The sequence below is a fragment of the Thalassophryne amazonica genome, chromosome 19 (assembly GCF_902500255.1).
Source record: "Thalassophryne amazonica chromosome 19, fThaAma1.1, whole genome shotgun sequence".
Taxonomy (NCBI): Eukaryota; Metazoa; Chordata; class Actinopteri; order Batrachoidiformes; family Batrachoididae; genus Thalassophryne; species Thalassophryne amazonica.
Window position 1 is genome coordinate 50,340,217 of NC_047121.1, and position 72,089 is coordinate 50,412,305.

The 72,089-nt window shown below is 41.2% G+C and overlaps 1 protein-coding gene and 3 long non-coding RNA genes across 5 annotated transcripts; all 4 read right to left on the minus strand.

The window, feature by feature from the left end:
* Nucleotides 1-24,180: 24,180 nt before the first annotated feature.
* Nucleotides 24,181-24,905, minus strand: LOC117500854. The gene is made up of 4 exons (XR_004557866.1): nucleotides 24,859-24,905; nucleotides 24,639-24,767; nucleotides 24,352-24,487; nucleotides 24,181-24,231 (listed from the first exon to the last, which is right to left on the minus strand). It is a non-coding gene; the product is annotated as an uncharacterized LOC117500854 (long non-coding RNA).
* A 1,599-nt stretch (nucleotides 24,906-26,504) lies between these two features.
* LOC117500856 lies at nucleotides 26,505-29,905 on the minus strand. 2 transcript variants are annotated; one of them, XR_004557868.1, is made up of 6 exons: nucleotides 29,813-29,905; nucleotides 29,521-29,622; nucleotides 29,325-29,397; nucleotides 26,855-26,906; nucleotides 26,616-26,662; nucleotides 26,505-26,527 (listed from the first exon to the last, which is right to left on the minus strand). It is a non-coding gene; the product is annotated as an uncharacterized LOC117500856 (long non-coding RNA). The 2 variants fall into 2 exon arrangements; XR_004557869.1 differs by lacking the exons at nucleotides 26,505-26,527; nucleotides 26,616-26,662; nucleotides 26,855-26,906 and adding an exon at nucleotides 29,068-29,220.
* Nucleotides 29,906-32,652: 2,747 nt separating this feature from the next.
* On the minus strand, nucleotides 32,653-36,608 carry LOC117531920 (doublecortin domain-containing protein 2C-like). Its single transcript, XM_034195108.1, has 13 exons — nucleotides 36,558-36,608; nucleotides 36,344-36,472; nucleotides 35,860-35,994; nucleotides 35,699-35,741; nucleotides 35,399-35,478; nucleotides 35,179-35,307; nucleotides 34,706-34,855; nucleotides 34,553-34,601; nucleotides 33,955-34,071; nucleotides 33,468-33,564; nucleotides 33,017-33,201; nucleotides 32,728-32,838; nucleotides 32,653-32,670 (listed from the first exon to the last, which is right to left on the minus strand). The coding sequence occupies exons 2-13, from the start codon at nucleotides 36,400-36,402 to the stop codon at nucleotides 32,653-32,655; spliced, it is 1,173 nt and encodes a 390-aa protein (XP_034050999.1). The 5' UTR covers nucleotides 36,403-36,472; nucleotides 36,558-36,608.
* Nucleotides 36,609-40,821: 4,213 nt separating this feature from the next.
* On the minus strand, nucleotides 40,822-41,337 carry LOC117500860. The gene is made up of 3 exons (XR_004557873.1): nucleotides 41,308-41,337; nucleotides 41,016-41,117; nucleotides 40,822-40,892 (listed from the first exon to the last, which is right to left on the minus strand). It is a non-coding gene; the product is annotated as an uncharacterized LOC117500860 (long non-coding RNA).
* Nucleotides 41,338-72,089: the final 30,752 nt, after the last annotated feature.

Genomic DNA, 72,089 nt, shown 5'->3' on the forward strand with positions numbered 1-72,089 from the left:
CTGGGTCCTTCAAATGCTGGTCGGTTCTCCGGGCTGCGTCCGACACATAACAGTAGTCTCTGGCCAAACATCATGGACCCAGCGGTAGCAGAGACGGTACCGCGCCGGGAAGGCGGCAGCAGACGTTCAGAACTTATCCGGATCTGTTGCGGGTGCTCTCTGCCCGGATGGTGCGTGTTTGAGAACCCATTACTGAATACTGATTCGTGCTCTCTTGCAGCCGTGTTTCCTGTGTTTGTGCCTTATCCGAGGGTCATGGTGGAGTGTGACTGGCGACGGCTTCGCGTCACGCTCCGACCGGATAAGAGGTTTAAACGGGAGCTTCAAGAGTGTGTCTGTAATGGGTGAACGCGCACAGCGGAGCTCTGTGGCACGGGTCACTGAGCTTCCCGTGTTACAGTTGTAGCCCCGTTTCCCCGGATGAAGATAACTACTGCATCTGTTGTGACAGCTCTGGCGTTATTTAGTTGAAGCACATTTTTGGTTGTGTGTTACACACAGCTGCGCACAGAAAAGCAGCTTGAGTTTGTTTTCTCTGTTACCAAAGGGGGTTTTTATTTTCAGCACTCTGGCTCCCTCTGTTGGTGACTGAGTCACATTACCGTTAAGCTCTTAAGTTGGAACAGGTGTGTTCCATTTGTTTGAGCTTAACGGTATACGTCACTTATTAGTTTTGTGTTAGTTCATTTTGTGTGGGTGTTTTTTGAGTTGGTTTTTGTGTGGAATTTTTTTTTACACTATTTAGTGTTCTGGGGTCGTGACCCTACAGTCTATTTGGAGCACAAAAAGGACCCAAGCAACTTTATGTTGGTCTGTTAGTCTTTCTTTTTATTTCTTTTAGTTTCACCTCCCAGGGTTTGATGGGACGGTCCCCTGGGGGGTGATGGAGGGGTAATTGGGTTGTTTTTTCTTTTTTCTTTTTTTTTGTTTTGCCCTCTCTTCTCCTCTGGCTCCAGCCGTGTGAGCTGTACGAGTCGGCATTGCTGGAGTGGTGCAGTGTGGTTATGCTGGGCATTTCCCAGGTAACCTCTGCACCTGGGAGGGGGGGGGGGGTTCGGGATGTTGTTGGTTTTTTTTTGTTTGTTGATTCCCTGTTCCACCTCCGGCTTCAGCGCGCCTTTGAGCCGTCTGCCATCGGCGTGGCTGAGGTTTGGGGCAGTGGGATATACCCGCAGCTGGTGGCTGGTTTGGAAGTCGGAGGAGTGGCGCCGTTTTGTGCCGTCTGCCATAACCGCTGTTCCACTCCTCCCGGTTGGCTTCTGGGGTATAGTCACGGTTGGTGACGCTGGACGTGCTTCCAGTTTCCACTGCGCCAAGGGGGTGGGGTTGGGGTTGTTTTTTTTGTATGTTTTCTTTTCTTTCCTTTTGTTTTTCCCCCCAGTTTCCGCCCTCAGGGTGTGACTGTGGTGTCCTCTGGGGGGGAAAGGGCTGTGGGTCCATCTAGCCATAGACAGCCAGGGCTGGGTCCGTTGGTCATGAGGGGAGGCGTCTCCTGGGGTTGATGGAACGGTCCTCTGGGAGGCGCTGGGAGTCCCCGTGGGTGACCTTGGATCCCAGAGGGACCTCGGCTGTGGTTATTACTCCTGGAGCTGGCGGGATGTCCTCTGGGAGGTGTTTAGTCCCTACATGTCATCGGGGGGGGGGGGGGGTTGGGGGTTAGCATTTTTATTTGCAAGCTTAAGTTTGGGTTGTTTTTCTTTTTCTCCTCTTCCCGGGGTTTGATGGGACGGTCCTCTGGGGAGGGGGGGGTGGTTTGGTTGTTTGTGTTTGTCTTTTTTGTTTTATGACTAATCAGACTGTGAACATGGTTGGACAAAGGCTGACCGCACAGGTTTAAGAACTCCTGGCCACACCTGCGCTAATTGACAGACAGAAACAAAGGTAAAGATGCAGCCAGAGGAGAAGACATCAACCGTTCTGTTAAATGAAGATTCTGTTGGAAGATGAATGCAGATACGGTTTCCAGCCATGGTCCCTGGAGGGGGGTGTTTCTCCTGGGCCAGGTTTGTGTGGTCGCCGGGAGGCTTCCCGTGAGGGTGGGGTGCTGTTGTGGCTGGCGTGCCTGGCTGGCTTTTGTTTGTCTTCTGTTTCTGTCTTTTGGTTTTCCTTCCAGGTGGTGCGCATTTGGGACTGAGTGGCTGTGTGGCTGAGTTATCAGGACCTCACCCTGATCACCTGCGGCTCGTCAGGACTCACAGCTGTGGTGCATCTACACGGATTGGAACATGGTGGCCTTTAAGTCTGGAGTAAACAGTGTGTATTTGCCAGAGACTCGACCTTGTGACCAGACGGGTGAGATCGTCCTCTCGAGAGCCATCTCATCATCAGTGGATGCAGAGAACGTCCAGGTTTAATGCATGGTCTGTGAAAGAGGAGGGGGTGAGGTCTCACGCTCGTCAGCACACTTCCTGAGGTACGTTAGGTTTTGTGACTAACATTTGTACAGTCAGTAAATGTGGTGTCCCTCACACCTTATTGTATTGAGCTGTTATGTTAGTCGTTTTAATCAGCTTCCACTGCAGTTGAGTTATGTGAAGTGGCTGTTCCATGCCTGCAGGGAGGGAAGCTGATTAGTAATTAAGCCAGGAAGTGTTTGCTGTTTGTACACCTTTGAGCGGTCTCTCTGTGTGTGGAGTGTGGACTCACATGATGATTTCTTCTTTCACAGACTCGGTTTGTCGCGGCCACCTGGGGGGTGTCGGCGGGGTCCTTGGGTCCGAACTGTTTCTGGCTCTGGACCGTTTGTGCAGCTGGGAGCGCACCGTATATCCACATCGCAGACCGCGCACTCATTTGTTGTATTAGCACGTCACTGTTATGTTTATTAAACTTTGTTATCCTTTGTACCATGCTCTGCTTATTTTATACTGGGTCCATCAAACGCTGGTCGGTTCTCCAGGCTGCGTCCGACACGTAACAATGCTATTGCTTCAGTTGATGGCTTACAATGGGCCTCGACAGTAAGCCTAAAAGTAAACCGTGCAAGCGATGGAATTAGATTAGAATTGGAATAACTCCCTTGTGTCTGATGATGTGTGGACGTTCGTGCTGTTATGGGTTGCTGCGGAGCCACGTCACTTCCGGCAAGGTGGTGAATCTGATGGCGAGAATAAGCGACTTCTGCATTACAAGTACGCATGCGTGGCAGTTGGTGGCTATCGGGACAAACAAAGCCATGTGCACAGCTGTCAGTTCCGGAAGCCTATTGCATTTACAAGATAAAAAAAAACAAAAACATTTGACCGCTGATCGCGATGTTGTAATTATGAGATCTTTTCTCGTAATTTCGAGATAAGGCTATTTTTATGTTTTTTTTAATTTATTGTGTGTGTGTGTGTGTGTGTAATCACTTCCATACAATGTGCTTCCATACTTCCAGTCCCTCTGTAAAGACAAGTTTTAGAATTCCCAACTCATAATCGAAAATCGGCCAATTTGTAACCTTCGACACAGCACTGTGATTCACACCACGGCGCACTCAAAGTGTGGATTTCCCCTTAAACTGTTCCTGGATGAATGAAACTCCTCCAGCGAGGCGGGGCACTGGGCTGGGCATCAGCTGGCAGGTGCCGCTGATCAGCTGGGCGGATCTGAGAAGTGGAGGCAAGGCAAAATCAACATTCGTAACACGGGGACTCACACAGTTTAATGTGCATGCAGTGTGCACTGTGCACACTGCATGCACATTAAACTGTGTGAGTCCCTGTCTGTGATTGGTTGATGGTTTCATGTGCAGAAACAAAGCTGTGTGTTGTCATCGGACCTTTTCTGCATGAACAACACACTGAAAATTTTCTCGTCTTTTCCAGCCCCGATGCTTGTCTCATGCGCACAGAACCGCGTATTTGACACACGTTCTGTGCATCTAAACACTGTTTTTTTTACACAGCTTTGAGCAGGATGAAATTATTAGACCGTTTCACATTTAATGTATTACTCCACATCCGGCTTTCCCGTTAAACTGGATTTCCCCTTAAACTGTTCCTGGATGAATGAAACTCCTCCAGTGAGGCGGGGCACGGGGCCCACAGACTGGCATGCACGCGGGTGGGAATAAGCCCCGCTGTGTCCCTCAGCGGTCGGTGGGGCTGTGTGAGTGAAAGCAGGAAGACGCCCCGTGCTCCTCTCTGGACATTCATCTGGGAGCACTTCAGGGGAAAATCTACACTGTGTTTAATTGCAGTGTGTTATCACTCGCTGAGCTCAGCCCGCGTCTTTACTGAGGGACTGGAAGTACAGAAGAATATACATAAAACAATTTAAATACCTGATCTTTTCTCATAATTACGAGATCCTGATGTCGTAATTATGAGATCTTTTCTTGGAATTATGAGATCTTTTCTCGTAATTACGAGATCAGAGACAATTCTTTTTTTAATCCAGTGAATGCAATATGCTTCCGTAACAACAAAGAAATGCCGTTTACCGCACACAGTAGCGAACGATATTACATTGACTATGTGTCTGATGTCAAGCATGTACATTTGTTGGTCCCAATACCTTGCCATCAGTCCCCGCGCGCCCGAGATGCTGAAGTGGTGAAGTTATTTGAACTTCCGCGACTGGCCTCCCAATGAAAACAACCTCAGGCTGCATAAGTGTTTTCAGCATCTAGGGCGCCATTGTGCCACAATTCCAAGCTTATTATTGCTGGAAAGGGCAGAATTTACGCTTTCTTTTGATGGAAAAACTTGAATATTGATGCAGCTTTAAGGGACCTGGGTCAGATTTGGGCAAGCATACATTTCATGGCCTGTGGAACCATCCTGGGTAGAGACCCAATTAACCAAGCTTGTTTTCAACTAAACCCTGCTAGATCTTACCATTCGTGGCCTCTGTGGAAAGCTCACAGTCAGGGTTTTAATTTGGTGTCTTGCAAAGAGCTGAAGAAGACACGTGGCAGGGACAGGGCTGCAGAATTCAAACCCTTTGACCTGAGACGCCTGAAATAGCTTGAAAATTGACCAGACTTACTGGCTGATTTTAGCCACAGTGTTTGTGCCATAATTACAAGCATATTATTGCTGGAAAGGGCAGAATTTAAGCTTTCATTTGATCTAAAATACTTGAATATTGAAGCAGCTTTAAGGACCCTGGGTCAGATTTGGACAAGCATTTCATGGCCTATGGAAACCCTGCTTGATCTTACCATTTTTGGCCTTTATGGAAAGCTCACAGTCTGGGCTTTAATTTGGAGTCCTGCAAGGAGCTGAAGAAGACATGTGGAGTGGACAGGGCTGCAGATTTCAAACCCTTTGACCTGAGATGACTGAAACAGTTTGAAAATTGATCACACTTACAGGCTGATTTTAGGAACACTGTTTGCACCACAATTCCAAACTTATTGTTGCTGGAAAGGGCAGAATTTACGCTTTCATGTCATGTAAAATACTTGAATTTCAATTTATTTCAATTTCAATGTATTTTCATTTATATAGCGCCAATTCACAACAGGGTTGCCTCAAAGCGCTTCACACAGGTGAGGTCTAACCTGACCAATACCAAAATACTGTATAATTTGCCAGCTTTAAACAACAAGAAAAACAGAGAAGTCCTAAGGTGATCGCTGGCCACTAGCCCTAAACTTCACTAAAACACCCAGAATTTAGGTAAAGTTGAGGCCGCAGCCCGCTCCAATGACTAATAAATGAATTAAAAGAGTAAAAAGTGTAAAACAAAACTGTACCATTATACTGTACCATTATGCTCGCCATATGAAAGGGAAAATAAGTGGGTCTTAAGTCTGGACTTGAAAATCTGCACAGCATCTGACTGTTTTATTGACGCAGGGAGATCATTCCACAGAATAGGGGTACGATAAGAGAAAGCTCTGTGACCCGCAGATTTCTTATTCACCTTAGGGACACAAAGTAGTCCAGCACCCTGAGAACGTAAATCCTGGGCCGGTACGTAAGGTTTAATTAGGTCAGCAAGGTAGGGAAGTGTGAGACCATGAATAATTTTATAGGTTAGTAGCAGAACCTTAAAATCTGATCTCACTGGGACAGGAAGCCAGTGAAGGGATGCCAACATGTGTGTAATGTAGTCGAACTTTCTGCTTTGTGTCAAAAATCTGGCTGCAGCATTTTGAACCAATTGGAGACCCCTAATGCGAGATTACAGGCTTATTATTGTTGGAAAGGGCAGAATTTATGCTTTCATGTCACGTAAAATACTTGAATATTGACACAGCTTTATGGGACCTGGGTCAGCTTTGGAAAGCACACATTTCATGACCTGTGGAACCATCATGGCAATAGACCCATTTAACCAGGCTTTTTTAAAATAAAACCCTGGTTGATCTTACGATTCTTCACCTCTGTGTAAAGCTCACAGTCTGGGATTTAATTTGGTGTCTTGCAAAGAGCTGAAGAAGATACGTGGAGTGGAGAGGGCTGCAGAATTCAAACCCTTTGACCTGAGACCCTGAAATAGTTTGAAAATTGACCACACTTACTGGCTGATTTTAGGAACACCGTTTGTGCCACAATTACAAGCTTATTGTTGCTGGAAAGGGCAAAATGTAAGCTTTCATTTGATGTAAAATACTTGAATATTGATGCAGCTTTCAGAGACCTGGGTCAGATTTGGACAAGCGCAAATTTCATGGCCTGTGGAACCATCATGGCAATAGACTCATTCAACCAGGCTTTTTTCAAATAAAACCCAGCTTGATCTTACCATTCTTGGCCTCTATGGAAAGGTCACAGTGTGGGCTTTAATTTGTTGTCTTGCAAGGAGCTGAAGATGACATAGGGAGGGGAGAGGGCAGCAGAATTCACTCCCTTTGACCTGAGACGCCTGAAACAGTTTGAAAATTGAGCACTCGTACTGGCTGATTTTAGGAACACTGGTTGTGCCACAATTACAAGCTTATTGTTGCTGGAAGGGCAGAATTTAAGCTTTCATTTTATGTAAAATACTTGAATATTGACGCAGCTTTCAGAGACCTGGGTCAGATTTGGACAAGCGCAAATTTCATGGCCTGTGGAACCATCCTGGATATAGACACCATTTAACCAGGCTTTTTTTCAACTAAAACCCTGCTTGATCTTACCATTTTTGGCCTCTATGGAAAGCTCACAGTCTGGGTTTTAATTTGGTGTCTTGTAAGTAGCTGAAGAATACATGTGGAGGGGACAGGGCTGCAGATTTCAAAACCTTTGACCTGAGACGCCTGAAAAAGTTTGAAATTTGACCACACGTACTGGCTGATTTTAGGCGTAGTGTTTATGCCACAATTACAAGCTTATTGTTGATGGAAAGGGCAGAATTTAAGCATTCATTTTATGTAAAATACTTGAATATTGACGCAGCTTTCAGGGACCTGAGTCAGATTTGGACAAGCGCACATTTCATGGCCTGTGTAACCATCATGGCAATAGACCCAATTAACCAGGCTTTTTTTCAACTAAAACCCTGCTTGAGCTTACCATTCATGGTCTCTATCGAAAGCTCACAGTCTGGGTTTTAATTTGGTGTCTTGTAAGTAGCTAAAGAATACATGTGGAGGGGACAGGGCTGCAGATTTCAAAACCTTTGACCTGAGACGCCTGAAAAAGTTTGAAAATTGACCACACCTACTGACTGATTTTCGGCACAGTGTTTGGCCACAAATCCAAGCTTATTGTTGATGGAAAGGGCAAAAATGTAAGCTTTCATTTGATGCAAAATACTTGAATATTGATGCAGCTTTCAGGGACCTGGGTCAGATTTGGACAAGCACACATTTCAAGGCCTGTGGAACCATCATGGCAATACACTCATTCAACCAGGCTTTTTTCAAATAAAAACCAGCTTGATCTTACCATTCTTGGCCTCTATGGAAAGCTCACAGTGTGGGCTTTAATTTGGTATCTTGCAAGGAGCTGAACAAGACATATGGAGAGGACAGGGCAGCAGAAATCAAACCCTTTGACATGAGACACCAGAAATAGCTTGAACATTGACCACACTTACTGGCTGATTTTAGGAACACTGTTTGTGCCACAATTACAAGCTTATGGTTGCTGGAAAGGGCAGAATGTAAGCTTTCATTTGATGTAAAATACTTGAATATTGACGCAGCTTTCAGGGACCTGGTTCAGATTTGGACAAGCGCACATTTCATGGCCTGTGGAACCATCATGGCATATAGACCCATTTAACCAGGCTTTTTTCAACTAAAACCCTGCTTGATCTTACGATTCTTCACCTCTATGGAAAGCTCACAGTCTGGGATTTAATTTGGTGTCTTGCAAAGAGCTGAAGAAGACACGTGGATGGGACAGGGCTGCCGAATTCAAACCCTTTGACCTGAGAGCCCTGAAATAGTTTAAAATTGACCACATTTACTGGCTGATTTTAGACACAGTGTTTGTACCACAAATATAAGCTTATTGTTGCTGGAAAGGGCAAAATGTAAGCTTTCATTTGATGTAAAATACTTGAATATTGAAGCAGCTTTAAGGGACCTGGGTCAGATTTGGACAAGCGCACATTTCATGCACTATGGAACCATCCTGGATATAGACCCATTTAACCAAGCTTTTTTCAACTAAAACCCTGCTTGATCTTACCATTTTTGGCCTCTATGGAAAGCTCACAGTCTGGGCTTTAATTTGTTGTCTTGCAAGGAGCTGAAGAAGACAGGTGGAGGGGACAGGGCTGCAGATTTCAAACCCTTTGACCTGAGATGCCTGAAACAGGTTGAAAATTGATCACACTTACTGGCTGATTTTAGGAACACTGTTTGTGCCACAATTACAAGCTTATTGTTGCTGGAAAGGGCAAAATGTAAGCTTTCATTTGATGTAAAATACTATTTCAATTTCTATTTATTTTCATTCATATAGCGCCAAATCACAACAGAGTTGCCTCAAAGCGCTTCACACAGGTAAGGTCTAACCTTACCAACCCCCAGAGCAACAGTGGTAAGGAAAAACTCCCTCTGAGGAAGAAACCTCAAGCAGACCAGACTCAAAGGGGTGACCCTCTGCTTGGGCCATGCTGCAAACATAAATTACAGTACAATTCACAGAACAATTCATGGACGAATATACAAGAAATGCTACTGGCGCACAGGACAGGAGGATCGCCAACACGAATACAACTCTCATCTCTGGATGGAGCTGCACCTTAAACAGAGAGAAAAAACAGAATCAGGCATCAGAAAGACAAAAAATACTGTATAATTTGCCAGCATTAAACAACGAGAAAAACAGAGAAGTACTAAGGTGATCACTGGCCACTAGCCCTAAACTTCACTAAAAGACCCAGAATTTAGGTAAAGTTGAGGCCGCAGCCCGCTCCAATTACTAATAATTGAGTTAGAGTAAAAAGCGTAAAACAAAACTGTACCATTATGCTAGCCATATGAAAGGGAAAATAAGTGCGTCTTAAGTCTGGACTTGAAAATCTCCACAGAATCTGACTGTTTTATTGATGCAGGGAGATTATTCCACAGAATAGGGGCACAATAAGAGAAAGCTCTGTGACCCGCAGACGTCTTATTCAACTTAGGGACACAAAAGTAGACCTGAGACGCCTGAAACAGTTTAAAAATTGACCACACTTACTGGCTGATTTTAGGAACACTGTTTGTGCCACAATTCCAAGCTTATTGTTGCTGGAAAAGATAGAATTTACGTTTCTTGTGATGTAAAATACTTGCATATTGACGCAGCTTTATGGGACCTGGGTTAGATTTGGTAAGCACACATTTCATGGCCTGTGGAACCATCCTGGATATAGACCCATTTAACCAGGCTTTTTTGTTCAACTAAAACTGCTTGATCTTACCATTTTTGGCCTCTATGGAAAGCTCACAGAGAGGCTTTTAAATTGGTGTCTTCAAAAGAGCTGAAGAAGACAAGTGGAGATGACAGGACTGCAGAATTCAAAACCTTTGACCTGAGATGACTGAAATATTTTGAAAATTGACCACACTTACTGGCTGATTTTAAGCATAGTGTTTGTGCCACAATTCCAAGCTTATTGTTGCTGGAAAGGGCAAAATGTAAGCTTTCATTTGATGTAAAATACTTGAATATTGACACAGCTTTCAGGGACCTGAGTCAGATTTGGACAAACGCACATTTCATTGCCTGTGGAACCATCATGGCAATAGACCCATTCAACCAGGCTTTTTTCAAATAAAAACCAGCTTGATCTTACCATTCTTGGCCTCTATGGAAAGCTCACAGTGTGGACTTTAATTTGGTATCTTGCAAGGAGCTGAACAAGACATATGGAGAGGACAGGGCAGCAGAAATCAAACCCTTTGACATGAGACACCAGAAATAGCTTGAACATTGACCACACTTACTGGCTGATTTTAGGAACACTGTTTGTGCCACAATTACAAGCTTATGGTTGCTGGAAAGGGCAAAATGTAAGCTTTCATTTGATGTAAAATACTTGAATATTGACGCAGCTTTCAGGGACCTGGGTGAGATTTGGACAAGCGCACATTTCATGGCCTGTGGAACCATCCTGGATATAGACCCATTTAACCAGGCTTTTTTCAACTAAAACCCTGCTTGATCTTACCATTTTTGGCCTCTATGGAAAGCTCACAGTCTGGGTTTTAATTTGGTGTCTTGTAAGTAGCTGAAGAATACATGTGGAGGGGACAGGGCTGCAGATTTCAAAACCTTTGACCTGAGATGCCTGAAAACGTTTGAAATTTGACCACACGTACTGGCTGATTTTAGGCGTAGTGTTTATGCCACAATTACAAGCTTATTGTTGATGGAAAGGGCAGACTTTAAGCATTCATTTTATGTAAAATACTTGAATATTGATGCAGCTTTCAGGGACCTGAGTCAGATTTGGACAAGCGCACATTTCATGGCCTGTGTAACCATCATGGCAATAGACCCAATTAACCAGGCTTTTTTTCAACTAAAACCCTGCTTGAGCTTACCATTCGTGGTCTCTATGTAAAGCTCACAGTCTGGGCTTGAATTTGGTGTCTTCCAAAGAGCTGAAGAAGACAGGTGAGGGGACAGGGCTGCAGAATTCACTCCCTTTGACCTGAGATGCCTGAAACAGTTTGAAAATTGAGCACTCGTACTGGCTGATTTTAGGAACACTGTTTGTGCGACAATTACAAGCTTATTGTTGCAGGAAAGGGCAGAATTTAAGGTCCTAAAGCAGGCATTGTTGTTAATCCCTAATCATCCAATGTTGTGATGGAAACTGCTCTGATTATCGCCCTGGGTACAGAGGTTTGCAAGCACATACTCGTACACTCCCACTTTGCCTTCACGGCAAAGTGTATCTAATAATTAATGTAGATCAGTTGTTAAAGAATCACTCTCTTCTTGTTACTTTCAGCTTCATATGAGAACAGTTCCACGAGTTCAGTTCAGAGTGATGTTATTGTATTTCTCCAGACACTTTCAAGATTGGCTTCTGATAAGAAACAACCCAGTCATTGGAAGCAAAATTCTTTCACACAGTGAAAGTATGAGATCACTCACATTTTACAGAATACAGAAGCAGCAGTTAATTTTGAACAGTACAATCATTCAACTGTACATTACTGATCAGCATAGTTCAAACATAAATGTACAAACCCTTTGATTATAAACAGAGGCAACAACAATATTATTTGCATTACATTACTTCCACTCATTGTGCATCAGAAGGAGTCCCTTGGTTTGTGATGTCTGAGAACCATCCACAAGAACAAGCTTAAAGGATGCACACGAGGATGACCGTGCTCTGCTGAGGCAAGGAAGGGGCAGCTATGACTACAGGATGGATAATGAGGCAGAAGTGACTGTTATAAAATGGTCTGACAACAAAGTTGTCACCTTAGCTAGCTCTTGTGCTGCAATCAGTCCTCTCAAGGAAGTCAGGTGTTTTTCCAGAGAGGAAAGAAGAGTTGCTGTTCCCTGTCCAAACATTGTGTCAAAGTACAATGTTCACATGGTAGGAGTTGACCTTGCTGACATGATGGTGGCCTTGTACCGCACCCCTTCAAAGTCTCACTGGTGGTACCTGTGCCTCTTTTGGCAAATGGCGGATATAACCAACAATAATGGATGGCTGCTGTATCGCCGAGATGCCAGAAGCGTTGGTGTGCAAAAGCACAAAAAGCTCAAGGAATTCAGGCTGGAGATTGCAGATGCCCTTATCCACAGTGGAAAGAAGAAGGGAAGGCCTTCCAAGGGAGGGGAGGAGAATGTGCACAGCCCCACGTGATTCATACCAAGACCCATGGTTGATGTCCACCATGATCAAGTGGATCACTTCCCAGCTTACACAGAAGGTGCAGGCTTTGCCCGGATGGACAGACAAAAATCTACTGCACAAAATGTAGTGTTTGTTTGTGCATCGTCACCGGGAAAAACACATGCAACTGCTTCCAAGCTTTTATGAGATTGCTTTGATATGAGATTGGTAAAAATAAATAAAATCAACATTAAAAGTGCTATGTGTAATGCAAATGAACAAGTAACAACAATTTATAATATATCTTCATCAAATTGAACATTTCTATGTTTATCATTTGGGCTCCGTTTATATCTCAATAGGGCAACGTGTCCTGGGAGATACAACTCATAAAATCCAATATTTTGAATATATATGTATATTTTGAATGTGAGAATATTTTTATTATGGCCTAAAGAGATGAGTGATAGCATTGAATTATTCTTTGCAACTGATTTTCCACTCCTGCCTATTTTGGGAACCTGCATGACCACAGCCTGAGCGATTAATAACGCAGCACCATAGAAACGAGCGGACCAATAGAGAAGCAAGTAGCTTCTCATCCACAGGAATGTCATTTTTCTCTCTGCCCCTCTGAAGGCGTCCACAGGTCCAACAATCTATTTGTAGATATTTCAAAAGCTCCCGAACGTTTGGATTAAAAAACATTTCAAAATAGCACACAAAAGGTGAGTTTATTCTAACGTTAAATCAATTAATAACCGAGCCATCTGTGCTTTATTACTTAATAATAAATGTTTTTTATTGATTTACGTTTCTTTGTACCATCATTTATAACTGTGTGAGAATTGATTCTTTCTAAACCGCATTTTTTAAACCCCATGAACGTCCTAACAGTGCGTCACTTTTCAACAATTAATTAGTTTTTTTTTTTTTAATTATTGTACTGTTTGTTTGTTTTTGTTTTCTTTCTGTGTGTGTGTGTGTGTGTGTGTGTGTGTGTGTGTGTGTGTGTGTGTGTGTGTGTGTGTGTGTGTGTGTGTGTGTGTGTGTGTGTGTGTGTGTGTGTGTGTGTGTGTGTGTGTGTGTGTGTGTGTAACAGAAAGTAAATTGTCAGTCATTGAATGTGATCAAAGCTTGCTCCAGTTTCTCCTAACTCTTCTTTTAACTTGCAGTCTTTACACACTTGATGGACAACCTGTTAAATCTGTGACGGAGTTGAAGTTTGACAGCTGTTACGTTGCTGTTAGTAAGGGGAAGTTTAAACCTGTTCAGTACTTCAGCAAGAAATGTGACGGGAACAAATGGTGGGGCAGTAAATAAATAAATTTTTAAAAAATGTAATAAATACATTCTATTTGTATTCACATGTGAATCTACTGTGAAATCATTTTTTAATTCCCATATTGATCTTCCTCCCCACAGTAAAGAGAAACTATTTGTTCAAGCAGTACGTCATAAAGAAGACGTGAGTTCACTTTCTTCTGTGCAGGTTGTTTAGTTACAAAGATTTTCTCCCATAAATTTCTTCTTTCACAGCTAAAAAGTGCATGTTTGCACAAGAAGAATGTCTGTTAACATTTAGCACATATGAAACTTTAAGTGCACGTTCAAAATGGATTATGCTTTATTCTTTATTTCCTGTTGTGGCTTATCATTTTTTTAAACAGCTTCTTAAATCTTTTCAGATTAAACCTGTTGTTCAGACCAAAACCGAGGCGACTGGTAAAAATGAGAGAAATCCAAAAATAGAGTATTTCACCATCGAGTAAGTCCAGACTTTCAGATGGATAATTACTTATCCTGAATGTGAATTTTCTGTGAGTATTTGTCTCACTCTCTGTTTCTTCACTCTGCAGTGTTTTCACCAATGGAGAGCCTCTAATTCCTTCAGTGACTGTAAAAATTCCAAAGACGGCTCTGAAGTCGATGGACAACGTCTGCAGCGTGGTGGGATCCATGATGTGCTCTCATGCTGGAGTGAAGAGGTACAACACCAACACACTGTAAATCACGTGCACAGTGCACCAACCACAGCTGTTACACCATCAGTTCTAGTTATAACATACTAACTGTAATTAACACAAAAACCTATTGAACTATCAACCAGACTGTCACAATTAAACTTTACTCTCATTAAAGCCTTTAACCTATTTTTTTAAATAATGATGGTTATGCTAATGATGTTTTGTGATTATTTTAGGCTCATATTTGTATCAAATCAAAATTAATCATTTATAAATACTTGCAATTTAGAGTCAGAATTGCAATCACCAATATTCTCCTTTTTTCTTTTCTTATTTTCAGGCTTTACACACTTGATGGACAGCTTGTGAAAGATCCACAAGACTTGAAGAATGATGGAAAATATGTTGCTGTTACCAGGGGAAGGTTTAAACCTGCCGACTACTTCCAGCCAGTCTGAGTGCCCCTGAAGAACAAGGTGAAGAATAAATGGTTTGACAAAAATATATGATTAAAAAAATACATTTTATTTGTATTCACATGTGATTCGAATATAAAATAACCTTTTTTTAAACTTGCCATTTTGTTCTCCCTACAGTGAAGAAACTCCACCTGCTGTTCAGGCGACACGTCACAAAAAACAAGTGGTGAGTTCAGCTTCTAATGTACAGTTTATTAATTTGTTTTTTGAAACTTAAATATCTTTTATCACAGACAAAAAAAACCTGTCTGTTTGCACACAGATTCCTGTTAATATTTCCTGAGGGGGTGGGGGTGCAGTTTGTTATGAAGCAGGAATTATTGTCTGCAGGAAGCATTGACTTATTAGTTCCACTTTGATGGGTCCACAGAGACAGACTGGTCCACTGGTTCAAGTGCACTGAGCCTCATTGACAGTTTGGACAGATCAGACCACATCTGGGAAACTTTACTGACTTAAAAAAAATAATTTATATATAAACCACAATTGTAACAATTTGTATTGTAAAAAAGGAAGCAGTGAAAACTGAGACAAACTCAAAACAATTTACACAAAGATTTATTTATTTTGGATTTAGTTATTTGCAAAAACCAATACAAAACTACTGAACAGTGGAAGATTATAGATCGTGTTTACTTTTTCTGCAGGATGACAAGATCAAGGAGAAGAAGGATGACATTTGGATACATCCCCCAAGTTCCAAACTGTCCTCCCCCCATCAGTCAGATGTGGAGACGTCTTCACCTGCATTGTCTAACAAAGATGTAAGTGCACTCACTACGAGTTTCATGCTCTGTATTTTCTGTCACATAAGTTGCAGCAATTTGAGCTCGGACAATAAAGAAACACTGCAAATATGCAGCACATACAGATACATGGACTGTTCATCATGTATAGAAATAGTTAGAGTGAATGTAGCTGTACAGCTTCAAATATTACATATACATAAATACATGCAGAAAGAGAACACATGACTAAGACAGAAGTGAGTTTTTTAGCAGAGATGCACAACAGCGTATACTCAGATTTGATGCCGTTTTTTCTGGTTATGTTCTGATGCTCCTAATTTTACAACCAACACTGAAGTCAAAGAAGAATGAGTGAGGAATCAGAGGAGACGTGCACCTGATTGTTCTTTTTGTTTCTCTGGCTAGGTTGCTGAATCTGGTTGTCAAGAAGAACCTGACATCCAAGAATCAGAGCAAATCAAGAAGAACATTGAAGAACAGCAGAAGATCTGCCCACCAACACGTAAGTAGAGTTCTGCAGAAGAAACCTGCTAGATTTTGGATGCAGTGTGACATCACGTGTAGTGCTGCGTATGTGTGCACAGACATGATGGGTGTAATAGATGCCAGACTTGGTCCTAGTGTGCACTGGAAACACCCCTCCTTTCTCTTCCTCTTTTTAAACATGGCTCCTGTATTCTTCACCATTTTATTCATTTGACCTTTGACTTTTTTCCTCCTCGTCTCCTCTTTACCCGTCTCACTCTTTCTCTTTCTGCCTCCTCAGGTGAGGAGGAGATCATCATAGAACTGCTGGAGCAATGCTCCGAGGTTTATGACTTTTACGGTGACCCAGAAACGTACTTCCTCGATTGTCAGATGAAGGAGATGATGCTGAATCAACTGTCTTCCTACATCACACACAAAAGGACCATCATCTCAGAGTGTCTATACCCAGAGATTGTGAGCATGGTCAGTACAGCCGAGGATTAGGCGGCTAAGCTACCTTGGTCCGCACCGACTACAAGGGCCTGGCTAGCTGTAGAATTTTCCACGGTGCGGAGCCGAGTCTCCAATTCACCCAGCCTGGCCTCCAAAGCTACGAATAAGCTACACTTATTACAAGTACCATTACTGCTAAAGGAGGCCGAGGAATAACTATTCATTTCACACCCAGAGCAGAAAAGTGCGGGAGAGACAGTAATTTAAAGGACAAGTTCACCTGTTTTAAAACAAACAACATTTTTGCTTTAACAATGTAAACTCATTAACTTGTGCCAAACAGTGTGGAGACTTTCAGATTTTTGAATCTGGACTCAGGCTGACAGACCACCCAGGCTTTGAAATTTATTTCTGAACATTATTTCACATAGTCAGAATAATTCTGGAAGTTCTGATCACATAAATGTGGAAACCATTGCTATGTTTAGTTTAAATATTTAGGTCTTTGGCTTGATCTTTCTCTTTCTTTTACAGACCATATTCAGTCTGTTACAAATAAAATTATATATCAATTGAAGCTACTTTATCAGTCAATTAATTGTTTTAATTTTTCTGTAAGAAAGAGGATTGTCATGCAATTATTACTTCCCATTCTTGATTATAGTGATATAGTTTATCAAAAAACTTCATCTTCTCATCTTAAACCACTTAATGTAGTTTACAACAGTTTGTGTAGATTTATTCTTCGCTGCTCCTTTATGACTCACTATTGTGACCTTTATAACCAGTTGTCTTGGCTTACTCCATCCTCCAGACAACAATTTCACTGGTTATTTATTTTTAAGTGCATTAATCTTAATTATCCAGAATATTTAAAACAATATTTGATTCCTTTTGGTTCTTCTCATAGTTTGAGACATGCTGTTGTGAAAGTGTAGGGACATGGACCCACAACAGGGGGCGCAAAATGAACGGACAATGGAATAAGCCAAAATATAACAATTTAATGTTGTGAATGTGCACAACAGACAACACAATTGGGATCAACAGTCAATAAGTCACAGTGACGTGTGGGCAGGCTCGAAGATAGAAGACGCCCGTCCAGAAAAGAGCCGGATCCCACACGCTTTCCACTGCCACCGGATCTGAAGCACCCCGGAGCCACCAAGCGCTGGGTCCCCAGGTGGCCACTGCTTCCGGCTGTCAGATCAGGTACTGCTGGCAGGAAGAACAGACAGGTGATGGTGGGTGCGTGAACACCCAGCAAACAGTCAGAAAGGGTGGGAAACACCTCCACCTCTCAATCACAGTCACACAGGAACAAAAACGTGCAGCGCCTGAAGGACTACTTATCCGAGGAGCGAAGACGTCATCTCCTCCCAGCTTTCAGCTGCTGACCAGTCAAACTGGTACGCCTGCAAATGTTCAGAAAGTTGTATGACACAAAACCACGGCTGAGTGTTTACCTGCTCGGTAGACTACTTCTCGGCAGTGAGGTGAAGATGCTGGCCGGTTTTTATGGAGATGTGGTTGATGATGATGAGTGACAGCTGGTGCTTGTTGATGAGTGACGGCTGTCACTTCCGGTTGCTCTGGCGCCCTCTCGTGCCTGAAGCCCGCACTTCAGGCAGGACGCCCTCTGGTGGTGGGCCAGCAGTACCTCCTCTTCAGCGGCCCACACAACAGGACCCCCCCTCAACAGGCACCTCCTGGCGCCCGACCAGGCTTGTCGGGGTGACGGGTGTAGAAGTCGGCCAGGAGGGCCGGGTCCAGGATGAAGCTCCTCTTCACCCAGGAGCGTTCTTCAGGTCCATAACCCTCCCAGTCCACCAGATACTGGAAACCCCGGCCCCGTCGACGGACGTCCAGGAGCCTACACACTGTCCAGGCCGGCTCCCCATCGATGTTCCGGACAGGAGGCGGCGCCGGTCCGGGAGTGCAGAGGGAAGAGTTGTGGTAAGGCTTGATCCGGGAGACGTGGAAAACTGGGTGAATCCGCAGTGAAGCTGGCAGCTTCAGCGTCACTGCAGCCGGGCTGAGTACCTTGAGGATTGAGAATGGGCCAATGTAACGGTCTTTCAGTTTCTGGGATTCCACTTGTAATGGGATGTCCTTTGTTGACAGCCAAACCTCCTACCCGGGCTGGTATACAGGGGCCGGGGAACGCCGGTGGTCTGCATGAGCCTTGGCCCTCGTCTGGGCTTTGAGCAGGGCAGAGCGGGCAGCGCGCCACACCCGACGGCACCTCCTCAGATGGGCCTGGACTGAGGGCACCCCGACCTCTCCCTCCACAAGCGGAAACAATGGGGGCTGGTACCCCAAACATACTTCAAACAGGGAGAGGCCGGTGGCAGATGAAACCTGGCTGTTGTGTGCGTACTCGATCCAGGCCAGATGGTTGCTCCAGGCCGTCGGGTGCGCTGAGGTCACGCAGGGAAGGGCCTGTTCCGATTCCTGGTTGGCCCGCTCTACCTGTCAATTTGTCTGGGGATGGTACTCGGACGAGAGGCTCACGGTGGCCCCCAGTTCCCTACAGAAACTCCTCCAGACTTGTGAGGAGAACTGGGGACCAGGAAGACGTCCCGCAAGACGTCATTAACCAATGCCTGGAACGTCGCGGGCGCATTGGTGAGGCCGAACGGCATGACCAGGTACTCAAAATGACCTAACGGGGTGTTAAATGCCGTCTTCCACTCGTCTCCCTTCCGGATCCGAACCAGGTGATACGCATTCCTAAGATCTAGTTTGGTGAAGATTTAGGCTCCATGAAAGGGCGTGAACACAGAATCTAGCAGAGGCAGCGGGTATCGATTGCGAACCATGACTTCGTTCAGCCCTCTGTAGTCTATGCATGGACGGAGTCCGCCGTCCTTTTTGCCCACGAAAAAGAAACCTGCACCCATCGGGGAGGTGGAGTTCCGGATCAACCCGGCAGCTAAGGAGTCCCGGATGTAGGTCTCCATTGATTCGCGCTCAGGAGGAGAGAGGTTGTACAACCTGCTGGACGGGGTACTCAGCGCCTGGGATCAAATCAATGGCACAATCATACGGACGGTGCAGGGGAAGAGTGAGTGCCAGATCTTTGCTGAAGACGTTAGCAAGATCATGGTACTCCTCCGGCACCGCCGACAGATTGGGGGGGGACTTTAACCTCCTCATTAGCTGTCACACCGGGTGGAACCAAGGATCCTAAACATTCCCGGTGGCAGGTGTCGCTCCACTGCGTCACTACCCCAGATGGCCAATCAATCCGGGGATTGTGCTTTAACATCCATGGAAATCCCAAAATCACTCGGGAGGTAGAAGGTGTTACATAGAACCCAATCTCCTCCCTGTGATTTCCAGACACCACCAAAGTCACAGGTGGTGTTTGGTGTGTGATTAATGGGAGAAGGGTGCCATCTAGTGCCCGTACCTTCAATGGGGAAGGTAGAGCCACTAGAGGGAGCCCTACCTCCCTGGCCCATCTGCTGTCCAGCAGATTCCCTTCAGACCCCATGTCCACCAGTGCTGGAGCGTGAAGGGTAAGATCCCCACAAAGCATCGTCACTGGGATGCGTGCGGATCTACGGGCTCTCCCCGCGTGGATGTTATGGCCAACCCTTAACCCAGTCTCTAAGGGCGGGCGTTGAAGTTTAACCGCTTGGGGCAGTTTCTTTGTATGTGCTCATTAGAGCCACAGAAAAAACATTCTCCGCGAGCCAGCCTCCGTTGTCTGTCATGTGATTTTACTTTAGCCCTGCTCGTGTCCATAGCTTCGTCAGCAGGGGGAGCTGTTGCTCCAAGGAGCTCTCCGCCTGTGGAGCGTGGGGACGGCGGCACCCTTTCGGACCTGGAAGGAAGAGGGACGGCTCGTGCCCGGCCATGCCCTTCGCCCCGCTCCCGATGGTGTTCTTCTAACCGGTTGTCTAACCGTATGACCAGGTCGACAAGCCCGTCAAAATCCCGCGGCTCGTCCTTAGCCAGCAGGTGCTCCTTCAGGACCGGAGACAGTCCGTTTATGAAGGTGGCGCGGAGTGCAGCGTTATTCCAGCCGGACCTCGATGCGGAAGTCGACTGCATACTCGGCTGCACTCCGACGTCCCTGTCTCATTGACAGCAGCACAGTCGAAGCGGTCTCGCCTCTATTGGGATGATCAAACACCAAACACAAGTATATATCGTTAGGAGCCGTGAATTTTGCTCCCAGAGCGACGTAGCCCAGGGGCGTGCCTCTCCTCGAAGCAAATTAATGATATAAGCCACCCGGCTTGCATCTGACGCGTACATGACGGGATGTTGTGCAAAGACGAGCGAACACTGCATTAAGAAGTCCGTGCACGTCTCGACACAACCTCCGTACAGTTCCGGAGGGCTTATGTATGCTTCAGGGGATGGGGAGGGGGTTCGTTGAATCACCACTGGAATGTCTGTATCTAGTGCTCGGTCAGCTGGAGGAGGTGCTGCAGCAGCGCCCTGAGTGCGCGCTTCCACCTGGGCGGTGAGAGCCTCCATCCTCCGATTGAGTATAACGTTCTGCTCGGTTACTAAGTCCAACCGAGCAGTGAAGGCGGTTAAGATGTGCTGCAGCTCACTCAACACGCCTCCTGCCGACGCCTGTGCACCCTGTGTTTCCATTGGCGGTTCAATCGATGGTTGACGCCCCTCGGGATCCATGACGCTGGCCGAGAAATCCTGTTGTGAAAGTGTAGGGACACGGACCCACAACAGGGGGCGCAAATGAACGGACAATGGAATAAGCCAAAATATAACAATTTAATGTTGTGAATGTGCACAACAGAGCAACAGACAACACAATTGAGATCAACAGTCAATAAGTCACGGTGACGTGTGGGCAGGCTCGAGGATAGAAAGCGCCCGTCCACTGCCACCGGATCTGAAGCACCCCGGAGCCACCAAGCGCTGGGTCCCCAGGTGGCCACTGCTTCCGGCTGTCAGATCGGGTACTGCTGGCAGGAAGAACAGACAGGTGATGGTGGGTGCGTGAACACCCAGCAAACAGTCAGAAAGGGTGGGAAACACCTCCACCTCTCAATCACAGTCACACAGGAACAAAAACGTGCAGCGCCTGAAGGACTACTTATCCGAGGAGCGAAGACGTCGTCTCCTCCCAGCTTCCAGCTGCTGACCAGTCAAACAGGTACGCCTGCAATGTTCAGAAAGTTGTATGACACAAAACCACGGCTGAGTGTTTACCTGATCGGTAGACGATTTCTCGGCAGTGAGGTGAAGATGCTTCCCGGCTTTTATGGAGATGTGGTTGATGATGAGTGACGGCTGTCACTGCCGGTTGCTCCGGCGCACTCTCGTGCCTGAAGCCCGCACTTCAGGCAGGGCGCCCTCTGGTGGTGGGCCAGCAGTACCTCCTCTTCAGCGGCCCACACAACACATGCAGCTCAATCTTTTTTTGTTGTCCCACCAATTAATAAGGAAACTGGAAAAATTTTCATTTAGACATAAAGCACTGTTATGTGTCGACGCGGGTTGAGGAGCGGACCTGCGTCAGACAGGACCCAGCGCTAAAAATAACCAGAAAGCGGTTCCAAACAGAAACTATTTATTATTCACCTGTGTTTAAAAGTGTAAAAACATAAAAACAACGTCCCTCTGGTGGAGTGATTCGTGGCTCGCTCTCCAGCGCCCGCAAGGATTAAAGCCCGGCGCTCCTGGACTTCCTACCACCGCCAAACACCCCCCAGGTGGACACGACAAACTGATTCTCTGTGAAGCAAAGAGAAGGTGAGGTAAGTCAACAGATACAACTATATCTTCCAATAAACACACGCTATCAGCAACACACTCAGGTCAGTGTCTTTCTTTACTTTATGCAAATGAGCAGCTTCTCACAACAAGTGGAGGATCACTTATCCTGCACGCCACAGCAGTGAGAAGCAAACTGCACAATTCTCTTCACAATTCCAGTATACTGTGTAACAAAACACCAAGTTACTATCAACAATTACTTAAACACTTAATTACCTTTAGTGTGTGCTGACAGCATGTGTCCTCACCCCTCCCTGCTTCACGGGCTCGATGTGTCAAAACCCAGGCGCGGTCCTCAGCGTCTCACAAACGAACGTCACAAGGTCGAGTTCCCGGCAGTTCTGCTCAAATCACACATGACTTAATGCAGAACGCCATCCAATTATCTGCTTCAGCTGCAAGTCGTCCAGGTTGCACGTGAGCACCAATCACAGGTGCTTTACATGATGTTGATGAGGGTGAGGACTCTTCAGCCAGCACCTTCTCCACAGACAAATCAGCCCTCATGCCACCTGGAGAGCAAAGAAAAGAAAAGAACACCAAAACATCCAGCCACGCCCCCCCAACACACAACAAGCGCCCTATGATTGGAACAGCCTTCCTTCCTCTATCCGCTCTATAACCCCTTTGTCTGTATTTAAAGGTGCCCTTGTACAACACCTTAAGAACATATGTAACTGTTTTTGATTCCATTTGTTCATAACAATTCATTTTATTCATTTTGTATGGTAGTATTAATGGGAGAGTGATAGACCTTTTTGTGTGTGTGTGTGTGTGTGTGTGTGTGTGTGGTCTGATTGGTTGTTCGTGTGTGCGTGTAGATATGTTTGTGTGTAATTATTTGTTTGTCGTTGTATTGTTGCCTTCGTTTATTTTAGGTTAGGTTAAACTTTATTGTCCCCACAGGGGAAATTTCTCTTGGTCTCACAATGTTGTTTAACACATAAACAACATTCACAACATTTAACCTCCGAACACACAGACAACATTACAGCAGTCAGCTGGTCTGCACAATTTCAACAAAAGGAATATGACCATTTCATGATATTGCACAATCCCAAGTAAAATGCCTTTGCAAATAAAGTGACTTCAGTATATTGCACGTGCCCCATAAATAACATAATTACAATTCAAGAATTAAATAAAAAAAACTGTCTTGTCTTATTTAACAAAACCACTGACATGGGAACAAAAGACAGTTTAAACCTGTTACTGTGGTGCCTGATCGCTCGATAGCGCCTCCCAGAAGGTAGCAGAGTATATTCACTGTGCAGTGGATGGGAGGGTTCTCTGGTTATGGCTTTGGCTTGTGCCAGGACAGAGGTTTCAAAAATTGTCTGGAGAGAAAGAAACTCCTTCTGTCCTATAATTTAAGAAAACTTGCTTGATTCTTTTTTCCTTTTATTAAGTTCTGGTTTGAGTAGCAATTTGGCTGGTTTTGTCAGAGAGCCGTAGCAACCCTGTGTGAAAGTGTGCTCATTCTCAGAAAAATGTTACACCATGTTGACGCAAACGTACTTGGGCATGGTAAACCAGGCTACCAGGCTGAGTGTGAACGTGGTAACAAATGTCAAATATCTAGACATGAGATGACTCGGGACTGTTTTTTCACATGTTGTGACATGCAGTGTGTGTGTGTGTGTCAGGATATTTGCACGGCTTCAGTCCAGTATCTTACTCATATAGCTGCCTGTTTGAACACTGGAACAGGGCAGGCAGCAAAATGGGCAGGATCTCCTCTGCATTTTCACGGATAAAACTGATGATATGCTCCTTTGTGCAGAGTTTTCACTGCCTCCATTTTACAATAGAAATTGTTACAATTGTGGTAGCAGCAATATAAATAACTTTTTTTAAGTCAGTAAAATTTACCAGATGTGGTCTGATCTGTCCAAACTGTCAATGAGGCTCAGTGCACTTGAACCAGTGGACCAGTCTGTCTCTGTGGACTCATCAAAGTGGAACTAATAACTCAATGCTTCCTGCAGACAATAATTCCTGCTTCTTAACAAACTGCACCCCCACCCCCTCAGGAAATATTAATAGGAATCTGTGTGCAAACAGACAGGTTTTTTGTCTGTGATAAAAGATATTTATGTTTTAAAAAAATTAATAAACTGTACATTAGAAGCTGAACTCACCACTTGTTTTTTGTGACGTGTCGCCTGAACAGCAGGTGGAGTTTCTTCACTGTAGGGAGAACAAAATGGCAAGTTTAAAAAAAGGTTATTTTATATTCAAATCACATGTGAATACAAATAAAATGTATTTTTTTAATCATATATTTTTGTCAAACCATTTATTCTTCACCTTTTTCTTCAGGGGCACTCGGACTGGCTGGAAGTAGTCGGCAGGTTTAAACCTTCCCCTGGTAACAGCAACATATTTTCCATCGTTCTTCAAGTCTTGTGGATCTTTCACAAGCTGTCCATCAAGTGTGTAAAGCCTGAAAATAAAAAGAAAAGAAAGAAAAAAGAAACTTGATGATTGCAATTCTGGCTCTAAATTGCAAGTATTTATAAATGATTAATTTTGATTTGATACACTTTCACAGTTGGTGCACTGTGCACGTGATTTACAGTGTGTTGGTGTTGTACCTCTTCACTCCAGCATGAGAGCACATCATGGATCCCACCACGCTGCAGACGTTGTCCATCGACTTCAGAGCCGTCTTTGGAATTTTTACAGTCACTGAAGGAATTAGAGGCTCTCCATTGGTGAAAACACTGCAGAGTGAAGAAACAGAGAGTGAGACAAATACTCACAGAAAATTCACATTCAGGATAAGTAATTATCCATCTGAAAGTCTGGACTTACTCGATGGTGAAATACTCTATTTTTGGATTTCTCTCATTTTTACCAGTCACCTCGGTTTTGGTCTGAACAACAGGTTTAATCTGAAAAGATTTGAAAAGCTGTTTAAAAAAATGATAAGCCACAACAGGAAATAAAGAATAAAGCATAATCCATTTTGAACGTGCACTTAAAGTTTCATATGTGCTAAATGTTAACAGACATTCTTCTTGTGCAAACATGCACTTTTTAGCTGTGAAAGAAGAAATTTATGGGAGAAAATCTTTGTAACTAAACAACCTGCACAGAAGAAAGTGAACTCACGTCTTCTTTATGACGTACTGCTTGAACAAATAGTTTCTCTTTACTGTGGGGAGGAAGATCAATATGGGAATTAAAAAATGATTTCACAGTAGATTCACATGTGAATACAAATAGAATGTATTTATTACATTTTTTAAAAATGTATTTATTTACTGCCCTACCATTTGTTCCCGTCACATTTCTTGCTGAAGTACTGAACAGGTTTAAACTTCCCCTTACTAACAGCAACGTAACAGCTGTCAAACTTCAACTCCGTCACAGATTTAACAGGTTGTCCATCAAGTGTGTAAAGACTGCAAGTTAGAAGAAGAGTTAGGAGAAACTGGAGCAACCTTTGATCACATTCAATGACTGACAATTTACTTTCTGTTACACACACACACACACACACACACACACACACACACACACACACACACACACACACACACACACACACACACACACACACACACACACACACACACACACAATAACAGGGTCAATTCCAGTTCAGACTGCAATTTTTAACAAAACAAAATTATTCATTCTGATTCAGTTCCATTAATAAGTGGGAAAGTGTGTGTGTGTGTGTGTGTTTGCACCTCTTCACTCCAGTACGAAGGGACATGACGTCTGCAACAATGGCTAAAATGCTTTCCATTGACTTCAGTGCATATTTTGGAATCTTGATGTTAACTGAAGGAATTAGAGGCTCTCCATTGGTAAAAACTCTATTGAATGAAGAAAAAGAGAGAATATTAGTCAGAGAACATTAAAATTCTGGACAAATAATTATCCATCTAAAAATCTATACTTACTTTATGGAGAAAGGCCTCAATTTTTGATTATCCTTGAGCTGAATCACTGGCTTTATCTGATTTTTTTAAATGGTAAAAGAAAAAAACAATTAATATGCAAAAGCAGCAAGTAAAAATTGCCACACTATAAGTGTTGATATATTTTAAAATAACAGGAACTTGAGGTCTGTGAACAAGGCTGTAAAATGCCATGTCAGCTGATTAAATATATACATCAGTGGAAGTAAAACCTTTGTGATGAAAATAATTAAACTGTAATGATGGCATCTGTTTGACAAATATAATGTGGGAATTTATGCAGGAAAATATGTAACATGCATGAAGCTGCATGAAGTATGGAAGTGAACTCACCACTTTCTGTGCACGATGTTCTTTTGCAACAGCAGGTGGCTTTACTGTAGGCAGTAAACACATCACCAGGTTTAAAAAATGTCTCTTACATGAGAACGACATAGGAACACAAATAAATGCATTTTCTTGATATTGTTTGTTTTATGTCATACCGTTCATTCCTGATGTTCTTTCGTGTTTGGACCAGAGGAACCCGTGTCACTCTGTCAGCAAACACACTACATCATCAGATAAAAACAGATATAATCATTCAGACAATATTCATATTCAGGTTCAATAATTGTCCACATGAAGGTCTGGACTTACACAGTCTTCTTCTTCTTATGGACAGTTGGGTCCTCAGTCGGTTTAACCTGAAAGTTTAAAAAAGGTGATAAAAATTTAATATGCAGCAGTCATTAAAAAAACAAACATGGAACATTGTAAGAGATGAATTATTATAATTACACAATTATGCTGAGTCTTTTAGCAACTTGGATTTTTAAATTACTATTAATGTAAATGTGTTTGTTCAGTTTTGTGGAATAAACAGAATATTTTCTGACCTTTTCTTCTTTCTTTTTCTGTGGCTGTGAGTTCTTTGGTTTTGCACCGTAGCTGGAAAGATAAAACAAATCATATGATTGAGGGGAGAAATGCAGATTACAGTGTAATAAAATCCCTTTAATTAGGTCAAAGATGATTATTTTTTAGATTAAAAAAAGTTGAACAAACCCACTGAACAACCTGTTGTTTCTTATTTTTTTATGTGCTCACAGAAACTGAGAGGACTTTAAGAGTTAGCTTTTTTATACCAGAAAATGGGAAGAAAAAAGTCTTGAAGTTTCTGTGAATCATTTTCCAAACAGTGCATTTCCTTTTGTAAATGTCAATGAGCTGAAAAAGCAGTGAGACAGACAGAGATTGGTGTTTCTGTGCATGATACTTACTCTAACTTCTTAAAAGGCTGGTATCCAGCTGCAACATAAGTCTCTCCATGTTGCACTTCATCCAGTCCACAAACCTTCAAAATGTTCAAAATGACCCGTCTTCACTAAACCCCCAATATCAGCAGCTTAATTGAATTTTAAACACCAAATTTCATCTTGCATATTGTCATTCACCACAAAATGTGTGAATACCTGAGTTTTCCCTCTTCACTTGAATTTCTATAGCTTAAGAAAAGGAAAAAAATGTGCAAAAAGGAGTTTTGAATGCATTTTTATTCCCAATGACTGTTTCTTTTTTTTCTCCAGTGAACAATTTAAGACAATGTACAATACAAAAATATGAAAAATAACATAACCCATTCAACTAATTAGCACATGTAGGGCAGTATGCAAGTGCACAGCCTTTGCAGATATATTTCTTACACCTGCAGCACACAGTATGTGTTTTACAGTCTTCCTTTTGAGGTCAGAACTGACATCTCTTCCTCTTACTTGCCCTAGCTGGGGAAGTGGCTGTGGTAGCTGGATCCTCAGGTTGATCAGGAGCTCCTGCACTCTGAATAGCTTTCACAACTGCTGCTGAGGCTTCTGTGCAGGGGACATGCTTCCTTCTTTCAATGAGTGGAGTTGCAAGTGCCTTTCCTAGCTGCTCCAGGAAGACCCTCCTCTTGTTCTGCTTATGAGACATCCAGGTCGGGTTGATCTCTCTCCAAATCACAAAGGCATTGTAGGAGGAAACATCAATGATGTTGTGGAAGATGACCAGGGGCCAGCGGGCAGTCATTCTTCTGCAGCTGTATGTTCCAATCACCTTATCTAGGTTGTCCACACCTCCTTTGTTGCAGTTGTAGTCTAGGATGATGATTGGCTTCCTGTCCTCACGATCGCTAATGTCACCGTCTGTGTGCTGTGTGCTCAGAAGAATACATTCTTGTTTTTCTTTGGGAGGTAGGAAACTAGAGTGGTGGTGGGCGTGAAGGCAAACTTTGAGGAGAAGACCTCTCTCAGATAATTTTTCATATTCGCGATTATTTTTCATATTTGAGATTACAGCGAATTATTTATTTTATTCACAAAGCATAAAACGACTCAGAATCTGACATCATTGTGCTGCAGCCTCGCTCACTGTTTCGCTCTCGTCTTAAGGCAGGACAATAACATGGAGACTGAGGAGCGATCCATCCTGCATTTGGATAAAACGGCCGATTAAAACAGTGACCATCTTCTTCAAAGCTGTTTAAAATACGGAGTTTACAGAAGGTGCTGTCGGTGTGTGTGTCTCTGTGTGCCGTAAAATTTTCACCGAAAGCCAGATAAATTTTTCGAATGGTTTCCAGGTGCCAGTCTCTAACAGCTTCTGAAAAAATTCTGATGGAAAAAAAGTCCTTTTCATTCCGCCATTTCCAGACAATGAAAATCCGACGAGGGGGCGGGACCACTCCTTCCACAAGGCGTGCTCACAGGCGAATGACGTCACCGACAGGAGTGGAAAAACTCACGCATGCGCACGAGGGTTCAAGCATGTCTGACGTAAAAACATATGAATGAAATCCATATAGTTTTTGAAAAAAATAAAAAGGTACGATACTTTATGGACAGACCTCGTAGGAACACTCGCAGCTGTAACCCCCAAAATGGAAGAGTGGCTCCAACAGATTTCAGGTACAACATCAGAGGTGTCTGTCCAGAAGAGTGCAGTTGTAGAAACAGCTAAGATACTGCGCCAAACCCTCAAACTCCCAGGACTCTGATAAAGGACCCGAATTTGAGGAACATGCATGAATGTCATGACAATATTGGGCTGTCAGGAATTTATTTGAATTGTTCTTTTTCTGGGGCAGAATGATTGTAGAACAGACATCTTCAAAATAATGAAAAACAATAATTTGGTGTGCAAAATTTAATTTATTTTGCTTTTATTTTGTGCTCTGTGTGCTGGATGTGATGAATCACAGCCTCGGGGATGGTTTTCATCCTCCATCCTTTCAACATAGAGGCAACATTATGAATACACGGTTAAAAACATGCACGCAGCACACATGATATTACATTCAGATATATTTATGTAATTTTACACACTGCTCACCTGTGTTTTGGACTTAGCGAGTGCCTCGATCTTCATCCACATCTTTTCACTTGCTTTGGACCTCAGCTGCTCTCTGTTGAAAAAAGGTGTCAAATGTGACGTCACTGTTTTGTTCTGCACCACCGCAACAAAAACTGAGCTGCTGCCTAAAACTTAACTAAATTGCATGATGTAATTACAGATATTGAACACATACTTCCGTCTTGTAGTCAGGATCTGCTCTATGCAGTGTGCAAAGAGCTCAGGATTCATCATGAGCAGCTGTGGCAGATAATCAGTCAGGATGTGCTTGACAGACCTGTGAACCCACACAAATAAAACTCAGTCCATAACAGACAGGTGACTGTCAGTTGACCTCAGCATCAAACAGGAGTAAAGAAATGCATAGAGTAGAACTGTTTGAATCCATTAAAAAATCAAAATAATTTGAGTAAATATGAGAAAATTAAATGTCAGGATATTTGCACGGCTTCAGTCCAGTATCTTACTCATATAGCTGGCTGTTTGAACACTGGTACAGGGCAGGCAGCACAATGGGCAGGATCTCCTCTGCATTGTCACTGATAAAATGTGTGATATGCCTCTTTATGCAGAACTGCAGCGCTGCCTTTGCCACCTAAACAGAACAGATGTCTCAGTCAAGACAACACACACTGACACTAAAACTGAAAGAGCTCCCTGATAGGGAACAGTCATAAGTTCCAAAGGCAAAGTTGATGATCTGTCCTCAGTTACCACATGATTTGAGCCAGAGAGGCATCGAGCCAGCTGCTTGAAGAGAGGCTCCTGAACCAACTTGAATTCAGAGACATAGATGCACTCGAGAATTTCCTCCAGCTCTTTGATGAACAGCAGCTCTTTACATGTGCAGGTCTTCGGCCAGTGCTTCAACAGATAGAGCACCAGCTGTTGGGACGGAAAAGTAAGACAACCATGTTAATTCATGAGCATCTTTTTCAATGTGTAGAAAACAGAAGACATTCTCTAAATGAAATCTGACTGGTGCATCCTTAAGAACATAATCTATTCTGCTGTAAATTATTTGACATACCGGCCCAGTTAGAGTTGCTTCCTTCATTAAAAAATACACCTGACCAGCTGCAAAGTGCAGAAAGAGGAACACTGAGTGTCAAACCATTTGAATTTACATGCAAACATGAAGGTAAAGCTTCAGGGGAGCAGAGAGATGGTGGACAGTTTCTGAACATATTACCTGTTCATGGTACAGATGGAGTGTGTTTGGTTTGTGGAGGGGCACCAAAACTCTCCAGAAGAAAACCAGGTCTTCTTCAATCAGTGGAGGCGCAACGTCCTTTATGATCCTGTGGGATACAAAAAACAAAAAACAAAAAAAATCAGGGTGTCTGATTAAAAAAAAACATGTTTAGCTTGAATAAATGGCTGGGAAGCAATTACTGCCATCAGCTGTGAGCTTCATTTGTTCCTCTGTGTTTTGATCAAAGGATAAATAGATGTAACAGCAAAATTACAGAGAATCACTGAATCTGATATAATAATTACATTTAAAAAATCATTAACATATTTCATTTTTGTTTCTGAAAATAACACTCCATACTCTTCCATGACTTCCAGGAGTTTGGCGATACCAGTGGGCTGCCACTTCTCGTCCACAAACCTTTGGAAACAAAAACATTCAGACATTTTAGCATCGATCAACAAGACAAATCATTCATGTCGTCATTTCAGCCTGTTTGAAAACGAGCACTGCAGCACTGACCGAAAGAAAATGTCACAAATCCCATGAAACATGTACTCTTGGAGGTCTTCGAACGCAAGATAGACTGAACAGAACACAACCGTGAGGCACATCCTCTCTCTGGGATCTTCACTGGCAAACTGTTGTAAGAGCTGCAATGCAAGAAAAGTTACTGATTAGTTGAAACATGTTATTAAAACCAGTCATTCTTTGTTGCTTTGGAACAAACTTGTAAGAATAAAATACACAGCAGTAGCAGCAATCAAAGCACTGATGTTCATCAATGTACAATAAATACATGACTCAGTGTAAATCAGATCTTTTCCTTTTGTTCTTCAAACATTCAAGCAGTTCTTCTGTTACTGTCTCTGATGCATGCTTCAACATGACTTTCATTCCATTGAGAACCCAAAGATCCTCCAAAGACACCCCTGGCAAAAATTATGGAATCACCGGCCTCAGAGGATGTTCATTGTGTTGGAGCCATGATTCATGTCAGTCCACTTGGTGCAACAGCTCTCCAAGGTGTGATCACTCCTTTTTAGATGCAGACTAACGAGCAGATCTGATTTGATGCAGGTGTTAGTTTTGGGGATGAAAATTTACAGGATGATTCCATAATTTATTCCTCAGAATTGAGTGAGTCCATATTTTTTTCCCTCTGCTTGGTCTAAAAAAGTAACTGTTACTGACTGCCACAATTTTTTTTCCTGATTTCTTATAGTGTTTCTTAAAGCCAGAAAGTTGCCATTTGAAATGACTTTAGTTTTGTGTCATGTCTGTGATCTGCTTTTTTTTCTACAAAATTAAACAACAATGAACATCCTCCGAGGCCGGTGATTCCATAATTTTGCCAGGGGTTGTACAGTCACCACTTCAAGTCACAGATTAGCATCAAAGCCTCACAACCATAAACTATGACAGGATGCTGGAGACTTAAACCTTCATTTTTCTACCAGTGTATCAGAATCACCAAACACTAGTGACTCCATTAGCTCTCGTTGACAAAGAGCTGTTTGTTTTTCATGCAAATATAACACACAAAGATGTGATAATATGCCGTTCATACCTGTGTAACAAATTCCTTGCCAATGTATTTCTTAGCAATCTCCGCCTGAAAGCTTGGAGCTTCTAAAAACGTCTTGAAAAAATCATAGACCAGCTGCAAGAGAAACATACAAAGACAAAAGAATGAATTCTGGGAATTAAATGAAAAACACCAGTGTCAGAGTGCCTGATGTTTATATAATATAACATAATAATAATAAACAGATAACATAAAGGATTACAATTTATACTTAAGAATAATTTACATTTTTAAAGTTCAAACATAATTAGTGAGAACAGTGATGTCATTATGTATCAAATCATGGAGCAATGTATCATTTCACTCCTGTACAGTACATTTGTTGAACATATGGCACAAAGTATTTAAACTGTTCTGAAGGTAAAATGAGTCCAACCCGATACTTATAAGGTGTACCTTATGAAGTGGCCAGTCAGTGTATATTTACATTCTAAACTGAAAAACCTGAATTTTGACAGCATAATCCAGTGAAGGATCGAGGCCCCCCTCGTTTGAATTTGACATATTTTAAAGATCTTATCATATCATTTGCTCAGTAGTACCTTTATGGATATATTTCAGAAAATGAAAGTATTAAAATTTGTATTATAGTGACCAACCTGGATTTGTGGCCATGCAGGATCCAGCTTGGGTTCTTCACTTTGTGAAAGAAACTCTGCAGCAGGAGGATTAGAGGATAGACTCAACGCCCTGAACGTGTGTGCAGCACACTGTGAGAAAAAAAGGTCAAAGTTATTTTTAATTATTCCACTGACAAAAATATACAACAACAGTCATGTTTGGTTTCTAATTGATTTTGAGGTGATCCTCAGTCTTAGAATACAATCTGCAGAGGAGCAGAAGCTCCATTGAACAACCAGTAAATTTGTAATCCTCGGCTGTACTGACCATGCTCACAATCTCTGGGTATAGACACTCTGAGATGATGGTCCTATTGTCTGTGATGTAGGAAGACAGTTGATTCAGCATCATCTCCTTCATCTGACAATCGAGGAAGTACGTTTCTGGGTCACCGTAAAAGTCATAAACCTCGGAGCATTGCTCCAGCAGTTCTATGATGATCTCCTCCTCACCTGAGGAGGCAGAAAGAGAAAGAGTGAGATGGGTAAAGAGGAGACGAGGAGGAAAAAAAGTCAAAGGTCAAATGAATAAGATGGTGAAGAATACAGGAGCCATGTTTAAAAAGAGGAAGAGAAAGGAGGGGTGTTTCCAGTGCACACTAGGACCAAGTCTGGCATCTATTACACCCATCATGTCTGTGCACACATATGCAGCACTACACGTGATGTCACCACTGCATCCAAAATCTAGCAGGTTTCTTCTGCAGAACTGTACTTACGTGTTGGTGGGCAGATCTTCTGCTGTTCTTCAATGTTCTTCTTGATTTGCTCTGATTCTTGGATGTCAGGTTCTTCTTGACAACCAGATTCAGCAACCTAGCCAGAGAAACAAAAAGAACAATCAGGTGCACGTCTCCTCTGATTCCTCACTCATTCTTCTTTGACTTCAGTGTTGGTTGTAAAATTAGGAGCATCAGAACATAACCAGAAGAAATGGCATCAAATCTGAGTATACGCTGTTGTGCATCTCTGCTAAAAAACTCACTTCTGTCTTAGTCATGTGTTCTCTTTCTGCATGTATTTATGTATATGTAATATTTGAAGCTGTACAGCTACATTCACTCTAACTATTTCTATACATGATGAACAGTCCATGTATCTGTATGTGCTGCATATTTGCAGTGTTTCTTTCTTGTCCGAGCTCAAATTGCTGCAACTTATGTGACAGAAAATACAGAGCATGAAACTCGTAGTGAGTGCACTTACATCTTTGTTAGACAATGCAGGTGAAGACGTCTCCACATCTGACTGATGGGGGGAGGACAGTTTGGAACTTGGGGGATGTATCCAAATGTCATCCTTCTTCTCCTTGATCTTGTCATCCTGCAGACAAAGTAAACAAGATCTATAATCTTCCACTGTTCAGTAGTTTTGTATTGGTTTTTGCAAATAACTAAATCCAAAATAAATAAATCTTTGTGTAAATTGTTTTGAGTTTGTCTCAGTTTTCACTGCTTCCTTTTTTACAATACAAATTGTTACAATTGTGGTTTATATATAAATTATTTTTTTTTAATCAGTAAAGTTTCCCAGATGTGGTCTGATCTGTCCAAACTGTCAATGAGGCTCAGTGCACTTGAACCAGTGGACCAGTCTGTCTCTGTGGACCCATCAAAGTGGAACTAATAAGTCAATGCTTCCTGCAGACAATAAATCCTGCTTCATAACAAACTGCACCCCCACCCCCTCAGGAAATATTAACAGGAATCTGTGTGCAAACAGACAGGTTTTTTTTGTCTGTGATAAAAGATATTTATGTTTCAAAAAACAAATTAATAAACTGTACATTAGAAGCTGAACTCACCACTTGTTTTTTGTGACGTGTCGCCTGAACAGCAGGTGGAGTTTCTTCACTGTAGGGAGAACAAAATGGCAAGTTTAAAAAAAGGTTATTTTATATTCGAATCATGTGAATACAAATAAAATGTATTTTTTTAATCATATATTTTTGTCAAACCATTTATTCTTCCCCTTTTTCTTCAGGGGCACTCGGACTGGCTGGAAGTAGTCGGCAGGTTTAAACCTTCCCCTGGTAACAGCAACATATTTTCCATCGTTCTTCAAGTCTTGTGGATCTTTCACAAGCTGTCCATCAAGTGTGTAAAGCCTGAAAATAAAAAGAAAAGAAAGAAAGAAGAAACTTGATTATTGCAATTCTGACTCTAAATTGCAAGTATTTATAAATGATTAATTTTGATTTGATACAAATATGAGCCTAAAATAATCACAAAACATCATTAGCATAACCATCATTATTTAAAAAAATAGGTTAAAGGCTTTAGTGAGAGTAAAGTTTAATTGTGACAGTCTGGTTGATAGTTCAATAGGTTTTTGTGTTAATTACAGTTAGTATGTTATAACTAGAACTGATGGTGTAACAGCTGTGGTTGGTGCACTGTGCACGTGATTTACAGTGTGTTGGTGTTGTACCTCTTCACTCCAGCATGAGAGCACATCATGGATCCCACCACGCTGCAGACGTTGTCCATTGACTTCAGAGCCGTCTTTGGAATTTTTACAGTCACTGAAGGAATTAGAGGCTCTCCATTGGTGAAAACACTGCAGAGTGAAGAAACAGAGAATGAGACAAATACTCACAGAAAATTCACATTCAGGATAAGTAATTATCCATCTGAAAGTCTGGACTTACTCGATGGTGAAATACTCTATTTTTGGATTTCTCTCATTTTTACCAGTCGCCTCGGTTTTGGTCTGAACAACAGGTTTAATCTGAAAAGATTTGAAAAGCAGTTTAAAAAAATGATAAGCCACAACAGGAAATAAAGAATAAAGCATAATCCATTTTGAACGTGCACTTAAAGTTTCATATGTGCTAAATGTTAACAGACATTCTTTTTGTGCAAACATGCACTTTTTAGCTGTGAAAGAAGAAATTTATGGGAGAAAATCTTTGTAACTAAACAACCTGCACAGAAGAAAGTGAACTCACGTCTTCTTTATGACGTACTGCTTGAACAAATAGTTTCTCTTTACTGTGGGGAGGAAGATCAATATGGGAATTAAAAAATGATTTCACAGTAGATTCACATGTGAATACAAATAGAATGTATTTATTACATTTTTAAAAAATGTATTTATTTACTGCCCTACCATTTGTTCCCGTCACATTTCTTGCTGAAGTAGTACTGAACAGGTTTAAACTTCCCCTTACTAACAGCAACGTAACAGCCGTCAAACTTCAACTCCGTCACAGATTTAACAGGTTGTCCATCAAGTGTGTAAAGACTGCAAGTTAAAAGAAGAGTTAGGAGAAACTGGAGCAAGCTTTGATCACATTCAATGACTGACAATTTACTTTCTGTTACACACACACACACACACACACACACACACACACACACACACACACACACACACACTCACACACACACACACACACACACACACACACAATAACAGGGTCAATTCCAGTTCAGACTGCAATTTTTAACAAAACAAAACAAAATTATTATTGTTATTATTATTATTAATAATTATTATTCAGTTCCATTAATAAGTGTGTGTGTGTGTGTGTGTGTGTGTGTGTGTGTGTGTGTGTGTGTGTGTGTGTGTGTGTGTGTGTGTGTGTTTGCACCTCTTCACTCCAGTACGAAGGGACATGACGTCTGCAACAATGGCTAAAACGCTTTCCATTGACTTCAGTGCATATTTTGGAATCTTGATGTTAACTGAAGGAATTAGAGGCTCTCCATTGGTAAAAACTCTATTGAATGAAGAAAAAGAGATCATTAGTCAGAGAACATTAAAATTCTGGACAAATAATTATCCATCTAAAAATCTATACTTACTTTATGGAGAAAGGCCTCAATTTTTGATTATCCTTGAGCTGAATCACTGGCTTTATCTGATTTTTTTAAATGGTAAAAGAAAAAAACAATTAATATGCAAAAGCAGCAAGTAAAAATTGCCACACTATAAGTGTTGATATATTTTAAAATAACAGGAACTTGAGGTCTGTGAACAAGGCTGTAAAATGCCATGTCAGCTGATTAAATATATACATCAGTGGAAGTAAAACCTTTGTGATGAAAATAATTAACAAACTGTAATGATGGCATCTGTTTGACAAATATAATGTGGGAATTTATGCAGGAAAATATGTAACATGCATGAAGCTGCATGAAGTATGGAAGTGAACTCACCACTTTCTGTGCACGATGTTCTTTTGCAACAGCAGGTGGCTGGTCTTTACTGTAGGCAGTAAACACATCACCAGGTTTAAAAAATGTCTCTTACATGAGAACGACATAGGAACACAAATAAATGCATTTTCTTGATATTGTTTGTTTTATGTCATACCGTTCATTCCTGATGTTCTTTCGTGTTTGGACCGGAGGAACCCGTGTCACTCTGTCAGCAAACACACTACATCATCAGATAAAAACAGATATAATCATTCAGACAATATTCATATTCAGGTTCAATAATTGTCCACATGAAGGTCTGGACTTACACAGTCTTCTTCCTCTTATGGACAGTTGGGTCCTCAGTCGGTTTAACCTGAAAGTTTAAAAAAGGTGATAAAAATTTAATATGCAGCAGTCATTAAAAAAACAAACATGGAACATTGTAAGAGGTGAATTATTATAATTACACAATTATGCTGAGTCTTTTAGCAACTTGGATTTTTAAATTACTATTAATGTAAATGTAAGTTTGTTCAGTTTTGTGGAATAAACAGAATATTTTCTGACCTTTTCTTCTTTCTTTTTCTGTGGCTGTGAGTTCTTTGGTTTTGCACCGTAGCTGGAAAGATAAAACAAATCATATGATTGAGGGGAGAAATGCAGATTACAGTGTAATAAAATCCCTTTAATTAGATCAAAGATTATTATTTTTTAGATTAAAAAAAGTTGAACAAACCCACTGAACAACCTGTTGTTGTTTCTTATTTTTTATGTGCTCACAGAAACTGAGAGGACTTTAAGAGTTAGCTTTTTTATACCAGAAAATGGGAAGAAAAAAGTCTTGAAGTTTCTGTGAATCATTTTCCAAACAGTGCATTTCCTTTTGTAAATGTCAATGAGCTGAAAAAGCAGTGAGACAGACAGAGATTGGTGTTTCTGTGCATGATACTTACTCTAACTTCTTAAAAGGCTGGTATCCAGCTGCAACATAAGTCTCTCCATGTTGCACTTCATCCAGTCCACAAACCTTGGCTCCATTAACTGTGTACAGTTTTCGGACAGCTCCAAAGGGAGCCTTGAGTTTAGACGTCAAGATGTCCAAAAGACTTTCAAATGTGGGCACCTGACGCTTATTAAAAGTGATCTTTACTCCTGGAAGATAAGCGTCTCCATTTCTGTACACAATAATTGTTTTGTTTGTTGATGAGTTTTGGGGGATTCTGTGTGACATATTTGATTTTGTAGAGCAAAAGTTTGGTTCTATGTATATTTGTACGACAATAAAGGCTCTGTTCTATTTAACACAGCTGCACCTCTGAGATCACACTGACAACAAATGCACACGTGAACAACAAAGACCATCAAATGGAACAACAACCTTACAGCTGAAACAGCAAAGCTGACATAACATTAAAAGGAAGATAAAGATTAAGGTACTCAAGGAACAATTTCAATAAGACATCAAAGATAAAAGCATATTTTGCCTAGCAACAGTACAGATATCAAAGATGTTGCATATGCTTTTATCTTTGATATCTTTATTGAAGAATATCGGGAATGAATGGTATGACATATGACATTTGGTCACTTTTCAAAGGGGTCAGACTTGTCAATAAAGTCAATTTAATGTTCAGTGGCTGATTTCAGGTCAGCTTGGTGTATAAATGTCATTGGTCCAAGCAGTGAGAGCTATCAGCTGGCTGTTAGAAGCAAACTAGAGACAAAACAGAACCATGGTTTGATTGATTGTCCAGCCGATTGTTAAGTGTGATGTAACACATCATGTGATTTTCAACTTCTGAGTCCAAACAAAAAAGGCGTGCTGTCATTAACATTGAAAACTGCACTGAGACTCTCTGATCAGGCTGCACTTAACCCTCCTGTTGTCCTCATTTTCTGTATACACCCTGTGTCCTCCGGTTCAAAATGACCCGTCTTCACTAAACCCCCAATATAAGCAGCTTAATTGAATTTTAAACACCAAATTTCATCTTGCATATTGTCATTCACCACAAAATGTGTGAATACCTGAGTTTTCCCTCTTCACTTGAATTTCTATAGCTTAAGAAAAGGAAAAAAATGTGCAAAAAGGAGTTTTGAATGCATTTTTATTCCCAATGACTGTTTCTTTTTTTTTCTCCAGTGAACAATTTAAGACAATGTACAATACAAAAATATGAAAAATAACATAACCCATTCAACTAATTAGCGCATGTAGGGCAGTATGCAAGTGCACAGCCTTTGCAGATATATTTCTTACACCTGCAGCACACAGTATGTGTTTTACAGTCTTCCTTCTGAGGTCAGAACTGACATCTCTTCCTCTTACTTGCCCTAGCTGGGGAAGTGGCTGTGGTAGCTGGATCCTCAGGTTGATCAGGAGCTCCTGCACTCTGAATAGCTTTCACAACTGCTGCTGAGGCTTCTGTGCGGGGGACATGCTTCCTTCTTTCAATGAGTGGAGTTACAAGTGCCTTTCCTAGCTGCTCCAGGAACACCCTCCTCTTGTTCTGCTTATGAGACATCCAGGTCGGGTTGATCTCTCTCCAAATCACAAAGGCATTGTAGGAGGAAACATCAATGATGTTGTGGAAGATGACCAGGGGCCAGCGGGCAGTCATTCTTCTGCAGCTGTATGTTCCAATCACCTTATCTAGGTTGTCCACACCTCCTTTGTTGCAGTTGTAGTCTAGGATGATGATTGGCTTCCTGTCCTCACGATCGCTAATGTCACCGTCTGTGTGCTGTGTGCTCAGAAGAATACATTCTTGTTTTTCTTTGGGAGGTAGGAAACTAGAGTGGTGGTGGGCGTGAAGGCAAACTTTGAGGAGAAGACCTCTCTCAGATAATTTTTCATATTCGCGATTATTTTTCATATTTGAGATTACAGCGAATTATTTATTTTATTCACAAAGCATAAAACGACTCAGAATCTGATGTCATTGTGCTGCAGCCTCGCTCACTGTTTCGCTCTCGTCTTAAGGCAGGACAATAACATGGAGACTGAGGAGCGATCCATCCTGCATTTGGATAAAACGGACGATTAAAACAGTGACCATCTTCATCAAAGCTGTTTAAAATACGGAGTTTACAGAAGGTGCTGTCGGTGTGTGTGTCTCTGTGTGCCGTAAAATTTTCACCGAAAGCCAGATAAATTTTTAGAATGGTTTCCAGGTGCCAGTCTCTAACAGCTTCTGAAAAAATTCTGATGGAAAAAAAGTCCTTTTCATTCCGCCATTTCCAGACAATGAAAATCCGACGAGGGGGCGGGACCACTCCTTCCACAAGGCGTGCTCACAGGCGAATGACGTCACCGACAGGAGTGGAAAAACTCACGCATGCGCACGAGGGTTCAAGCATGTCTGACGTAAAAACATATGAATGAAATCCATATAGTTTTTGAAAAAAATAAAAAGGTACGATACTTTATGGACAGACCTCGTAGGAACACTCGCAGCTGTAACCCCCAAAATGGAAGAGTGGCTCCAACAGATTTCAGGTACAACATCAGAGGTGTCTGTCCAGAAGAGTGCAGTTGCAGAAACAGCTAAGATACTGCGCCAAACCCTCAAACTCCCAGGCCTCTGGTAAAGGACCCGAATTTGAGGAACATGCATGAATGTCATGACAATATTGGGCTGTCAGGAATTTATTTGAATTGTTCTTTTTCTGGGGCAGAATGATTGTAGAACAGACATCTTCAAAATAATGAAAAACAATAATTTGGTGTGCAAAATTTTATTTATTTTGCTTTTATTTTGTGCTCTGTGTGCTGGATGTGATGAATCACAGCCTCGGGGATGGTTTTCATCCTCCATCCTTTCAACATAGAAGCAACATTATGAATACACGGTTAAAAACATGCACGCAGCACACATGATATTACATTCAGATGTATTTATGTCATTTTACACACTGCTCACCCGTGTTTTGGACTTAGCGAGTGCCTCGATCTTCATCCACATCTTTTCACTTGCTTTGGACCTCAGCTGCTCTCTGTTGAAAAAAGGTGTTAAATGTGAGATCACTGTTTTGTTCTGCACCACCGCAACAAAAACTGAGCTGCTGCTTAAAACTTAACTAAATTGCATGATGTAATTACAGATATTGAACACATACTTCCGTCTTGTAGTCAGGATCTGCTCTATGCAGTGTGCAAAGAGCTCAGGATTCATCATGAGCAGCTGTGGCAGATAATCAGTCAGGATGTGCTTGACAGACCTGTGAACCCACACAAATAAAACTCAGTCCATAACAGACAGGTGACTGTCAGTTGACCTCAGCATCAAACAGGAGTAAAGAAATCCATAGAGTAGAACTGTTTGAATCCATTAAAAAATCAAAATTATTTGAGTAAATATGAGAAAATTAAATGTCAGGATATTTGCACGGCTTCAGTCCAGTATCTTACTCATATAGCTGGCTGTTTGAACACTGGTACACGCCAGGCAGCACAATGGGCAGGATCTCCTCTGCATTGTCACTGATAAAATGTGTGATATGCTTCTTTATGCAGAACTGCAGCGCTGCCTTTGCCACCTAAACAGAACAGATGTCTCAGTCAAGACAACACACACTGACACTAAAACTGAAAGAGCTCCCTGATAGGGAACAGTCATAAGTTCCAAAGGCAAAGTTGATGATCTGTCCTCAGTTACCACATGATTTGAGCCGGAGATGCATCGGGCCAGCTGCTTGAAGAGAGGCTCCTGAACCAACTTGCATTCAGAGACATACGTAGATGCACTCGAGAATTTTTGCCAGCTCTTTGATGAACAGCAGCTCTTTACATGTGCACGTCTTTGGCCAGTGCTTCAACAGATAGAGCACCAGCTGTTGGGACGGAAAAGTAAGACAACTATGTTAATTCATGAGCATCTTTTTCAATGTGTAGAAAACAGAAGACATTCTCTAAATGAAATCTGACTGGTGCATCCTTAAGAACATAATCTATTCTGCTGTAAATTATTTGACATACCGGCCCAGTTAGAGTTGCTTCCTTCATCAAAAAATACACCTGACCAGCTGCAAAGTGCAGAAAGAGGAACACTGAGTGTCAAACCATTTGAATTTACATGCAAACATGAAGGTAAAGCTTCAGGGGAGCAGAGAGATGGTGGACAGTTTCTGAACATATTACCTGTTCATGGTACAGATGGAGTGTGTTTGGTTTGTGGAGGGGCACCAAAACTCTCCAGAAGAAAACCAGGTCTTCTTCAATCAGTGGAGGCGCAACGTCCTTTATGATCCTGTGGGATACAAAATAAATAAATAAATAAATAAAAAGTCAGTGTGTCCGATTTAAAAAAAACATGTTTAGCTTGAATAAATGGCTGGGAAGCAATTACAGCCATCAGCTGTGAGCTTCATTTGTTCCTCTGTGTGTTGATCAAAGGATAAATAGATGTAACAGCAAAATTACAGTGAATCACTGAATCTGATATAATAATTACATTTAAAAAATCATTAACATATTTCATTTTTGTTTCTGAAAATAACACTCCATACTCTTCCATGACTTCCAGGAGTTCGGCGATACCAGTGGGCTGCCACTTCTCGTCCACAAACCTTTGGAAACAAAAACATTCAGACATTTTAAGTTAAGAGTGTCCTTTCAAAGCACTTCATTATGATTGGAGTGAGCATCCATCAATAAGACAAATCATCCATGCTGTCATTTCAGCCTGTTTGAAAAACGAGCACTGCAGCAGAGGAACAACACTGACCTGTAGCAAATATCACAGAACCCACAGAGAATGAATCCTTGCAGTCCAGGGAAGATACTGTAGATGCTCTTGACTGTCACTTGGAGCCACTCCCTCTCTCTGGGATCTTCACTAACAAACTGCTGTAAGAGCTGCAATGCAAGAAAAGTTACTCATTATATGAAACATATTATGGAAAACCAGTCATTCTTTGTTGCTTTGGAACAAACTTGTAAAGGCACCTTGACACTTGCACAAATTTGATCTGTGCACTGGCATGCAACCTTGCATATTTTTCATGCAAATATATTCCAAAGATGTGACAATATGCTGTTCTTACCTGCGTGACAAATTCCTTGCCAATGTATTTTTCGGCAATCTCCACCTGAAAGCTTGGAGCTTCTAGAAACGTCTGGAAAAACTCATAGACCAGCTGTAAGAGAAACACAAAAAGATAAAGGAATGAATTCTGGGAATGAAATGAAAAACACTCGTGTCAGTGTGCCTGATGTTCATATAAAATAATATACAAATATGAAACAACATCAAGGATTAGAATTTGTACTTCAGAGTAATTTGTTCCTTTAAAGTTCAAACATTCACCACAGATTACTTTCTAATTAGTGAGAACAATGATGTCATTATGTATCATGTTATGTTTCAAATTGTGAAGCAAATGTATCGTTCCACCCCTATACAGTACATTTGTTGAATGTGTGGCACAAAGTATTTAAACTGTTCTGAAGGTAAAAATGAGTCCAACCCGATACTTATAAGGTGTACCTTATGAAGTGGCCAGTCAGTGTATATTTACATTCTAAACTGAAAAACTTGAATTTTGACAGCATAATCCAGTGAAGGATCGAGGCCCCCCCTCATTTGAATTTGACCTGTTTTAAAGATCTTATCATTTGCTCAGTAGTACCTTTATGGATATATTTCAGAAAATGAAAGTATTAAAATTTGTATTATAGTGACCAACCTGGATTTCTGGCCATGCAGGATCTAGCTTGGATTCTTCACTTTGTGAAAGAAACTCTGCAGCAGGAGGATTAGAGGATGGACTCAACGCCCTGAACATGTGTGCAGCACACTGTGAGAAAAAAAGGTCAAAGTTATTTTTAAATATTCCACTGACAAAAATATACAACAACAGTCATGTTTGGTTTCTAATTGATTTTGAGGTGACCCTCAGTCTTAGAATACAATCTGCAGAGGAGCAGAAGCTCCATCGAACAACCAGTAAATTTGTAATCCTCGGCTGTACTGACCATGCTCACAATCTCTGGGTATAGGCACTCTGAGATGATGGTCCTTTTGTCTGTGATGTAGGAAGACAGTTGATTCAGCATCATCTCCTTCATCTGACAATCGAGGAAGTACGTTTCTGGGTCACCGTAAAAGTCATAAACCTTGGAGCATTGCTCCAGCTGCTCTATGACGATCTCATCCTTACCTGAGGAGGCAGAAAGAGAAACAGTGAAATGGGTAAAGAGGAGATGAGGAGGAAAAAAGTCAAAGGTCAAATGAATAAGATGGTGAAGAATACAGGAGCCATGTTTAAAAAGAGGTCACAAGAGAAAGGAGGGGTGTTTCCAGTGCACACTAGGACCAAGTCTGGCATCTATTACACCCATCATGTCTGTGCACACATATGCAGCACTACACGTGATGTCACCACTGCATCCAAAATCTAGCAGGTTTCTTCTGCAGAACTGTACTTACGTGTTGGTGGGCAGATCTTCTGCTGTTTAACAGTTCTTCTTGATTTGCTCTGATTCTTGGATGTCAGGTTCTTCTTGACAACCAGATTCAGCAACCTAGCCAGAGAAACAAAAAGAACAATTAGGTGCACGTCTCCTCTGATTCCTCACTCATTCTTCTTTGACTTCAGTGTTGGTTGTAAAATTAGGAGCATCAGAACATAACCAGAAAAAATGGCATCAAATCTGGGTACATGCTGTTGTGCATCTCTGCTAAAAAAAACTCACTTCTGTCTTAGTCATGTGTTCTCTTTCTGCATGTATTTATGTATATGTAATATTTGAAGCTGTACAGCTCCATTCACTCAAACTATTTCTACATATGAACAGTCCATGTATCTGTATGTGCTGCATATTTGCAGTGTTTCTTTCTGGTCCGAGCTCAAATTCCTGCAACTTATGTGACAGAAAATACAGAGCATGAAACTCATAGTGAGTGCACTTCCAACTTTGTTAGACAATGAAGCCATCTCCACATCTGATTGATGGGGGGAGGACACTTGGGAACTTGAGGGATGTATCCAAATGTCATCCTTCTGTTGGGAAGGTGTCGTAGCACGGACCCACAACAGGGGGCGCAAATGAACGGACAATGAATAAGCCAAAAAGTAACAATTTAATGTTGTGATAATACACAACTAAATTCACAGAAATTTGCACAGTCAATTGACACCAGGTGACGTGTGGGCAGGCTCGAAGATAGAAGACCCCCGACGAGAGAGAAGCCGCGTCCCACACGGCTTCCACCACCAACGGTCTGAAGAACACCGGAGCCGCCAAGTCCCGAGTCCCCAGGTGGCCTCTGTCTTCGGCTGTCGACCCTGGTACTGCTGGCAGAAAGCAGAGATAAGATGAATGAGTGTGAGTCCGCACACTCAGTAATCCACAGTCTATACACAGTTAGGAGGGAGCACCTCCACCTCCAATCACACACTCGTGCAGCTCCTGGTTAACCACTTATCTGGGTTGGAGTGTGAGGCGAAGCTGTCGCTGTCACACCAAATGCCAATCCCACAGACAAGGCAACACTCCAGGAAAACGGCTGCAACAGAAGTTCAGATTGTTACACAACATGTCAGTCAGCAGAGAAATTACCTCTTCAATAGTTGCGATTTCTCGGCGAGGAGGTGGAGTTGCAGTCCGGCTTTTATGGTGGTGATGATGATGATGAACGAGTGACAGCTGGTGCAGAGGATGAGTGACAGCTGTCACTTCTTCTGGGTCTGGCGCCCTCTCGTGCTTGGAGCCCGCACTCCAAGCAGGGCGCCCTCTGGTGGTGGTGGGCCAGCAGTACCTCCTCTTCAGCGGCCCACATAACACCTTCATCTCCCTGATCTTGTCATCCTGCAGACAAAGTAAACACCATCTCTCATCTTCCACTGTTCAGTAGTTTTGTATTGGTTTTTGCAAATAATTAAATCCAAAATAAATAAATCTTTGTGTAAATTGTTTTCAGCTTGTCTCAGTTTTCACTGCCTCCTTTTTACAATACAAATTGCTACAATTGTGGTTTAGATTAGAGGATGACATTTTTCGGGAATTCCCGTGGGTCACGTGATTCCCGCGGGATGGGAGTCAAAATGTTATCAATCACGTGATTGGGATGGGACGGGAATAAAAATGAACGGGAGCGGGCAGGAGCGGGAATGCCAAAAATAGATGATGATTTTCATCTATTTAAAACAACCAAAACACGTTCACAACGCGATCAGACACAACAAATTTGCGGGATTCGCGTGGCGACGGACGCACCTCCTTCACCCGGTGTGTCGCTCAGCTTTTGCTGCGAAAATTCGCTCCGGTGCGTCATCAAATAGGAGGAGCTTCCATTCCGCTCGCCAGCTCCGGTTGTCAGTTGAGTTAACATGACGGATGTTGATCACAGGAGCGAGTTGTTGTGGAAAGCTCATTATCAGTATCATTATTTGCTTCAGGAGCAGCGTCTGGATGATGACCATCTTTCCACCTCTGCAGGCGCAGTTTGAGGACCAACTGTCCCGTTCACACACGCGCATGTAAACAATAATAATAATAAAAAAAGAAACTCTGCTGTCTGCTGTGGTATTGTTGCTTGCTCCCCCCCCCCCCAAAAAAAAACTCTGTCATAATTGTGTTTATAAACCAGTCACCATTTGTTTTATTATACATCTGTGTAGTTAATTAATAAAAATTTTCCACAGACGAACTCGCTCGCGTGCGCATGTAAAAAAAAAAAAATCTCAGCTGCTTGCTGCTCCTCGCTCTTTCTCAAAAAACTCTTGTCATAATTGTGTTTAGAAAGTGTGGTAGAATTGAAGATTATTCTTATACTTTTATTTTGAAGACATTTCAGACATTAACAGGAAGTTAAGGAGACAGGGGGGGTGGCTGGAAGGAGGTTATGCGTGGTTCGGGTGTGGTGCTACAAGGCTGAAGGATAATAAAAATGGATGTTCACTGAAAGTCTCATCTGTTGGCACTATTCTTGAAGAAGCACGACAGAAACCAGTCACCATTTGTTTTATTATACATCTGTGTAGTTAAAATATTGTCCATAGACGAGTCGCTCGCGCACGCACGTAAAAAAAAAGAAAAAAACAAAACTCCGCTCCCTCTGCTGCAGGGGCGTCGGACTGGGGGGGTAAAGGGTACGATGTACCCAGGGCCCAGAACATGGGGGGCCCACAAAAAACTGGCATTAAATACATTTTTGTGTTGCATTTTATTAATGTCCATACAATTCATGTTGTAAATGAATATAATTAGAATGAATGTATAAATGTTGCAAAACATAATTCTGCTCTAACAATAATATTGAAAGATCTCTGAGGGCCCTTCCACCCCTGCACAGTTGTACAATGGTTTAGTCCAGGCGCACAGGCGGCACTCCCCCCTCACACACACACACACACACATCCCAAACGGGATCTCACAGAAAGAGGAAACAACTAATCAATTTAATTGATTATTAAAATAGTTGTCAACTAATTAGTTGTTAAATAACTTTGTTTTACCACAAATGTTTCATTTCGTCCATATAAATCAACCGTTTCTGCAGTGCAGCTTTGCTTTGAATCTTGAACCAATCGAAGCAGTGATTCGCAGATCGAAGTACTGCTTCGATCTGGTGCTTTGTTTAATTAAATGGACTGCATTTATACAGCGCTTTTCCATCTGCATCAGACGCTCAAAGCGCTTTACAATTATGCCTCACATTCACCCCGATGTCAGTGAGCTGCCACATACAAGGCGCTCACTACACAACAGGAGCAATAGGATTAAAGGATGAAGTGATTTTCCAGTCAGGCGGGGATTTGAACCCATGATCTTCTGGACTCAAGCCCAACACCTTAACCACTAGACCATCACCTTTATTTTGCTTTTAAAACCCTAAAGAGCATATGTCTGTGAGTAACATTTACCTTTTTATGTTAATCTGACCTGTTATGGTCTTCTGAAACAGTTGATAGATGTATTTTAGAACTTAAAAACAGGGCCGGTGCTAACACATTAGCATGTCTATGGCGTTTACAGTGCTGAAGTTAGCATTAAGCTGTTTCAGCTGTCAGCACATTTGTTTTCTTTATAATAATTCATCGCTCAGCATTTGTTGTTGTAAAAGAGTCAAATGTATTACAAATTGTAATATTTTATTCATTTATTTTTATTCATATATCAATAATAATAATAGAAACAACAGTAATAGTAATAATAACTAATAATGCCACAAAGTTTTAGAGAAACGGACAAAAAGAATCTGATAAAACAAAACAGAAAAGATTAAACCAACTAACAAAGAACATAAATAAATATAGAAATAACTGTTTCCTGTGAACACCTAGTGACTCTTAAACCTCCACTTCATCCCTGTTTTATTAAGTTTAATGACAATCTGTTTCGGTCAAACCACATCTAAGCTGTGTTTTTACACAAGAAAAAAATAAAATGCAGTAAACTGCACATTTGTGTCTTTTTTCATGAAAATATCTTATTAAATATAACATATTACACTTTCATCAGGCCTTTAAAATACTTTAGTGGACTCTTGCTGTAATGACGGCATCCATCCCACTTTGGATGGAGCAGCTAACATTTCTAGAAATCTGGCCAATTTTATTAAACCCTCCAAATCGTGACTATCCAGGGTTGGAACCAGGAAGCAGAGTTGTAGTCTTACACACCTCTCTGGAGCTTCTCTCCCCCTGCCATCCCCCCAATACCCCATCCCCGTAGAGACGGTGCCTGCTCCCAGACCACCAATAACCAGCAAAAATCTATACTCAACAAAATATAAACGCAACACTTTTGGTTTTGCTCCCATTTTGTATGAGATGAACTCAAAGATCTAAAACTTTTTCCACATACACAATATCACCATTTCCCTCAAATATTGTTCACAAACCAGTCTAAATCTGTGATAGTGAGCGCTTCTCCTTTGCTGAGATAATCCATCCCACCTCACAGGTGTGCCATATCAAGATGCTGATTAGACACCATGATTAGTGCACAGGTGTGCCTTAGACTGCCCACAATAAAAGGCCACTCTGAAAGGTGCAGTTTTGTTTTATTGGGGGGGGGATACCAGTCAGTATCTGGTGTGACCACCATTTGCCTCATGCAGTGCAACACATCTCCTTCACATTATCCGTGAAGAGAACACCTCTCCAACGTGCCAAACGCCAGCAAATGTGAGCATTTGCCCACTCAAGTCGGTTACGACGACGAACTGGAGCCAGGTCGAGACCCTGATGAGGACGACGAGCATGCAGATGAGCTTCCCTGAGATGGTTTCTGACAGTTTGTGCAGAAATTCTTTGGTTATGCAAACCGATTGTTTCAGCAGCTGTCCGAGTGGCTGGTCTCAGACGATCTTGGAGGTGAACATGCTGGATGTGGAGGTCCTGGGCTGGTGTGGTTACACGTGGTCTGCGGTTGTGAGGCTGGTTGGATGTACTGCCAAATTCTCTGAAACACCTTTGGAGACGGCTTATGGTAGAGAAATGAACATTCAATACACGAGCAACAGCTCTGGTTGACATTCCTGCTGTCAGCGTGCCAACTGCGCGCTCCCTCAAATCTTGCGACATCTGTGGCATTGTGCTGTGTGATAAAACTGCACCTTTCAGAGTGGCCTTTTATTGTGGGCAGTCTAAGGCACACCTGTGCACTAATCATGGTGTCTAATCAGCATCTTGATATGGCACACCTGTGAGGTGGGATGGATTATCTCAGCAAAGAAGTGCTCACTATCACAGATTTAGACTGGTTTGTGAACAATATTTGAGGGAAATGGTGATATTGTGTATGTGGAAAAAGTTTTAGATCTTTGAGTTCATCTCATACAAAATGGGAGCAAAACCAAAAGTGTTGCGTTTATATTTTTGTTGAGTGTATTTAAGCATAAAAATTCAAAAAGAAAAAATAATATAGCACCTTCAACTGCACCACAGACTAAAACAGTTAAATGTGGTCTATTAAACATTAGGTCTCTCTCTTCTAAGTCCCTGTTAGTAAATGATATAATAATTGATCAACATATTGATTTATTCTGCCTTACAGAAACCTGGTTACAGCAGGATGAATATGTTAGTTTAAATGAGTCAACACCCCCGAGTCACACTAACTGTCAGAATGTTCGACGCACGGGCCGAGGAGGAGGATTAGCAGCAATCTTCCATTCCAGCTTATTAATTAATCAAAAACCCAGACAGAGCTTTAATTCATTTGAAAGCTTGACTCTTAGTCTTGTCCATCCAAATTGGAAGTCCCAAAAACCAGTTTTATTTGTTGTTATCTATCGTCCACCTGTTTGTTACTGTGAGTTTCTCTGTGAATTTTCAGACCTTTTGTTTAACTTAGTGCTTAGCTCAGATAAGATAATTATAGTGGGCGATTTTAACATCCACACAGATGCTGAGAATGACAGCCTCAACACTGCATTTAATCTATTATTAGACTCAATTGGTTTTGCTCAAAATGTAAATGAGTCCACCCACCACTTTAATCATATCTTAGATCTTGTTCTGACTTATGGTATGGAAATTGAAGACTTGACAGTATTCCCTGAAAACCCCCTTCTGTCTGATCATTTCTTAATAACATTTACATTTACTCTGATGGACTACCCAGCAGTGGGGACTAAGTTTCATTACAGTAGAAGTCTTTCAGAAAGCGCTGTAACTAGGTTTAAGGATATGATTCCTTCTTTATGTTCTCTAATGCCATATACCAACACAGGGCAGAGTAGCTACCAAACTCTGTGAGTGAGATAGAGTATCTCGTCAATAGAAATCGACCAAATCGCACCATTTTCTAGAAAAATGGTGCGATTTGTTCCCCCAGACCCCCCAACTCAATATTACTCCCCCAACTTTAAAAAGGGTTCTGATTCCCAGGTGTGATCTAAGGTATACATGATTTACACTTGGTTTGACTACACATTAGAAATTTGGTGTTTGCATTAATAAAAAAGAACATAACAGTGGGGGGGGTCTTCAATATGGCTAGTACCTAGGGCCCACAATTTGTTGCTACGCCCCTGCCCTGCTGTGGTGCTTCTGCTCGCTCCAAAAACTCTCTCATAATTGTGAAATAATGGACAAAAGAGACGTAAGTCCTGCTCACAGGCTGCTACCAGATACAGGACATGTTCACGTCTTCAGTCAAAGTCCCTGATTGATCATCACGGCACGAGACATATGGGAGTGGGATGGGACTGGGACTGATTTTGAGTGGGAGCGGGAGGGATTGGGAGTCATCTTTACAGGAGTGGGACGGGATGGGATTTATTTTTTTACTACAGTCCGGGATTGGACAGGATGGGATTTTTTTTTCTGGGAGCGGGATGGGACGGGAGTGAAAATCCACTCCCGTGTCATGCTCTAGTTTAGATGTGAATTATTTTTTAAGTCATTAAAGTTTTATAGACACTTTTAAGCTGTGACAGAGGAAAATTATGTGACAAAATATGTAATATGCTGCAAGAAAAATGAATAAACTGCACATAAGACGCTGAACTCATCACGTCTTTTTTTGCGAGGTGTCGCCTGAACAGCAGGTGGAGTTTCTTCACTGTAGGCAGAACAAAATGGCAAGATTAAAAAAAAAGGTTATTTTATATTTGAATCACATGTGAATACAAATAAAATGTATTTTTTTTTAATCATATATTTTTGTCAAACCATTTATTCTTGCCGTTTTTCTTCAGGGGCATTCGGACTGGCTGGAAGTAGTCGGCAGGTTTAAACCTTCCACTGGTAACAGCAACATATTTTCCATCATTCTTCAAGTCTTGTGGATCTTTCACAAGCTGTCCATCAAGTGTATAAAGCCTGAAAATGAAAAGAAAGAAAGAAGAAACTTGATGATTGCAATTCTGACTCTAAATTGCAAGTATTTATAGATGATTAATTTTGATTTGATACAAATATGAGCCTAAAATAATCACAAAACATCATTAGCATAACCATCATTATTTAAAAATAGGTTAAAGGCTTTAATGAGAGTAAAGTTTAATTGTGACAGTCTGGTTGATAGTTCAATAGGTTTTTGTGTTAATTACAGTTAGTATGTTATAACTAGAACTGATGGTGTAACAGCTGTGGTTGGTGCACTGTGCACGTGATTTACAGTGTGTTGGTGTTGTACCTCTTCACTCCAGCATGAGAGCACATCATGGATCCCACCACGCTGCAGACGTCCATCGACTTCAGAGCCGTCTTTGGAATTTTTACAGTCACTGAAGGAATTAGAGGCTCTCCATTGGTGAAAACACTGCAGAGTGAAGAAACAGAGAGTGAGACAAATACTCACAGAAAATTCACATTCAGGATAAGTAATTATCCATCTGAAAGTCTGGACTTACTCGATGGTGAAATACTCTATTTTTGGATTTCTCTCATTTTTACCAGTCGCCTCGGTTTTGGTCTGAACAACAGGTTTAAACTGAAAAAAAAAAGATAAGCCACAACAGGAAACAAAAGCTGTGAAAAAAGAAATTCATGGGAGAAAACTCACCACGTCTTCTTTATGACGTACTGCTTGAACAGTTGGTTTCTTTTTACTGTAGGGAGGAAGATCAATGTGGGAATAAAAAAAAATATATATATATATATATATTTCACAGTAGAATCACATGAGAATACAAGCAGAAAGCTTTTTACATTTTTAATATTGCCCTAGCATTTTTTCTTGCTGAAGTACTGAACAGGTTTAAACTTCCCCTTACTGACAGCAACATAACAGCCGTCAAACTTCAACTCCGTCACAGATTTAACAGGTTGTCCATCAAGTGTGTAAAGACAGACACACACACACACACAACTGTGTGTGTGTTAAGACATGGATGAACTGCCTAGCAACATATGCTTTTATCTTTGATGTCTTATTGAAGTTGTGCTTTTATCTTTGATGTCTTATTGAAGTTGTTCCTTGAGTGCCTTAATCTTTTTCTTCTTTTTAATGTTCTGTCAGCTTTGCTGTTTCGGCCATAAGGTTTTTGTGACCTCAGAGGAGCAGCTGTGTTAAATAGAACAGAGCCTTTACTGTCATTGTACAAATATACATAGAACGAAATTTGTCCTCTGGATATAACTCATCCTAATTAAAGATAGACACAATCTAACCACTAGGAGCAGCTTTCTTTTCATTTAAACAGTCGGATTCCCGTGGTCTGAGCCAGTTAGGTCCAGCACCCAGGGAAAACTTTTGCTCTACAAAAATCAAATATGGCACACAAAATCCCCCAAAACTCATCAACAAACAAAACAATTATTGTGTACAGAAATGGAGACGCTTATCTTCCAGGAGTAAAGATCACTTTTAATAAAAGTCAGGTGCCCACATTTGAAAGTCTTTTGGACATCTTGACGTCTAAACTCAAGGCTCCCTTTGGAGATGTCCGAAAACTGTACACAGTTAATGGAGCCAAGGTTTGTGGACTGGATGAAGTGCAACATGGAGAGACTTATGTTGCAGCTGGATACCAGCCTTTTAAGAAGTTAGAGTAAGTATCATGCACAGAAACACCAATCTCTGTCTGTCTCACTGCTTTTTCAGCTCATTGACATTTACAAAAGGAAATGCACTGTTTGGAAAATGATTCACAGAAACGTCAAGACTTTTTTCTTCCCATTTTCTGGTATAAAAAAGCTAACTCTTAAAGTCCTCTCAGTTTCTGTGAGCACATAAAAAAATAAGAAACAACAACAGGTTGTTCAGTGGGTTTGTTCAACTTTTTTTTAATCTAAAAAATAATCATCTTTGACCTAATTAAAGGGATTTTATTACACTGTAATCTGCATTTCTCCCCTCAATCATATGATTTGTTTTATCTTTCCAGCTACGGTGCAAAACCAAAGAACTCACAGCCACAGAAAAAGAAAGAAGAAAAGGTCAGAAAATATTCTGTTTATTCCACAAAACTGAACAAACTTACATTTACATTAATAGTAATTTAAAAATCCAAGTTGCTAAAAGACTCAGCATAATTGTGTAATTATAATAATTCACCTCTTACAATGTTCCATGTTTGTTTTTTAATGACTGCTGCATATTAAATTTTTTATCACCTTTTTTAAACTTTCAGGTTAAACCGACTGAGGACCCAACTGTCCATAAGAAGAAGAAGACTGTGTAAGTCCAGACCTTCATGTGGACAATTATTGAACCTGAATATGAACATTGTCTGAATGATTATATCTGTTTTTATCTGATGATGTAGTGTGTTTGCTGACAGAGTGACACGGGTTCCTCTGGTCCAAACACGAAAGAACATCAGGAATGAACGGTATGACATAAAACAAACAATATCAAGAAAATGCATTTATTTGTGTTCCTATGTCGTTCTCATGTAAGAGACATTTTTTAAACCTGGTGATGTGTTTACTGCCTACAGTAAAGACCAGCCACCTGCTGTTGCAAAAGAACATCGTGCACAGAAAGTGGTGAGTTCACTTCCATACTTCATGCAGCTTCATGCATGTTACATATTTTCCTGCATAAATTCCCACATTATATTTGTCAAACAGATGCCATCATTACAGTTTGTTAATTATTTTCATCACAAAGGTTTTACTTCCACTGATGTATATATTTAATCAGTTGACATGGCATTTTACAGCCTTGTTCACAGACCTCAAGTTCCTGTTATTTTAAAATATATATCAACACTTATAGTGTGGCAATTTTTACTTGCTGCTTTTGCATATTAATTGTTTTTTTTCTTTTACCATTTAAAAAAATCAGATAAAGCCAGTGATTCAGCTCAAGGATAATCAAAATTGAGGCCTTTCTCCATAAAGTAAGTATAGATTTTTAGATGGATAATTATTTGTCCAGAATTTTAATGTTCTCTGACTAATGTTCTCTCTTTTTCTTCATTCAATAGAATTTTTACCAATGGAGAGCCTCTAATTCCTTCAGTTAATGTCAAGATTCCAAAATATGCACTGAAGTCAATGGAAAGCGTTTTAGCCATTGTTGCAGACGTCATGTCCCTTCGTACTGGAGTGAAGAGGTGCAAACACACACACACACACACACACACACACACACACACACACTTTCCCACTTATTAATGGAACTGAATCAGAATGAATAATTTTGTTTTGTTAAAAATTGCAGTCTGAACTGGAATTGACCCTGTTATTGTGTGTGTGTGTGTGTGTGTGTGTGTGTGTGTGTGTGTAACAGAAAGTAAATTGTCAGTCATTGAATGTGATCAAAGCTTGCTCCAGTTTCTCCTAACTCTTCTTTTAACTTGCAGTCTTTACACACTTGATGGACAACCTGCTAAATCTGTGACGGAGTTGAAGTTTGACAGCTGTTACGTTGCTGTTAGTAAGGGGAAGTTTAAACCTGTTCAGTACTACTTCAGCAAGAAATGTGACTGGAACAAATGGTAGGGCAGTAAATAAATAATTTTTAAAAAAAATGTAATAAATACATTCTATTTGTATTCACATGTGAATCTACTGTGAAATCATTTTTTAATTCCCATATTGATCTTCCTCCCCACAGTAAAGAGAAACTATTTGTTCAAGCAGTACGTCATAAAGAAGACGTGAGTTCACTTTCTTCTGTGCAGGTTGTTTAGTTACAAAGATTTTCTCCCATAAATTTCTTCTTTCACAGCTAAAAAGTGCATGTTTGCACAAGAAGAATGTCAGTTAACATTTAGCACATATGAAACTTTAAGTGCACGTTCAAAATGGATTATGCTTTATTCTTTATTTCCTGTTGTGGCTTATGATTTTTTAAACAGCTTCTTAAATCTTTTCAGATTAAACCTGTTGTTCAGACCAAAACCGAGGTGACTGGTAAAAATGAGAGAAATCCAAAAATAGAGTATTTCACCATCGAGTAAGTCCAGACTTTCAGATGGATAATTACTTATCCTGAATGTGAATTTTCTGTATTTGTCTCACTCTCTGTTTCTTCACTCTGCAGTGTTTTCACCAATGGAGAGCCTCTAATTCCTTCAGTGACTGTAAAAATTCCAAAGACGACTCTGAAGTCGATGGACAACGTCTGCAGCGTGGTGGGATCCATGATGTGCTCTCATGCTGGAGTGAAGAGGTACAACACCAACACACTGTAAATCACGTGCACAGTGCACCAACTGTGAAAGTGTATCAAATCAAAATTAATCATTTATAAATACTTGCAATTTAGAGTCAGAATTGCAATCATCAAGTTTCTTCTTTCTTTCTTTTCTTTTATTTTCAGGCTTTACACACTTGATGGACAGCTTGTGAAAGATCCACAAGACTTGAAGAACGATGGAAAATATGTTGCTGTTACCAGGGGAAGGTTTAAACCTGCCGAGTACTTCCAGCCAGTCCGAGTGCCCCTGAAGAAAAAGGGGAAGAATAAATGGTTTGACAAAAATATATGATTAAAAAAAAATACATTTTATTTGTATTCACATATGATTCAAATATAAAATAACCTTTTTTTAAACTTGCCATTTTGTTCTCCCTACAGTGAAGAAACTCCACCTGCTGTTCAGGCGACACGTCACAAAAAACAAGTGGTGAGTTCAGCTTCTAATGTACAGTTTATTAATTTTTTTAAAACATAAATATCTTTTATCACAGACAAAAAACCTGTCTGTTTGCACACAGATTCCTGTTAATATTTCCTGAGGGGGTGGGGGTGCAGTTTGTTATGAAGCAGGAATTATTGTCTGCAGGAAGCATTGACTTATTAGTTCCACTTTGATGGGTCCACAGAGACAGACTGGTCCACTGGTTCAAGTGCACTGAGCCTCATTGACAGTTTGGACAGATCAGACCACATCTGGGAAACTTTACTGACTTAAAAAAAATAATTTATATATAAACCACAATTGTAACAATTTGTATTGTAAAAAAGGAAGCAGTGAAAACTGAGACAAACTCAAAACAATTTACACAAAGATTTATTTATTTTGGATTTAGTTATTTGCAAAAACCAATACAAAACTACTGAACAGTGGAAGATGAGAGATCGTGTTTACTTTTTCTGCAGGATGACAAGATCAAGGAGAAGAAGGATGACATTTGGATACATCCCCCAAGTTCCAAACTGTCCTCCCCCCATCAGTCAGATGTGGAGACGTCTTCACCTGCATTGTCTAACAAAGATGTAAGTGCACTCACTACGAGTTTCATGCTCTGTATTTTCTGTCACATAAGTTGCAACAGTTTGAGCTCAGACCAGAAAGAAACACTGCAAATATGCAGCACATACAGATACATGGACTGTTCATCATGTAGAAATAGTTTGAGTGAATGTAGCTGTACAGCTTCAAATATTACATATACATAAATACATGCAGAAAGAGAACACATGACTAAGAAGTGAGTTTTTCAGCAGAGATGCACAACAGCATGTATTCAGATTTGATACCATTTCTTCTGGTTAAGTTCTGATGCTCCTAATTTTACAACCAACACTGAAAAGTCAAAAAGAAGAATTAGGAAACGTGCACCTGATTGTTTTTTGTCTCTCTGTCTAGGTTTCTGAATCTGGTTGTCAAGAAGAACCTGACATCCAAGAATCAGAGCAAAGAAAGAAGAACATTGTTAAACAGCAGAAGATCTGCCCACCAACACGTAAGTACAGTTCTGCAGAAGAAACCTGCTAGATTTTGGATGCAGTGGTGACACCACTTTGCTTTGTTCAAAATGTATCTAAAATCTTTGATTGGTATTCATTAATTCATTTTCTACGACTTATCCGGGTCCAGGTCATGGACCTCATAGGTCATGGTTAGCCATCTTTGAATTTGTCCAAGGTCTGTGTCCCAAGAATGCTCCCTGTGAACTGGACTTATGTTAAGCACAGACGGACCGATGGATGCACAGCCTTCGCAATACCCGATGGCCATATTTTGGCCTCGGGTAAAAATTAGTTCCATATTCCTTGATTATTTGGTCTTAACTACCATTCTTGAGTGTTAGCTGCCCCCTTCTTTCTCTTGTGACCTCTTTTTAAATGTGTCTCCTGTATTCTTCACCATTTTATTCATGTGACCTTTGATTTTTTTCTCCTCATCTCCTCCCCTTTTCCCATCTCACTGTTTCTCTTTCTGCCTCCTCAGATTCAGAGAAGGTCATCATTCAGATGCTGCAGCAATGCTATAAGGTTTATGACCCAGAAAGTAGCATCATATATAAGGAGAGGACACAGACGTTGCTGAGCCAAATTCAAGATTACATCATGGACAACGAATACGTCTTGTCAGAGTGCATGTACCCAGAGATTATGAACATGGTCAGTACAGCTGATGATTATAAATTTAGTGATTGGTTGATGGAGCCAAAGGCTGAACACTGCATTTATGTGCAGCTATCATTCAAAATGGTTTTCATAAAGATTGCACCATCATCTGTAGTGACACACGCCCTCTGCTCCTCTGACTGAGGATCACCTCAAACTCATTTAGAAACCAAACGAGTTCTGTCTGATTGTTGTATATTTTTGTCAGTTGAATATTGAGAAATAATTTTGATCTTTTTTTTTTCTCAGTGTTCTTCACACATGTTCAGGGCGTTGAATCGACCCTCCAATCCTCCTGCTGCAGAGTTTGCTTCAGATGATGAAAAACCCAAGCTGGATCCTGCATGGCCACACATTGAGGTTGATTACTCTGATACAAATTTTAATACTTTAAGTTTCTGCAATATATCCATAAATGTACTACTAAGCAAATGAAATGATAAGAAGCTTAAAGTAGATCAAATTCAAATGAGGAGGACCTCAAACCTTCACTGGATTATGCTTTCAAAATTCAAATTTTTCAGTTTAGAATGTAAATATACACTGACTGGCCACTTCATAAGGTACACCTTCCCAGTATCGGGTTAGATTCATTTTTGTCTTCAGAACAGCTTAAATACTTTGTGCCGTATGTTCAACAAATGTACTGTACAGGAGTGAAATGATACATTTGCTCCATGATTTGATACATAATGACATCACTGTTCTCACTAATTATGTTTGAACTTTAAAAATGTAAATTATTCTTAAGTATAAATTGTAATCCTTTATGTTATCTGTTTATTATTATTATGTTATATTATATAAACATCAGGCACTCTGACACTGGTGTTTTTCATTTAATTCCCAGAATTCATTCTTTTGTCTTTGTATGTTTCTCTTGCAGCTGGTCTATGAGGTTTTCCAGACGTTTCTAGAAGCTCCAAGCTTTCAGGCGGAGATTGCTAAGAAATACATTGGCAAGGAATTTGTCACACAGGTATGAACGGCATATTATCACATCTTTGTGTGTTATATTTGCATGAAAAACAAACAGCTCTTTGTCAGCGAGAGCTAATGGAGTCACTAGTGTTTGGTGATTCTGATACACTGGTAGAAAAATGAAGGCTTAAGTCTCCAGCATCCTGTCATAGTTTATGGTTGTGAGGCTTTGATGCTAATCTGTGACTTGAAGTGGTGACTGTACAACCCCTGGCAAAAATTATGGAATCACCAGCCTCGGAGGATGTTCATTGTTGTTTAATTTTGTAGAAAAAAAAGCAGATCACAGACATGACACAAAACTAAAGTCATTTCAAATGGCAACTTTCTGGCTTTAAGAAACACTATAAGAAATCAGGAAAAAAAATTGTGGCAGTCAGTAACAGTTACTTATTTAGACCAAGCAGAGGGAAAAAAAATATGGACTCACTCAATTCTAAGGAAAAAATTATGGAATCATCCTGTAAATTTTCATCCCCAAAACTAACACCTGCATCAAATCAGATCTGCTCGTTAGTCTGCATCTAAAAAGGAGTGATCACACCTTGGAGAGCTGTTGCACCAAGTGGACTGACATGAATCATGGCTCCAACACAATGAACATCCTCTGAGGCCGGTGATTCCATAATTTTTGCCAGGGGTGTCTTTGGAGGATCTTTGGGTTCTCAATGGAATGAAAGTCATGTTGAAGCATGCATCAGAGACAGTAACAGAAGAACTGCTTGAATGTTTGAAGAACAAAAGGAAAAGATCTGATTTACACTGAGTCATGTATTTATTGTACATTGATGAACATCAGTGCTTTGATTGCTGCTACTGCTGTGTATTTTATTCTTACAAGTTTGTTCCAAAGCAACAAAGAATGACTGGTTTTAATAACATGTTTCAACTAATCAGTAACTTTTCTTGCATTGCAGCTCTTACAACAGTTTGCCAGTGAAGATCCCAGAGAGAGGATGTGCCTCACGGTTGTGCTCTGTTCAGTCTATCTTGCGTTCGAAGACCTCCAAGAGTACGTTTCATGGGATTTGTGACATTTTATTTCGGTCAGTGCTGCAGTGCTCGTTTTTCAAACAGGCTGAAATGACGACATGAATGATTTGTCTTGTTGATCGATGCTAAAATGTTTCTATGTTTTTGTTTTCAAAGGTTTGTGCATGAGAATGGGCAGCCCACTGGTGTCAGTGATCTCCTGGAACTCATTCAGACGTATAGTGTTCTTTTCAGAAACAATTTTTTGTCTATTTTGTTGCTTACCAACCATTTATTCAAGCCTAACATGTTTTTTAAAAATCAGACACACTGATCTTTTTTTTCCTTCTATAATCCACAGTATCACCAAACAAATAACGCCTCCATTGTGTGAAGATGACAGGATTTTCTTCTGCGGGGTTTTAGTGCCCCTGCACAAACCAAAAACACTCTGGCTCTACCATCAACAGGTAATATATGCAGGAAATCCTTTTGAAAATGACTGTCATTTGAATGTAAAGAGAATTGTATAACATTTAAAAATACATTTACACATTAATTTTTTTTTAATTAATGTAGAAAAAAACCTTATGTCATGTCTGTCCCTTCACATCTCCACTGCTTTAAATGGTCTGACACTCAGTATTTTATGTATTTTGCAGCTCGTTGAGTGTATCGTCCAGTTTTTGGAGATGGATGCAACTCTAACTAAGCCGGTATGTCAAATAATTTACACCAGATTATATTATATTTTTAAAGGGCATATCTCACTCCAGTTAACACTATGTTTTATAAACAAGTTATATACCAGATTGTGAATAATAATAATCATAAAATATGCATACATACATACATACACACATCTTCAACTGCTTATCCGGGATCGGGTCACGGGGAATAATAATAATAAATCCTTTAATTTATAAAGCATGTTACAATAAAAGACAAATCTCAAAGTGCTGCACACACATTCAGAGAATGGTGATACCACATGTTGCTTCTGTTTTCTACACAGTGAAAAAAGATGCTCATGAATTAATATGGTTGTGTAACTTTTCCATCCCAACAGCTGGTGCTCTATCTGTTGAAGCATTGGCCGAAGACGTGCACATGTAAAGAGCTGCTGTTCATCAAAGAGCTGGCAAAAATTCTAGAGTGCATCTATGTCTCTGACTTCAAGTTGGTTCAGGAGCCTCTCTTCAAGCAGCTGGCCCGATGCCTCTCCAGCTCAGATCATGTGGTAACTGATGACAGATCATCAACTTTGCCTTTGGAAAACATAACTGTTCCCTATCAGGGAGCTCTTTCAGTTGTAGTGTCAGTGTGTGTTGTCTTGACTGAGACAGCTGTTCTTTTTAGGTGGCAAAGGCAGCGCTGCAGTTCTGCACAAAGGAGCATATCATCAGTTTTATCTGTGAAAATGCAGAGGAGATCCTGCCCATTTTGCTGCCTGCCCTGTTCCAGTGTTCAAACAGGCAGCTATATGAGTAAGATACTGGACTGAAGCCGTGCAAATATCCTGACACACACACACTGCATGTCACAACATGTGAAAAAACAGTCCCGAGTCATCTCATGTCTAGATATTTGAGATTTGTTACCACGTTCACACTCAGCCTGGTAGCCTGGTTTACCATGCCCAAGTACGTTTGCGTCAACATGGTGTAACATTTTTCTGAGAATGAGCACACTTTCACACAGGGTTGCTACGGCTCTCTGACAAAACCAGCCAAACTGCTACTCAAACCAGAACTTAATAAAAGGAAAAAAGAATCAAGCTGAAACATGCAGCAGTATAATTTGCAATGCTTCAAAAATAACTCAGGTTTGCTGTTAAGCACAAACCTGTAAAGATAGGTCCCCCACAACAGAATTTGAAATATTGCTGATTTGTGGCTTATTTTGAGAAGTATTTTGGCCTTGTTTGTGAATGAATTGAAGACTCTACTGTCCAAGTAATAATAATAATAATAATAATAATTAATATTTAATGAAACAGTTGCGTCACTGACATCTGAGATGTGCACTTCAGTGTGGTTAGCAGTCACGCTTTATGCATGATGCGCCAAAAGTCTATCTGAACCGTGCCATGGACCACCTCTGTAAGTGGGCCCAGGCACAGCTGAGCAATTGGACTTTAGGGAGCAAACATGCTCGGCTGCACAACTGGTTATGGTAATTAACACTGTGTATTGCTGCAGTTGCTAATTTAGTCACATTTGTCCAAAGCACAGGTGAGCAATGTGTAAAATGACATAAATACATCTGAACGTAATATCATTTGTGCTATGTGCATATTTTTGACCATGTATAATGCTGTCTCTGTGTTGATTTCAGAAGACCACACAAGGACGAAGACCATCCTTGAGGCCGTGCATCCCCACATCCAGCAGACAGAGTACCAAATAAAAGCAAAATAAATTAGATTTGTGCACCAAATGATTGTTTTTCTTTATTAAAGATGTCTGTTTTCCAGTCATTCTGCCCCAGGAAAATAATAAATAATAATTCAAATAATTTATTGACAGCCCAATATTGCCATATGACTTTCATGTCAGTGATAAGTATAAATGTTCTCACATGCCACTGATTTTTTTTTTCTTTTTATTTAATAGTGTGGCAGCAATATGCTTCCATACTGCACAAACCACATCAACCCAGCAAAAGGGCTTCCCAAATATTACAGATAAAGTATTAAATATTTAAACTAAACATAGCAATGGTTTCCACATTTATATGATCAGAACTTCCAGAATTATTCTGACTATGTGAAATAATGTTCAGAAATAAATTTCAAAGCCTGGGTGGTCTGTCAGCCTGAGTCCAGATTCAAAAATCTGAAAGTCTCCACACTGTTTGGCACAAGTTAATGAGTTTACATTGTTAAAGCAAAAATGTTTGTTTTAAAACAGGTTAACTTGTCCTTTAAATTACTTTTTATAATCTGCTATATGCACCAGAGGTAGTTGTCATGGTTCTGAAAAACAAGGGGGAGCAAGAGAGCTGAAGGGGTATCAAGTGTCAAATCACCCTTCATGTACTCTCATCTATCATGGGTAATTGTAGACACAAGGTGTCACTGGGCAACAAAACGAACACATTAAGAACTCTGCATGACGGAGTGCTGCAGGGATCCGTAGAGGCTCTAATGTTTTTTCAGGTCTATGTGAGTGACATGGGACACAGACTCCATGAAGTTTTCCTGTACTGATGAGCTTTCCCTCGCCATCCAAGCACAGAACTTCAGTGACATCAACAGCCAGCCCCTTCACAAGATCTTAGATTAGTGTAGGGGTACTTGTGCCTACGTCCACAACCACCCAAAACAACTGTTATTTCTTTCCATCAATCACTTGGAAACCACAAGCTCAAGGTGTCTTTCTGTGGATCCTATGCTTCCTCCCTTCACACAGCCGGCTTTGCCCGTGTCTGTTCTGTGCCTGAGTATTGTTATTATGTGTTGGACAAAAGTCATGACACCAAATGCATTGACACAATCCTGAACTGAGCAATGGGAATGATCAGTGGCACAGTGAAATCCACCGGCATGCAGTGGCTCCCTTTCCTGTCTAACATCGCACCACCTCACTACAGCTGGAGGCCAGAACTTTGCGGGAATACAAACCAATCCACGTCAATCCACAGTGACCTAAGCCTGCCGTGACTCAGACTGAAATTCTGCAATCTTTCTGGGTCTCTGCTCAGGAGCATCAACCCAAAGACAACTTGGCAGGACTCCTGGAAACACAATGATTTCACAAAGGCCTTGTGAAAGACCCGACCGCTGTCACAAAAAGCACTGATCTGCATATAACACTGGACAGCTCATTGGCCAATATTTTTGAAGCAAACCGGCCACAATATTAGCATTCTGATGTTCTGTTCCTGAACGCTCTTTTCTATTGATGATTAATGAGGTGCACACAACTTTATTTGTAATTTTGTTAAAAAATAACTTCACGTGTACCTATAAACTGCGCAAATTGCCAGTTCAAAGGCTGTGGATGAACATTTCACCTGTGAATATGATTGAAATGGGAAGTACTGAGCAATAATTTGAAGAGTTCTATCCCTTATTCCACTATATAGGCAAAGATAATAATAATATGTGGCTTATTAACTCAACGTGTAGCCACATGTATTTTGTGTTCGACGAGCTATTTTAAGGCATTTATTAGGTCTACTTGTGCATAGTTTTGGAGCTTTAGGCATTGTTGCTACAGGCTTTATTATATTAGGCTGAAGCTGATTCGGGGTTTTCACGTATCCCATAATCCCTTGCGTGCCAGAGAGTCGCTGCAGTCAAAACAACAAAGAATCCACATGACAATTGTAAATGAATATTATACTACAAAAATGTATTTTTTTTATGCTTTTCATCACGTTAATAAGAAACTGCATGCATGATACCCTGAAAACGCTAAAACAATTATAACAAATAATCCGTGTCTGCTACATTTAATCTGCATGGAATTTAATAAACGCAAACCGAATTTCAGACATATTATATATATTAGTCTGGAACAAAGAGGGCAAACAGTGTTGTAAAGAACAATAATCAAGACATTAAAAAGCAAACTTCACTTTCTCCCAGAACGACATGATCAGGAAGTGAGCGTAGCTCACAGCAGCTCCCATTGAAAATAACAGAGAGAGCCTGTGATTCTCACATGTTTACATAAATGCAATAACGTCTAAAAACCCAGAGAATATATTCAAGAGAGTTTTAGGCACAATATAAAAATAGTTTTATGTTGCGATGTTAATGCTGTTGTCCGTGTGCAGCAGTTAAAGTGCAACGTGATCAGAGCGTCTCAATGCAGTTCTCAGTGTTACTGAGATCTCGCAGTGCGGCGACCTCTTCGAGGTTTTGTGGGATTTGAAACCTGAAAAGCCTCAATAGAGTTGTGTGTAATAAATGTTGTCACTGCAGAGAAAACTAACTCTCCTGTCGTTATTTAAGTGGTGTTTTATTCTTTTAAGTGCAACTATTCAGCTTGGGACTTTGACGAGGGCGGTCGCATCTCCTCCACTCTCCCTTATCTCTGTTCTCTGCCTTTAACCTTCAAGTCCCTACTTCACCAGACTGTGAATTCCTCAAATTATATTGGATTCTGGATCTATTGGACTACTATTGGATTAACCATGGAATTGATCAGCTGGTCTCAGAACATTATTGACACCATTTTTCTACAAGAAGGTCAGGACCGGGGGATCCTACCTGCCCAGATGGAACGTATCTGTGTGGAGAAAAAGATTATGTTGTTTTGCCCCTGTCTTAAAGTAACCCTAATGATGTACTTGTTATTATTACACTGATTGCACAACTTTGTTTTTTGTAGCCACTAACGACTGGGAGTGAAGCATGCTGGGATCATTTTGAACTGGGAGTGAAGCATGCTGGGGTCATTCTGAACTGGGAGTGAAGAACTGCTTTTATTATGTCTTTGTAATAGAGAAAATAACTTTCAGATGCCTGTTGATTAAAGAAATTATGTGCGCCAGGGAGGTTGAGTTGGCCACTCACCCTCCCTTCGCGGACACACTAGAAAAGAGGGAGTAGAACCATGCTTCAACAGAGTCTGCTGCGGGTTAACGTACGAACGCCCAGCCGGTTGACAGGCGCACTCTGCTGAAGGTGTTGGCTCTCCACCTTAAAGGCGTCACGGTAAGAGAGAAAAATGCGCTGCAACCACTTGTGTTTGATGTAACTGCTTTTGTAGGGAATAAATATACGCCTTTTTATTCTAGCAAAATGCAGTCTGTGTGATCATTTCTGTGTGCCGATCTGACCGAACCTTGTGTTTCAAAACAGTATCCTGCGGGCTATGTACTCGACTCCTGGGGGTCTTGGCGTGTTGCATGCTTGGCACCTTTCTCCATTGAGGGCGTCGAGGATTTATTCATTTTTAGTCTCATGGTAGCAGGGCTGGTACTTTTGGCTTATGTGCTGCCCTGATCTACCGGAAAATTGGCAAGAAGGCAGCATCAAGAACCACGGCCCCTCGCTTGTCCGTCATGATTAACGAGATTGTCAAGGCAGTGCATTCTCAGACTGCGATGACTCTTGAACTCAGACGCAAATTGGATGACATCTTGGAGCAGATGCGTGCCTTGCAGTTGAAGATGAAGATTTCAGAGGCCTGTGAATATTCTTAATTAATAATTGGGAATATTCTTAATTCATAATAGGGATTTGGTTGTGCAAGTGGAATTGTTAAAAAGTGATTTCGCTGCTGTAACCATAACATTACAGGCTTATCAAGCCTGAAGGTCAAGGTCTAAAGATGACCCTGGCCATGGTTCCAAGAACTGGATGTCCTGGTCCCTCAGCCAGTTCTTCACCACTTTGGCCATGTGGCATGGTGCTCCATCTTGCTGAAATATGGTGGTCCCATGGAATTCAGAAGTAGGATGCAATATTTCAACAGACACATTTACAACCAATCAGAGCACACGATGAAATATTTCATCATACTTTATGAGTAATACGACAGAGCACTAATAAGCAATTAACTAAAAATTTGATTTTATCATGCTGTCTCAATACTTTTGGCCACTACTGTGTGTGTGTATATATATATATATATATATATATATATATATATATAGGCCAAAAGAGGCACAGGTACCACCGGTGAGACTTTGAAGGGGTGCGGTACAAGGCCACCATCATGTCAGCAAGGTCAACTCCTACCATGTGAACATTGTACTGTGACACAATGTTTGGACAGGGAACAGCAACTCTTCTTTCCTCTCTGGAAAAACACCTGACTTCCTTGAGAGGACTGATTGCAGCACAAGAGCTAGCTAAGGTCAGACCATTTTATAACAGTCACTTCTGCCTCATTATCCATCCTGTAGTCATAGCTGCCCCTTCCTTGCCTCAGCAGAGCACGGTCATCCTCGTGTGCATCCTTTAAGCTTGTTCTTGTGGATGGTTCCCAGACATCGCAAACCAAGGGACTCCTTCCAATGCACAATGAGTGGAAGGGAGGTGAAAAATTGTCAAAGTAGACACTCCCATGGATTCTTGATGGTATTACAGAGTTGAATGACAACATTCGCTTCAACTACAAGTTCTTTAGCTGGACCCTGACTTGTGCAAAATGTGCTCTTTGTATGTCAGGAAGTCATACACTATCCCAGACACACCTGCTTGAATGAATATCTTGAAGCACCAGTGGTGAAGTTTGCTTGGAAGATACTGTCACAGAGATCCAGCTTTTGTTCCTTTATAAGGAACAAAAGGAGTGAGATCGTCGTCTTCCTGTTCCGGAGCACAGCGGTGTTCTGCTGTATCTGTTAGCTGTTTGAACTGAGCTGTTTGAGTTCTTTGAATTAACAGTCTTTTTCAAGACTTTTTTACTTTTTACTTTTTTTTTTACTTTTTCACCGTGCTCCAACGCCTAAAGAAGACCTCTAACGGTCGAAACATCGCGACGGAGCACTTTTATCAGCTAACTTTCATCAGCGTTGGCAAGCTAACTAGCTTGCTAACGCTTTCGTTTTTATTTTTATTTTATTTTTTAGCACTGTTGTCGTGCTGCTCCACAGCCTGCCTAGTGGATTTTTATTTTATTTTTTAGCACTGTTGTCGTGTGTTACCTGTGCTGCTCCACAGCCTGCCCAGTGGATTTTTATTTTATTTTAGCACTGTTGTCGTGTGTTACCTGTGCTGCTCCACAGCCTGTCCAGTGGATTTTTATTTTATTTTTAGCACTGTTGTCGTGTGTTACCTGTGCTGCTCCACAGCCTGTCCAGTGGATTTTTATTTTATTTTTAGCACTGTTGTCGTGTGTTACCTGTGCTGCTCCACAGCCTGTCCAGTGGATTTTTATTTTATTTTTTAGCACTGTTGTCGTGCGTTACCTGTGCTGCTCCACAGCCTGCCCAGTGGATTTTTATTTTATTTTAGCACTGTTGTCGTGTGTTACCTGTGCTGCTCCACAGCCTGTTCAGTGGATTTTTATTTTATTTTACCACTGTTGTCGTGCGTTACCTGTGCTGCTCCACAGCCTGTTCAGTGGATTTTTATTTTATTTTACCACTGTTGTCGTGCGTTACCTGTGCTGCTCCGCAGCCTGTCTAGTGGATTTTATTTTATTTTTTACCACTGTTGTCGTGCGTTACCTGTGCTGCTCCGCAGGCTGTCTAGTGGATTTTTATTTTATTTTTTACCACTGTTGTCGTGCGTTACCTGTGCTGCTCCGCAGGCTGTCTAGTGGATTTTTATTTTATTTTTTGCCGCCGTTGTCGTGCGTTACCTGTGCTGCTCCACAGCCTGTCTAGTGGATTTTTATTTTATTTTTTACCACCGTTGTCGTGCGTTACCTGTGCTGCTCCACAGCCTGTCTAGTGGATTTTTATTGTTTTTTGCCACCGTTGTCGTGCGTTGCCTGTGCTGCTCCGCAGCCTGTCTAGTGGATTTTTATTTTATTTTTTGCCGCCGTTGTCGTGCATTACCTGTGCTGTTCCACGGCCTGTCTAGTGGATTTTTATTTTATTTTATTTTTTTTTTTTTTTACCACCGTTGTCGTGCGTTACCTGTGCTGCTCCGCAGCCTGTCTAGTGGATTTTTATTTTATTTTCTACCACTGTTGTCGTGCGTTACCTGTGCTGCTCCACAGCCTGTCTAGTGGATTTTTATTTTATTTTTTACCACCGTTGTCGTGCGTTACCTGTGCTGCTCCACAGCCTGTCTAGTGGATTTTTATTGTTTTTTGCCACCGTTGTCGTGCGTTGCCTGTGCTGCTCCGCAGCCTGTCTAGTGGATTTTTATTTTATTTTTTGCCGCCGTTGTCGTGCATTACCTGTGCTGTTCCACGGCCTGTCTAGTGGATTTTTATTTTATTTTATTTTTTTTTTTTTTACCACCGTTGTCGTGCGTTACCTGTGCTGCTCCGCAGCCTGTCTAGTGGATTTTTATTTTATTTTCTACCACTGTTGTCGTGCGTTACCTGTGCTGCTCCACAGCCTGTCTAGTGGATTTTTATTTTATTTTTGCACCGTTGTCGTGCGTTCGCTGTTGCCGTGCGTTACTTGTGCTGCTTCATGGCCTGTCTGGTGCCTTAACTAAAGCACTCCTTCTGCTGAATCACCTCTAAATTATTTACACATTATTCACTTTGCGTGTTTTTAGGAATCCACTAGGTTGCGTAGCTACTAGCTTTTAGCCGATTTAGCATGGCGGCTTCTCCTGTCTCTCCCGCACTTTTCTGCTCTGGTTGTGAAATGTTTAGCTGTTCCTCGGCCTCCTTTCGCAGTAACGGTACTTGTAATAAGTGCAGCTTATTCGTAGCTTTGGAGGCCAGGCTGGGCGAATTGGAGACTCGGCTCCGCACCGTGGAAAATTCTACAGCTAACCAGGCCCCTGTAGTCGGTGCGGACCAAGGTGGCTTAGCCACCGTTAGTTCCCCCCTGGCGGATCCCGGGCAGTCGGGAAAGCAGGCCGACTGGGTGACTGTGAGGAGGAAGCGTAGCCCTAAACAGAAGCCCCGTGTACACCGTCAACCCGTGCACATCTCTAACCGTTTTTCCCCACTCGACGATACACTCGCCGAGGATCAAACTCTGGTTATTGGCGACTCTGTTTTGAGAAATGTGAAGTTAGCGACACCAGCAACCATTGTCAATTGTCTTCCGGGGGCCAGAGCAGGCGACATTGAAGGAAATTTGAAATTGCTGGCTAAGGCTAAGCGTAAATTTGGTAAGATTGTAATTCACGTCGGCAGTAATGACACTCGGTTACGCCAATCGGAGGTCACTAAAATTAACATTAAATCGGTGTGTAACTTTGCAAAAACAATGTCGGACTCTGTTGTTTCTCTGGGCCCCTCCCCAATCGGACCGGGAGTGACATGTTTAGCCGCATGTTCTCCTTGAATTGCTGGCTGTCTGAGTGGTGTCCAAAAAATGAGGTGGGCTTCATTGATAATTGGCAAAGCTTCTGGGGAAAACCTGGTCTTGTTAGGAGAGACGGCATCCATCCCACTTTAGATGGAGCAGCTCTCATTTCTAGAAATCTGGCCAATTTTCTTGGATCCTCCAAACTGTGACTGTCTAGCGTTGGGACCAGGAGGCAGAGCTGTGGTCTTATACACCTCTCTGCAGCTTCTCTCCCCCTGCCATCCCCTCATTACCCCATCCCCGTAGAGACGGTGCCTGCTTCCAGACCACCAATAACCAGCAAAAATCTATTTAAGCAAAAAAATTCAAAAAGAAAAAATAATATAGCACCTTCAACTGCACCACAGACTAAAACAGTTAAATGTGGTCTATTAAACATTAGGTCTCTCTCTTCTAAGTCCCTGTTGGTAAATGATATAATAATTGATCAACGTATTGATTTATTCTGCCTAACAGAAACCTGGTTACAGCAGGATGAATATGTTAGTTTAAATGAGTCAACACCCCCGAGTCACACTAACTGTCAGAATGCTCGTAGTACGGGCCGGGGCGGAGGATTAGCAGCAATCTTCCATTCCAGCTTATTAATTAATCAAAAACCTAGACAGAGCTTTAATTCATTTGAAAGCTTGTCTCTTAGTCTTTTCCATCCAAATTGGAAGTCCCAAAAACCAATTTTATTTGTTATTATCTATCGTCCACCTGGTCGTTACTGTGAGTTTCTCTGTGAATTTTCAGACCTTCTGTCTGACTTAGTGCTTAGCTCAGATAAGATACTTATAGTGGGCGATTTTAACATCCACACAGATGCTGAGAATGACAGCCTCAACACTGCATTTAATCTATTATTAGACTCTATTGGCTTTGCTCAAAAAGTAAATGAGTCCACCCACCACTTTAATCATATCTTAGATCTTGTTTTGACTTATGGTATGGAAATAGAAGACTTAACAGTATTCCCTGAAAACTCCCTTCTGTCTGATCATTTTTTAATAACATTTACATTTACCCTGATGGACTACCCTGCAGTGGGGAATAAGTTTCATTACACTAGAAGTCTTTCAGAAAGCGCTGTAACTAGGTTTAAGGATATGATTCCTTCTTTATGTTCTCTATTGTCATATACCAACACAGAGCAGAGTAGCTACCTAAACTCTGTAAGGGAGTTAGAGTATCTCGTCAATAGTTTTACATCCTCATTGAAGACAACTTTGGATGCTGTAGCTCCTCTGAAAAAGAGAGCTTTAAATCAGAAGTGTCTGACTCCGTGGTATAACTCACAAACTCGTAGCTTAAAGCAGATAACCCGTAAGTTGGAGAGGAAATGGCGTCTCACTAATTTAGAAGATCTTCACTTAGCCTGGAAAAAGAGTTTGTTGCTCTATAAAAAAGCCCTCCGTAAAGCTAGGACATCTTTCTACTCATCACTAATTGAAGAAAATAAGAACAACCCCAGGTTTCTTTTCAGCACTGTAGCCAGGCTGACAAAGAGTCAGAGCTCTATTGAGCTGAGTATTCCATTAACTTTAACTAGTAATGACTTCATGACTTTCTTTGCTAACAAAATTTTGACTATTAGAGAAAAAATTACTCATAACCATCCCAAAGACGTATCGTTATCTTTGGCTGCTTTCAGTGATGCCGGTATTTGGTTAGACTGTTTCTCTCCGATTGTTCTGTCTGAGTTATTTTCATTAGTTACTTCATCCAAACCATCAACATGTTTATTAGACCCCATTCCTGCCAGGCTGCTCAAGGAAGTCCTACCATTATTTAATGCTTCAATCTTAAATATGATGAACTTATCTTTGTTAGTTGGCTATGTACCACAGGCTTTTAAGGTGGCAGTAATTAAACCATTACTTAAAAAGCCATCACTTGACCCAGCTATTTTAGCTAATTATAGGCCAATCTCCAACCTTCCTTTTCTCTCAAAGATTCTTGAGAGGGTAGTTGTAAAACAGCTAACTGATCACCTGCAGAGGAATGGTCTATTTAAAGAGTTTCAGTCAGGTTTTAGAATTCATCATAGTACAGAAACAGCATTAGTGAAGGTTACAAATGATCTTCTTATGGCTTCGGACAGTGGACTTATCTCTGTGCTTGTTCTGTTGGACCTC

Coding starts and splice junctions, on each gene's coding strand:
- LOC117531920 (XM_034195108.1), bottom strand. CDS start 36,402: ATGGAAAGCGTTTTAGCCATTGTTGCAGACGTCATGTCCCTTCGTACT. Junction 34,856..35,178: donor TCTCATGCTGGAGTGAAGAG/GTACAACACCAA, acceptor TTTTATTTTCAG/GCTTTACACACTTGATGGAC. Junction 33,202..33,467: donor GAAGATCTGCCCACCAACAC/GTAAGTACAGTT, acceptor CTGCCTCCTCAG/GTGAGGAGGAGATCATCATA.